The following is a 51,732-nucleotide window of genomic DNA, read 5'->3' as shown; positions in this document are numbered from 1 at the left end:
CCTCCATCCATAGTTCTTCAGGCACTCTATCAGATTGAATCCCTTGAATCTATTTGTCTCTTCCACTATATAACCATAAGGGATTTGATTTAGGTCATACCTGAATGGTCTAGTGGTTTTTCCCTACTTTCTTCAATTTAAGTCTGAATTTGGCAATAAGAAGTTCATGATCTGAGCAATAGTCAGCTTCTGGTCTTGTTTTTGCTGACTGTATAGAGCTTCTCCATCTTCAGCTGCAAAGAATATAATCAATCTGATTTCGGCATTGACCATCTGGTGATGTCCATGTGTAGAGTCTTCTCTTGTGTTGTTGGAAGGGGGTGTTTGCTATGACCAGTGCTTTCTCTTGGCAAAACACTATTAGCCTTTGCCCTGCTTCATTTTCTACTCTAAGGCTAAATTTGTCTGTTACTCCAGGTATTTCTTGACTTCCTACTTTTGCATTCCAGTCCCCTATAATGAAAAGGACATCTTTTTTGGGTGTTAATTCTAGAAGGTCTTGCAGGTCTTCATAGAACCGTTCAACTTCAGCTTCTTCAGCATTACTGGTTGGGGAACAGAGTTGGATTACTGTGATATTGAATGGTTTGCCAACGAACATAGATCATTCTGGCGTTTTTGAAATTGCATCCAAGTACTGCATTTTGGACTCTTTTGTTGACTATGATGGCTATTCCATTTCTTCTAAGGGATTCCTGCCCATAGTAGTAGATAAAATGGTCATCTGAGTTAAATTCACTCATTCCAGTCCTTTTTAGTTCGCTGAAACCATTTTAGTTCGCTGATTCCTAAAATGTCAATGTTCACTCTTGCCACCTCCTGTTTGACCGCTTTCAATTTGCCTTGATTCATGGACCTAATATTCCAGGTCCCTATGCAATACTGCTTTTTATAGCATCGGACTTTACTTCCATCACCAGTCACATCCACAACTGGGTGTTGTTTTTGCTTTGGCTCCATCTCTTCATTTTTTCTGAAGTTATTTCTCCACTGATCTCCAGTAGCATATTGGGCACCTACTGACCTGGGAGTTCATCTTTCAGTGTCCTATCTTTTTGCCTTTTCAAACTGTTCATGGGGTTCTCAAGGCAAGAATACTGAGGCGGTTTGCCATTCTCCAGTGGACCACGTTTTGTCAGACCTCTCCACCATGACCCGTCCATCTTGGGGGGCCCTACATGGCATGGGTCATAGTTTCACTGAGATAGCCAAGGCTGTAGTCCATGTGATCAGTTTGGTTAGTTTTCTGTGATTGTGGTTTTCATTCTGTCTTCCCTCTGATGGAGAAGGATAAGAGGCTTATGGAAGCTTCCTGAGGGGAAAGACTGACAGAGGGGGAAACTGGGTCTTGTTCTACTGGGTGGGGCCATGCTCAGTAAGCTTAGACAGAATACTAAAAAGCAGAGACACTACTTTTCCAACAAAGGTCCATCTAGTCAAAGCTTTGGTTTTTCCAGTAGTCATGTATGGGTGTGACAGTTGGACTATAAAGAAAGCTGAGTGCTGAAGAATCGATGCTTTTGAACTGTGGTGTTGAAGACTCTTGAGAGTCCTTTGGACAGCAAGGAGATCCAACCAGTCCATCCTAAAGGAAATTAGTCCTGAATATTCATTGGAAGGATGATTCTGAAGCTGAAACTCCAATACTTTGGCCACCTGATGTGAAGAACTGACTCATTGAAAAAGACCCTGATGCTGGGAAAGATTGAAGGCGGGAGGAGAAGGGGATGACAGAGGATGAGATGGTTGGATGGCATCACCAACTCAATGGACATGAGTTTGAGCAAGCTCCGGGAGTTGGTGATGGACAGGGAGGCCTAGCTTGCTGCAGTCCATGGGGTGGCAAAGAGTCAGACATGACTGAGTGACTGAACTGAAATGAACAGTGTCGGGCTCTTCAGTTCTTGCTACTGTGTCATTGGAGTAACGCATTAAAAGACTATATTTAACATCATTTAGGTATTTTTAGGTGTCTCCTCTCTTGGAAAGACTTAGAAAGGGGCACCCTAATGGAGCCCCACCTACCTATGTATAACACACCCCTGCCTAAACTCCATGGCTGTTCAAGTCAGTCCCAAGCAGGGAGTTAGGCCAATCATTTCTGGTGGCTCAGACAATAAAGAATCTGCCTGCAATGCAGGAGACCTGGGTTCAATCCCTGGGTCAGGAAGATTACCTGGAGAAAGGAATGGCTACCACTCCAGTATTCTTGCCTGGAGAATTCCATGGCTGAATTCCATGGCTCTATCAGGAGCCTGGTGGGCTACAGTCCATAGGGTTGCAAAGAGTCGGACACAACTGAAGTGACCTAGCACACAGGCATGCATATGGGGAATTGTAGGCCACCTGAGTGTGCTAACTGGCTGTCACGATTGGAATTAAGTGCCAGCTAAAGTCAAGTGCTTAACCTCCCACGGAGGGTGAAAACGTCATTTCCTTTGGGGTTTTTATTTTAAAAACATGATTCCCTGGTCCTGAAGAAAGTCTTCCTGGCTTGGATATCTGGGAAGAGGTTAGAGGATACGCATACATTTCAAAGGTGAAGAGTAAGAATTAAAAGTGCATGTCTTCTAAATTAAATGTTCTTTTAAAAAGGGATGTCAGGGGCTTATAATCAAAAAGAAGTTTGTCTAAAGTTCATTAAAATTGAGGGGAACATTAAGGCCATCTTGGGTGCCCTCTAAGACAACCACAAACATACCACAGAATTTATGTCTGCTGCTTCAGAAAGACCCTGAACCCAGAGATAAACTTGGAAATTTCAGATCCCTGTGTGGGTACCTTCTTATGAACAGCCCATTGAAATGAGCTCAGAAATGTTTCCTTTTAATGCCCTTATGCTAGAGTAATTTTATTGATTAATGTTTATTGAGACATTTATGAAGCATCAGTTTGGTGGCAGAGACCATCTCCGGGATGAACAAAGTAGAAACTTCTTCAAGAGACCTCAGAGCACTGAAGGAGACAGACATGTAAGTGAACACTTCAGCTATAAAGTGAAAGTTGCTCAGAAGTTAAACATGGAGTTACTGTATGATCCCCAAAATCTACATCTAGGTATCTACCCAACAGAAATGAAAACAGGCCCACACAAAAACGTGCACAAGAATGTTCATAGCAGTATTATTTATAATAGCAAAAGGTAGAAACTACTCACATGTCCACCAACCAATGAATGGATAAATAAACGTGGTATATCTGTACAACAGTATTAAGGATTCAGCAATAAGAAGAAATCAAGTACAAGGGGACATATGTGTATCTATGGCTGATTCATGCTGATGTTTAGCAGAAACCAACACCATTCTGAAGAGCATTCATCCTTCAATTAAAAAATAAATAAATTTAAAAACAAGAAAAGAGATCTTCTAGAAAGAATTTCTAGTTTTTACAGCCACTATGGAAAACACTATAAAGGTACCTCAAAAAATTAAAAACAGAACTAACATATGATCCAGCAATCCCAGTTCTAGGTATTTATCTAAATGAATTGAAATCAAGATCCTGAAGAAATACCTGCACCTCCATGTTCACTGCAGCATTATGATAATAGCCAAGATGTAGAAATAAACTAAGTTTCCACTGATGGGTACTGGGTAAAGAAGACAGGGTATATACATATTAATACAATGAAATTGCTGTTCAGCTTTAATAAAAAAGAAAATCCTGCCATTTGTGACAATGTGGATATACCCTGAGAGTATTATGCTAAATGAAATAAGCTAATCACAGAAGGATAAATACTACATGATACTCTTTGTATGTGGAATCTAAAAGAGTCAACCTCAAAAGAAAAAAAAAAAAAAAGTCAACCCCATAGAAGCATAGAGAATGATGGTTACCAGGAGATGGAGAATTGGAGAGGTGGGTTCACTGGTACAAAGTTTCAGTCATGCAAGGTAAACGTGGGATTAACAATAGAACTAACAGTGCTTCATTCTATACTTAACATTTGCTGAGAAGGTAGATATTATGTTGTGTTCTTAACACACCCCCAACACACACACACACAAAATAATGAGATGAAGAACTGTGGAAGGAAACTGTCTTTGATGGTGTTGTTGGTTTCAAGTATACTCATCCCCAGACTCAATGAATTTAAAAAAAAAAATTCAAGCTCTTCCCTAAATTTCAAATTAGGGAATTCCAGGGCTGTCCAGTGTTTAGGGCTCCCCTGCGTCCACTGCAGGGGTTCAATTCGTGGTCACCAAACTAAGATCTGGCATGCTGAGTGGCTACTCCCAAAATTAAACTAGAGCATTTCATAGAATCATTTATGTTGTACACCTTTTTTTTTTAAATGACCAAACTTTCTAGTAATTCGGACTGAATTTCCAGTAAATTGAACATCTCTTCTGGAAAGCACATGTTACTTTTTAGAATTTTCATTCCTTCAGCAGCTTAGCAGAAGGATTCTCATGAATAAAATAAGTAGAAATATGTAGCTGAGCATGAGTTATGCTCTGGCATGCTTTCTTCCTGGGGGATCTTAACCAAGTGACTGAGCCCCCAGGGACTAGTTTCCTGCTCTGTGTGACAGATATGGTCTTCAGGATCTTCTAGAACAAACTGACGTGCCCTTGGCTGAGGTGTGAGGTGGCAGCTTCTTTAGCCCCAAGGCCTTGGCTGAGCAGGAGCCACGTGGAGGCGGGGCCGGTAGCAGAGTTAAAAACAACCTACCTCCAAGGGCCAAGTGTTCCCCCAGAGGCCATGGACCAGAACCATACCTCCTCCCGCCTGCGCATCCTACTGCGCCACCTCGATGGCTGCTTGGCCAGGGCCATTGTATCCTTTGGGAGCACGGCGTTCGAGCTGGGAGAGTGGTGGGTTTCAGGGTGCATCATACAACCTCCTAGCTGACTCTTCCTGGCTCCTGGCTCCTACCACCTGTCCTTGTGATGGTCACATCTCTTCCAGGCGCTGAGGGGCGAGGACAGGTGCATCCCCCAAGGCCCAAGAGGGGACTTGTCTGCCCGGTGGGTCTGGGACTGCTGGCTCCAGTGACTTGGTGTCGGAGTTGGCGTCGCTGCAGCCTTCCGGACCCTCTCAGGGCCTTTGTTCCCTGGCTTTGGGAGGGGACGGTGGGAAGTCCAAGCAGGCCGACTCTCTGCTGCCCTGTCACTTTCTCTACTTGACCATGCCTGATCGTGGGGCTGCCTAGAGACAGAGACCACAGCCAGGGGCGCAGAGCCACCCGGAGGAGCAGAGGGGTCCTCTTGGGCTGGAGCTGCCCCCCAGCTCTTCCTTCTCCAGGCGAGCCCGGTGAAGCTTACACTGTTTCTTGGAGAAGGGCTGGGCGTCCTGTGTCCACTCCTAGTCAGGCCTTCCGAAATTAATCCCAAGTCAATCTGTGCGCCACCGGTGTTGGATCCAGAGAGAGGTCACTGTGGGACTCAGAAATCAACTTGCTTTACAGAATTGTTTTTGCGTGTTCAGTGATCTCATTCAGGGCGCCAACACGGGCTGGGATTTGATTGTTTGCTTTTTCCTTAAGTGACCTGATTAGCCTCTGCTCTGCTGTATTCAGGACCCTGAAATTTTTCTTAAAGTCGATTCTAGTGGCTGTTCCTTTTAATTTCACTGTTGTTCTCCCAGATGAGTTCCAATCAAAACCACTGTAAATTTAAAATCCCATCCACAAACTGATAAAGGGAACCTTGGTGACTCTGTGGCTTCCCTGGTTGGCTCAGAAGGTAAAGAATCCACCTGCAATGCAGGAGAACTGGGTTCGATTCCTGGGTTGGGAAGATCCCCTGGAGGAAGATTGGCAATCCATCCCAGTGTTCTTGCCTGAAGAATCCCCACAGACAGATGAGCCTGGTGAGCAACAGTCCATGGGGTGTCAAAGAGTCAGACACGACTGAGCAACTAGGCACAGCACAGGTGATGCTATCATCTCATTTTACACGTGAGAAAACAATTGAGGTTAGAGGTTAAAACTCCTGACAAAAGTCATTTGAGGCACATAGTGGTTGTCAAAGCGTGGTCCCGAGGCCAGCAGCATCAGCACCACCTGGGTACTTGGTAGAAATGAAGGACCTCAGGCTCTTCTCAGACCTGTGGTATCAACATACAGGGGCATGGGACCAGCAAACTAGTTTCACTTGGTTCTGATACAAGTTCAGTTGTGAAAACCACAAATATACTGGGACCAGATATAATTGGAACTAGATTAAGTTTTCTGGGTCAGGTTGTTACCACTTTCAAATTTTAATTGTGAGGGTTCTTCTTTATTTTGGGGGGGGGGGCTAGCTGCATGACACGTGGGATCTTAGTTCCCCAACCAGTGATTGAACCCATGTTCGCTGCAGTGGAAGCACTACGCCCTAACCACTGGACTGCCAGGGAATACCTTAAATTTAATATTCTGATCATATTGGACTTAGCTTTAATAGTATGGAGGTCAGAGTTGGTTTTTTCCATATCTGTTTCCTAGAACAGCACCAATACAAGCTCCTATGATGGTGGAAATGTTCTGTGCCAGCACTGTCCAATATGGTAGCCACATGTGGCTATGAACACCTGAAATATGACTAGTGCAGTTAAGGCACTGAAGTTTTCATTTGAATACATTTAAATTTGTGGAGCCAGAAGTGATGAGTGTCTCTGAGTACTGGACAGCTCCCCCTGGTGTTTCAGGGAATAAGGATGTGGTTTAGGCTTAAACAAACTACTGGAAATTTTGTGGCAGTTTCCTCCTAACCTCAATTCATTTTAAGAGAGGTGGATTCTGAAATAAGAAATGATTTTTGAAGTATCACAGTCTAGTTTTTATTTTGATAAAGGTTTTTTGGATGTGGACAATTTCTAAAGTCTTTGTTGAATTTGTTACAATACTGCTTCTTTTTGATGTTTTGGATTTTTGGCGGTGAGGCAGGTGGGCTCTTAGCTCTGAGACAAGGGATCCCACCCACACCCCCTGCACTGGAATGCAGTCTTAACCCCTGGACCGCCAGGGAAGTCCTACAGTGTAGTTTTTAAATGCAGATAAACACAAATAAGAAAATCAATATCACCCATAATTGCACTTCTTACTGGTCATTATTTGCAAACAGTTTGGCGTGTTTATTTCCAGGTATTTACATAATTGCATAATTACACAGTTAGGACCATGCAGTATGGTACAGATTTTTGCCTCCATTTTTTCCAAGGTTTACTAACATTATATAGGAAACTTGGTAAATAATTATTAGCTTTGTAAACATTTACACGTATTAAAAAAATTCTCCAAGAACAACCACAACAAAAATAAAAACCATAATGCAGGAGTGGGAGAGAGGAGAAAAGGACTGGAAGACTGATGTCTGGACTGTCCTGGCAGCCACAGTTTGCTGAGAACATCTGACAAAGAGGTTAACTCTCCCCCTCGGGGAAAACAGACCACAGCTAGTAATTCTGACTCCTGGCCTGCCTCCTCCTTGACTTTTTATTTTTCCACACTGTGATGCCTGTGGGATCTTAGTTCCCCAAACAGCTAAGTGAACCAGGGCCCTCCAGAGAGAGAGTGCTGAGTCCTAACCACTGGGATGCCAGGGAATTTTCATCTCCTTGATTATTATATTGTCCCCAGTTACATACAGACAGCATTCAAAAAGCATGTTTATAAGAAGTGACATTCTGAAAATAACTCTTTCAGCAAAAGAAACAATGGAAAAAATGAGAAGAAAAAAACCCCCAATGCTAAGACAATCATCTGTGATAACTATATAGAAAAGAAAACTAGAAGGAACTTTCTAGTTCTTTAAGATATTTAAAATGATACTCTAGTATGCGGATTATATTTTTCTTGGAGTCATTGTTTATTTTATGGGCTTTTTTTTTCTTTTGAGAAACCATAGGTAATTCAGAGGCCTGTGAAAGGCTATATCACTGCAGATCTTACATCTAAGGACACTAGTGTTTCTTTACGCCACTAGTTCTCCAAGTATTTTCCAACCTCAATACAACTGAAAGATACAATCCAGTCCTACCACAGTGATTTTTTACTGGGGGAAGAATTTTGGAGCTTGAACTCTAGTAGGGGTTTGAAAAAGTTCTCCAGGTGAATCTGACACCCATCATACCCACTTCATCTGAGAATCCAGTGCTTTACAGAGAGGCACTCCACCAAAGCAATATAGCCTTTAGTCTTGAACCAGGGTTGGCAAACATCTTCCATACTTTTTTTTTTTTTAAATGACCAGCCAAACTGTTTCTAATATTTTGGACTAGGCTCCCACTAAGCTAAATACCTCTTTCGAGCAGCACATTTCTCTTTATTTCTAGAATAGAGCCTTTGCATTTTTATTCACTCAGTAGTTTGGTGGAAGAAATACCCAGGGGGAATAAAATAGAAGGAAAGTATGAATACAGTTTCGGTCAAGTCTCAGCTCAGTTGTTTTCAGCTGGGTGACCTTGGACCAGTAACTGAACCCTGACCCCAGCCAAGGGTTTCTGCTCTATGCAGTTGGAATAATACAGCTCTTGGCTTCCAGGCACCTCCTTAGGCTATTGTGAAATGAGACGGTCTAAGCAGCAGTGCATTGAAGTGTATGTGTATAGTTGGTGTGCTTGATGACTGTGTAGGGCTGGTCTTCCCTTGTGAAAATCAATCCAGGGTGGGTTGATTCTAGATAGGTTGATGCCTAGACTTCACTTGATTTGCCTTAAATCACATCCTAGATAGCTCACCCCACTGCAAGAACTGGTTCTCCAGCCAGTTTCCAGCCTCAACAATTCCAGTAAGTAGATATAATTTTAATTCTTAACCATACAATGTATATAAAGGTTCCCCCCCCCTCCATGGTAACTAGGATATAAAACACAGGTTGCATGATGAGAATTTATTATACAAGTCCTCCAATCCAGGACTTTTTCTAATTGGAAATTTTTGAAGACAAAGACTTTTCCTATATGTATTTTAAATTTTAGAAAGAAGTAAAAATGTTAGAAAGTGCATAAGCTTACTTTGTAAAATTCAGGCATGGTAAATCTCATTTAAATTATCCTGTTGTTTGGTCACCCTGATGTCTCAGCTAGCATCACTGGTTTATCTTGAAGTCACCTTTGAAGTGGAAGACATTGATCTCCATGGACTATTCTCATAGAGTCGAAATTCCAAACCAGAGGAAGGGACAGGGTGATTTGAGTTTGTGTGTGTTCTATACACTTATTTAGATTTTTGTTACTTTGATTTCTTCTGTGAATGCATGAACCAGACAATTAAAAACACAAAATGTATTAAATTTGTTTCCTGTTTGATAAACCATATGTATTCATTACAGAACAAATTTTAAAATCAGAGAAATAGGAGGAATTAAAAAAAATCATCCATAATGCCATTCTATTAAGGAAGTCACTGTTAAATATTTTTCCTGTATTTCTCTATAGTTTTTTTTTGAAACAAATAGTGTCTTGGTTTTACATCACTGTCATCAAATCTCAATGTAATAAGCAATGTCCTTAATTTAATAGCTATGTTCTTCATTTTTAACATTGTCATATCACATTGAATGGATATGATACAATCAGTTAATTATTCTATTTCTTAGTGACAGTAATTACTGCTTTAGATTTAAAACTTAAAAAAAATTCAGATTATTTCCTTAAAGTGTTAGAAATGCTTGGTGGAAGAGTACAAACATTTCTCAGGTTCTTGATACATAATGTTAGGTTATGATTTTTAAACTGGATTTATTTGAGATTTTTTTTTTTCCTCCTTTAGGTATACTCGGGAGAATAATGTTCTAAGCCTAGAACAGAGAAAATTCTATGAAGAAAATGGATTTCTTGTCATTAAAAATTTGGTGTCTGATGCTGATATTCAACGCTTTAGGTGCTAACCAACACTTTATTATATAAGAGGAATGTGTATTCTGTGTGTGCAGTGGGACTATGGGTAGGATTACCTTGTGAGTGTTCAGATATTTTTCAGGGATCAGGTTTGTTAGGAAGCGGCCTGTTAGAACCTGGGTTTGAGCCAGAGTGGCTTTAATCTCAGCCTCTTCAGTTAATGTTGTAGGTGTAGGGCAATTTCCTTAACTTTTCCATGCCTGTTTCTATATCTGCAGAATGGGGGAAATAACAGTACTTAGGTCCTAGAATGGTTTTTAGGACTAAACAGGCAAAGTAGAGACGGAGTTCTTTGAACAGGGCCTGGTGCATGGTGATGCTAGGGAAGTGTTTGCTATTTTGTTCTGATGAAACCAAATCACAAATATTTCCCACTGGTCCACTAAGCTAAGGACTATTCAGATTCTGGTGGTGAATTTCAACTCCACAGTTAGGAGGCAGGCACTTCTGAGTTGGCCATTTTCTCCTTCCTGTCATCAGAACTATTCGACATAGGATTGAGGACCACTTAGTGCAGAGAAACCACTCCCAAGTCTTGGAGTCTTGCCACAGAACAAGGGGAAGGCCAGGCAGGTGCTTAGCGCCTTCGGTACTGACATCATTTACCAATGAATCTTCTAGGAATGAGTTTGACAGAATCTGCAGAGAGGAGGTGAAACCATTCGGATTGTCGGTGATGAGAGATGTCACCATCCCAAAATCAGAATATGTGCCAAGTGAGAAAGTGGTTTCCAAGGTCCAGGATTTCCAAGAAGATGAGGAACTCTTCAGATACTGCACCCTCCCTGAGGTTCCAGATCTTCCTGTGCTTTCTTTCTCTTTAAGCTAATAGCCCATCTGCATGCCTGCCTCTGAAATCTTCTATTTTTTCTTGTTTTTTTATGTTATCTTTCCCCTTCATACTGGAGACCTAAAGCAGTGATTCCCAATCAGAGGCAGACATTTAGCGCTGTCTGGAGACATCTTTGGTTGGCAGGCAGGAGGGATGATGGCTTCTCATGGGTAGAGGTCTGGATGCTGCTGCTGGTTCCAGGGATGCTATCATGTACAGAACAGCTCCTTCCCCACTCAAAGAATTATGCAGCCAAAAATGCCAGTAGTTCCAAGACTGAGAAATCCTGCTCATAATTTTACTGTTTTTGAAGAAAAGCAGGAATTCTGTGGTAGAGTAGAAAGCCTTTCTCATACTCCATACAGCCATGTCCACAGGGATCAAAGTGTTGAGATTTACTTATTGTACATTGTATATTTTTCAATTTGTTTTATGAATCTGGTCAGTAGAATTGTCAGTTTGTTTTTAAATTTAAACTAGTTTTTTAAAAAAATTATTCTTTAAGAATAGTTCATATTTGAAAAAATATCCAAATACCATGGAAGGATAGGAAATGAAAAGCAGATTCCCTGACTCCCAGCAGAACTCACTGTTCAGTTTTATGTATTCATCTAGAATTGTTTCACATATAATCAAGCATATTTGAATAACTCCACCCTTTTTTGTAACAGGGAACATCCTGTTTGTCATCTTGTTTTTTCCACTGGTAGTACATACATATGAGATGTCTTTCCCTATTGGTATCTATGGATCTACTTCGTATTTCATAATCTATTGCATAGTATTCCATTGCATATATGTACTACAGTTCATGACTGTAAATAATAAATAACCATTTGTTTATATGGTTTTAAAGGACATTTTGCACAAAGTACTTACTAGAACTTATAACCCCAAGTGCTGTTAGAAAGTCTGATTCATGAAGACAGACTGCACAGCTGAGCCACATGGGAGGTCTGGCCCCTTGGGTTGGGAATGGAAGGGGAAGGGACCCCTCCAAGCCATACATCTTTCCCAACCTCAAGTCCTGTTACAGAAATGGAGGCTATGTGAGTGATCAGGATAAAAGGCAGGAAATCACAGGCAACGTGTGGTAGATGAAGCTCTGTTGGGATGTTCCTACCTCTGTAACTTGTGAACCATGTGTCTGGTGGTTCATCCAATGATTTTTAGGAGGTAGACATTCTTCTAATAGCTAGGTATTTATTTTAATCTGTACTGGAAAAATGAACCAGCACCAGATTTCAAGAACATTACTAATCAGGATAAGACTCAGATAAGACTTAGGGAGAACAAAGACTTAATGTACTTGGGAAGTTCTGCATAGCAGGACAGAAAAGCTGAGGATGGCTTCTGAATGATGATGGTTTAGCAAATAACAGTCTAGGAAGGGTAGATTAGAAGATTGGGATTGACACATATACAAACTGCTTATAAAAAACACAACTAGTAACAACTATTATATAGTACAGGGAACTCTACTCAATAGTTTGTAATGACTTATATGGGAAAAGAATCTTAAAAAGAGTGGGTATAACAGATTCACTTTTCTGTATACCTGAAACTAACACATTATAAATCAACTATACCCCAATCAAAATTTTAAAAAAAGAAAATAGCAGCTTTTTGTCACTTTTTAATACATCCCCAAAATGACAAAACAAATGCCTTATTTAAAAAACAAGCATTATACCTGACTCCTGGGAATTTTGTAACATTTCAAGTGTCTCATACTCAAATTCCCTATATTCCTTACATACAAGAGATCAAACAATGAGAAAGCTGTAAAATGTGTTTTTTGTTTTTTCCCCCTTTGGAGTCAGGCAGAATTAGAGTTTGAATACCACCTTTTTCATTTAACTGGTTCTGCCAACTTGGGCATGTTATTGGGCATGTTATTCTTGGGGGTTTTCATTTCAAAGGATTTATCAGTGGATAAAGGCATTAATTTTCAGGGATTCTTGTGAGGCTTCACCAAGATAATGTAGACAGAAAGCCCCTAGCAGGTGGAGGCATGCAATGTAGCGTCCTTTCTAGGGGGTCTGATGCTCCCACTGCAGCTTATTCCTCATAGCTGGGCTTCAACCTCAGCGGCCCATGTTATTACATGTTTAACATCTTTCTTCCCACCAGTGTATAAACTCAAGGAAGGCAGCAACCTGGTTATTTTGTTCACTGTTGTGTCCCCAGTTGCTGTCACTCTGCCTGGTTCAGAGACTCAGGAGAGTTGTTGAATTAATGACCACGCTGATTGTGAAGCACCCTCTGAGTGCCTGTTCTCCTTCCCTCATGGTGATTCATGACAGCTGCAAACCTGTTGGGACCTTTCCGGGTCCCTCTTACAAGAGTCTCTGTGAAGGAAAAACAAACTGCCTTCTCACCGGGCAATGGCCAACAGTTTAGTGCAAAGAAGGGTATTACTGCCTTTTGCATGTGGTATTTCACAGAAGTGCAAGTCTCTTGTAGAAGAAGCACTTATGTTTCTAGCTAGTTCCAAAAAGCCTGTTTATTTCAGTGTGTAGTAAATTTCCAATGATTTCCAGTTGCTGACCTTTCCATGGTTTATTTGCAAGGTTGTGAAATATTGACTGATTTAAATGACTGCCAAATGGATTCTAGTATAGATAGATGTACTTTGTGCTGCATGCTTGTGCATCTGACTTGCCATGAACTTTTTTCCTCCTTTTCCCTTAGATTCTGAAATATGTGGAGTGCTTCACTGGACCCAATATTATGGCCATGCATACAATGCTGATAAACAAACCTCCAGATTCTGGTAAGAGTTCTTATTTGTAAAAGGAAAGCAAAAACAAAATAATATAAGCAAACAAAAAAAGAAAATGTTTAATTAAAGTATGTAAGGTTATAGTCTAACAAATAGCAAAGGCACAACTGCTAAACTTTGCATAAATGAATGTATGTACTTTAAGTCATAATATAGCTTACATCATAACAACACTGAAGCATAATAGTGATGTCGATGTTAACTGTAGGGTTATTGCTGGAACTATAGACAAGTGGCTTCTAGAAGATGCAGTTTAATAAAACACGACTGTCACTCTATCCCTTAATATTCAACATCGCTAAGCTTTGTTACCCACTCTTACCCATGCATGAGAGTGTGGACTTTGCCTTCTTGATCTGAAGAAAGTATTATTACTAACAAATTTAAAACTGAACTTACATATCACATACCATAGCTATTTTTAAAATTCCCTGTGCTTGATAAAATCTAGCTTCTGAGCCCTCCCTCCTAGAGAGACTGATTCAGAAAACAGAACCTAGGAATCTGCATTTTATTAACCATACTCAGAGATGCTAATGCAGATGACTCTTGGGCCACACTGAGAAATTCAGCTGTACCAGTGGTAGGAAATCAGCCATTAGAGATCTTTGATACGGTTCTAATTTGTCTCTGTCCTCTCCAAGAGAGGTTTATGTGCTAAGCCTGTAGCCTAACATCAGCAGGCCTTTCCCTCCCTGGGTGTCTTGTGTGAAGAGATCGTGAGGCCTGGGGGAACCACATTCAGAAGGCAATCCTAGGGGAGACTGTGAATGTGGACATAGTATCTCTGGTTCTCCACAGTGATTGTACAGCAAATGGTTCTAGCTTGCTAGAACCATTCCAATTCCCATTTGGGGGAAACCTCTTGAGAGTCCTTCTATTTATTTATTTAGTTAATTAATGAATCATTTTTTTATATCAGTCACTTAGAAGGCTATCACAGGATCTCAGATTTGACCACTCTCTTTAATTAGTCAACCTGTTTTGGGTATACTAAGCTCTATGCCCAAACCAGAGTTGGGAAGGTATAAAGCACAACATATGTACAGATTGCTAGAAAACAGTGTAAGTAGTCCTCAGCTACCAGAAATCCAGAAAGAATTAGAGGATCGAGTCATTGTGCTGATTCAGTCTTCTAATTTGGTGCTTATTTTAGAGGCTGGTTTTCTTCAGCATTGTCTCATTTGGTTTTTGCAAGGATAGGTCACTGTTCTGGTTTTTTAGGCAGAGAAGAATTCTGAGACTTTATTTAGCAACAGATTCTGTTTCAGGCAAGAAGACATCCCGTCATCCCTTGCACCAGGATCTGCACTATTTCCTGTTCAGGCCCAGCAATAGCATCGTTTGTGCCTGGACAGCCATGGAGCACATTGACCGGAACAACGGCTGTCTGGTTGTGCTGCCAGGGACACACAAAGGCCCCTTGAAACCCCATGATTATCCCCAGTGGGAGGTAAGTCTGCTAGATGGCTGAGTTTTGATCAGATTTGATTGTTTTGATTTCATATCAGTACTCATATTCTTGCCTGGAGAATCCCATGGACAGAGGAGCTTAGCAGACTACGATCTATAGGGTTGCAAAGAGTCGGACATGACTGAAGTGACTCAGCACTCACACACACATAAGGAGCTTTACCAGTAAGATGACATTTCCTTTCTTAGAGAAACATTGTTCTGGGATGTAAAATGAGAATCAGGGAAAATTCCAGGATGTCAGATAAAATGATCACCTCCATTCTTTCAACAAGTGCTTGAAGGCCAACCAAAGTGGTGGACTTTGGTGATGCTATAAAAGATCTGAGATTATAAAGCCTAACAGAAGACATAAGACACAAACACTGTAACATCAGATGTGTATGCCAAGTGAATCTTACACACTGACTGGTTGCTGTCTCAGTGAAGAAGAGGATCATCTGCTTCCACCTGGAGAGACCAGCAGAGAGAGGCTCTGGGGAGGAGCAGCATTCCATTACCAGGCTGTTCCACGGTTTATCAATTTAGCCGGCCAATGCTTTGGGGCCCATGATTGAGGCGATCAAATCATTTTTTCAAGGACAATAACCTTGTGGTCTGGCACAGTATATGTATTGCAGGTGTAGGAGTCCAGAGGCAGAGAAACAAGAGAGCAGACTCTTAATTAGTGTTTTAGATGTAAGGCAATAAGGTCTCAAAATCCCATAATGATGGTCAGGATGGAAGAGCACCTTTTGTTAAGGCAGACAGAATGCACATGGTTCTGCAGGATATTAAGAATATTGGGACTTCCCTGGTAGTTTAGTGCTTAGGAATCCAAGCTTTCACTGTGAAATGCGTGGGTTCAGTCCCTGGTTAGGGACTAAGTTTGGACAAACCACTCAGCAAACACACATACACACACACACACACGTTTCAGGGCTTAGTGCTAAGTGCTGCAATGGGAGATTAGATGGTGTTATCTTGCTCAAATATCCACTCTGGGCATGAGGCAAAGACTCACCACAGTACAGTCAGGAAGTAGTCATTCCCCCAAAGGAATTTGGGTTTGGGATAGTCTTAGGAAAGGAAATAGGAGACTGCCCAAGACCCATAAATGCTTGCAAGCTTCTCATTTTAGGTTTTTTCATAAAAGATATAACCATTAGTTAATGCAATAATTAACTTTGAAAATAGTTTGAAAACAAAAGTTGTGGGTTTTTTTTTTTGTGTGTGTGTGTGCAGTGAAAACAGGGGTTGAAATAATTTTAAAATGTAACATTTTAATTTATTTTCTTTCTTTACTCTGGATGTAACATGAGTGGGTTTTGAGCTCAGAAATACTGAGTACTTTCTCTCTCCTACTTGGGGAGAGGAGCCTCTCTCTGAGTTAGCTTCTCAAGAGATAGTTCTGAGCAATAGAGGAATGGCTGATGCAAGTTCCAGGTGAGGAGAAGAGCATGCTGGGAAAGAATGAACATGGGCTTACCAGGGGAAGGTGATCTCCTGCATTTCCACAAAATGCAAAGCTGATCTGGGTCTTCAGTTATCATTCAGTAATGAACAGTAGGTAGAAATTCCAAATTTTTCATCCAGTCTAAAATACCTCTGATTTTAACAACTCATGGCTTTCTAAAACCAGTCAACTGAGAAACTTTGGTATAAATAATTTTTTAAAAATCTAATTTGTCTCTTTCTCTTGTAAGAACTTAGAGAAGCTTTGTTTTCCCTGATGAATCATTGATAAGAGTTTTAATTCCTGGCTTCGTCACTTTCGGACTTGCCTTCTCTCGTGTTTTTAGGGAGGAGTCAACATCATGTTCTATGGGATCCAGGACTATGACAAAAACAACGCCCGGGTGCACTTGGTGATGGAGAAGGGAGACACCGTTTTCTTTCACCCTTTGCTCATCCATGGATCTGGTCGGAACAAAAGTCAAGGATTCCGGAAGGTACACGTTCACATCATAGCACTGTTTGAAGATGAATGCATGAGGAAGAAAAGTATCCCAATACACGAAAAGTTAAAGGATTTGTAACTTTTAACTCAGCTGCCCTTTAGTCTGGTGCATTTAGCAGGAAACATTTTTGTCTCCCTTGTCCTTTTTTGCTTACAGCAGTAAGAAGCCAGATGACCTTAGGATGCCATCACTAGTGAACATTCATGGAACTGCTCCAGACAGAGAGCTTAGTCACTTGGCAACTGACAGCATGTTTTCAGAGGAAAAGACAAAGGCAGACATACATACCAAATAATAACATTTGGAAAATATACAGGTCACAGAAGGGGAACGTCTGTAATATTATTGCTATTGGTTAAAATATTATTGATTGGAAAGGAAGGTGTGAATTGGCCACCTGGAAATCAGATATGGCCATATTTTTCAGTCTTTAGCCTCAGAATGCATTCAGCTTTATGAGATCAGTGCTTACATTAAAAACTGACAGAATTTCTCATAAATTCCCAGATTTCTTGCTTCTCTAAAATTCAGCAGATCTGATGATATGCTGGGCTCACATTTCCCTGTATCACATGGCTGTTGATACTAAATATTAGTGTCTTCTTTGGGCTGAGTGAAGCTTTCCAGTTTATGGCAACAGCCCTCTTGTCTCCCTGTGGCTGAGGGTTAGTTGTCAGATTTCATCCTCCATTCATTCAGATATCCACCAGGCTCAACAGGACTGAGATGAGCGTGAGGCAAGAAGGCAGTTCTCTGGGCTAACAGAAACTCAGAGATCCAATTAAATAATATCTTAATGTCTTATTTAAAATAAAGCAACATTAATGCTAAAAAGTCCATGGTGAGGCATTTACCTGGTGATCCAGTGGTTACAAATTCACCTTGCAATTTGGGAGAAGTTGGTTCAGTCCCTAGTTGGGGACCTAAGATCTGACATGCCTAAGAACAACTAACCTCTTGTGCTACAACTAGAGAGGCTGGGCACTGTGATGAAGATCCCACGTGCTGCAACTAAGACTCAATGCAGAAAACAAAAAATTTCACAATGAGCATGATCTCAAAATAAACAAGATTAGAACTTCCACTACCATGACACTCAGAACAGTGCAAATGGGGAGGTACAGGCACTATGCTGGAAATAGTGTGTTTTAATATATTAACTTTGTAATTTTTCAATATTTTTAACTGCTTTAATGTTTGGGAAAATGCTAAGCATTAAAAAATACATAAAAGCCTACAGGTAGGAGTGTACATTTCTTCCCTTTTGCCTCAGGCTACAAAACGGCTTAGCATAGCCCTAGGGTTTCCATAGGAAATAAAGTTCATGACTCAACTGTCTAGAAATTTGTAGGAAGTAGGAAGATCTTCTGATGGGTGCAGTCACCCTAACATAACTAACTTGTGACAAGGAAGGTGAGTTTTAACTATCACCTTGCAAGTTAGATCTGTTTATAAGTCCTTTGAGACTGGGGAGAACCAAATAACTTCCATCTTACCTTCAAAAGGAAACGAGATGAGTATTTTATGTGAATGCTATCAGACTGGAACTGTGCTTTGGACTGGAGAGGGGTGTCTACGTGTTGTTTTCCCTTGCAGGGTCTTTTCAGTTTTTCTTGCTCCATTATCTGTGGCCATGGAAACACCTCATTACAACTCATTACAAACTTCACTAACTTCTGTAACTGAGATGATGAGAAATCCTGCAATACACTCCTTAGTAGCATGTGGCAATATTCACTCATTACAAAAATCAAATGCTAAAAAGTTAGACTTCTTCCTTACATAATTCTGTTCCCTGCCCCGTACCTTTGGATAATAAATTACACAGTTAAAAATGTCTTACAATTTCTCAGTTAGCCTTTAGCTGGAAGAAAAAAAGCAGCTGAGTTATCGAGAGACTGATTTAAGACACAAGGGAACAGCATTCAATCTAGAAATCAAATGCTCAGTGACAGAACTTTCTGAAAGATGCCTCATTGCTTGACTGATGGTGTTAACGAGGTGTTTTTTTTTTCCTAACATGAGTCATTCACTTTCCACAGACAATTTCATGCCATTTTGCTGATGCCAACTGTCACTACATTGATCTGAAAGGCACCAATCAGGAAAATGTTGGAAAGGAAATGGAAGAGGTATTCTGTAAAATCTATGGACAGAAAACCACCAGCCTGAAGGTATGTCTGTATGAAATGACAAGGTAAAGATCTCGTTTTTTTCTTTTCTTCAGATGTTTAATACTTCTCCTACCTGATTCAGTTTGAAAATATAAAGTGCTTGGGTTTACAGCTTGTTTCAGAAACATCGCTGAGACGTCCTGGAACGACAGTGGGGCTTGTTTGTACTACTTGTTTCCTTAGTGTGGGGGACCTGGATTCTGTAAGTCTAAGGGCTGTCCTGTTGTACGCAGGCCATCATGTTCCAAAACAGACAGGTATGAGATGAAATAGCACAATCACAGGTGAGGAAACGGAGGACAAAGTGACCTTCTGAATGCACAGATGTTAAAGGTTTGGGCTGCAAATCATTCAGTTCAGTTCAGTTCAGTCACTCAGTCATGTCTGACTCTTTGCGACCCCATGAATCACAGCAGGCCAGGCCTCCCTGTCCATCACAAACTCCCGGAGTTTACTCAAACTCATGCCCATCGAGTCAGTGATGCCATCCAGCCATCTCATCCTCTGTCATCCCCTTCTCCTCCTGCCCCCAATCCCTCCCAGCATCAGGGTCTTTTCCAATGAGTCATCTTTTCTTACGAGGTGGCCAAAGTACTGGAGTTTCAGCTTCAGCATCAGTCCTTCCAATGAACACCCAGGACTGATCTCCTTTAGGATGGATGGGTTGGATCTCCTTGCAGTCCAAGGGACTCTCAAGAGTCTCCTCCAACACCACAGTTCAAAAGCATCAATTTTTCGGTGCTCAGCTTTCTTCACAGTCCAACTCTCACGTCTATACATGACCACTGGAAAAACCATAGCCTTGACCAGACGGACCTTTGTTGGCAAAGTAATGTCTCTGCTTTTTAATATTTTTTTGTGAAGAAGAGAGTATGTATGTATGTGGAATTCCAGTAAGACTCAAAGAAAGCAATTCTCAAGCAAGTGTTTGTTTGGGTCAGTTTGCATTGGGAGTTGAAGGAAAGCCTGCATGTAGCAGAGATGGGAGATCACTGATGGTTCTCATAGTGGTGTAAGAGAGCATTTCATATGCCTGCCTAATTAATACACCTCACTGTAGATTATTTGTTTTTAACTAGTGAACATTCCACGCTGTTGCTGATCAATAACAAGTTAGCAGTCAAGGCAAATAAACAAACTTATTTGCATTGTAGATTATATTTTAGGCCCTGAAGCAAGAAGCTGACCCTATTTGGTAAACGTGCCTTAGATAATCATAAATGCATCATCTATTTTGGGGGTGACATGACGCCCAAGTAGACTGAGTGTAATAATAACTCAGGGCCTCTCAGTACTTTGAAGAGGCTCGCACACCAGTGGCAAGGTGTTATCTTCTGAAACAACTTTCCAGCTCAAGAGTCTCCATCTTAACCCCTTTACTTTCTAGAATCTCTGAATGTATCCCTGTATCTGAAGATGCTCTGGCCTGACATTTGCACCTTCTGGAAGGTCTTGCCTTTTTCCATTGTCCAGCACTTAAATATCCTACAAAGGCAAGGTATTATGCCAGTTGGGGCTTCCATCCAGCACATAGAATTTTAAGGCAGGAAAAAAAATGTATAGATTCTGTTTGAGGTCTGTCAGAGTTGTACTAAATCAGTAAGTTCATGACTCTCTCAGCTATGGTTTATGGAGTTTGCTTAGAAGAACAACACTAACTTCTGCTACAGAGTTCTTTGCAGGCACAAAGCGCATTCCTACCCCTTTTCTTCACGAGACTCAATGGAGCAGTCGAGACGGCACCACGCTCTTAATGAGAAAAGGGAAAGTTTAAGAGATAGGCTTCAGTTATGTATGTGACAGGGATTTCCGAGGTCCAATTCTGAAACTGTTCTTCCCATCATACCTTGCCGTTTGCTAAAAAATAAGCAAAAACGTCTGAATTGTCTTATTAGGAACAAAGAAGAAAAAACCAATTCAATAGCCTAGGACATCATTTTCAGGAGCAGATCACCCAGAATGGGGCAGGCAAACATCACCAACGACAGCAGGAGCTTGGGTACTAAACTGTATTGTGACCAAACATAACAGCCATTTCCAACACCTGTAACCAACACAAACACCAAGAAAAGAAAAACTGACAGAGTGGGCACTCACTGTTCCACTGTCCTGGCTTATGAAACATAATTTTAGATGCTGGCAAGTAAATTAATTGGAGTCTCAGAATGTTGTTTTTATTTACTACCTTATGACTACTGTGGAGGGCTCTTTTTTCCCCCCTATTTAACCATTTGCAGATGCCAGAAATCTTTGTCTTACGGTGAATAGGTAAATCCAAGTTCCCAGAAACTCATTGTGTTTGGTATTATTTGCAGGATATATGGACATTTCGAGGTCGCGTTGTGAAAGGAAAAAGAATCAACCTTTGAAATAGCCCTTCGCTCAAACTCTTGTCAAGAAAACCAAGGTGCAACAAGATGTCAGAGGAAAATCTTTTCTCGATGAGATGATCTAATAGTTTCTATCCATGTTAACAAAATCCAAGTGTACGGATGCAGTACTTAATTGCATATGGGTAATAATGCAGTATGGTGGGATGTCTTCGATGGATATAAAGTAGAAAAAGTGAAATATTACTGTTTTAAGGAAAACTTGGGGTTGCAACTAATAAAGGTGATGCATAAAGAAGTGAGTTAGTTCAGTTTCTTTAAATCAGTTAGCTTTTTACCCAAGCAGGGATTAATGCTCTCAAACACAAAACCCATCACCTCCCAATTTTGTGTTGTGTGAGATTTCTTTTCAAATCTGGAACAATGAATATTAGAGGCGCAGTTAGTGAAGGGCCTAAGAATGGCATCAGGGTGTAAAATAAGGGTGGAAACTCACATTCTGGCAGGATTCCTTCCATGGCCTCTCTAGACCAACCACCCTCCTTAAAAAAACAGACTGGATCTTTCCAAGTCTTTTTCTCTAAAGAAAGAGACCAGGGTAACTTTCTCTGCCAATTCATATTTGGCACAGCAGCTGAAAAAATTCAGCATTTATGAATGAAACCTAACCTCTTTCAAGGTCCAGGAAAATTTTTAGATAACTTTTGATTTGGATTTCAAGTGGTGTAGACGGGAAATTTAATTAGGACTATTTCTCCACCAGCTGAGAGCAGCAAGGAGACACAGTTCTTATTTTTTGAAAATTCTAGTTGAGGGATTTCCTTGGTGGTTCAGTGGTTAAGACTCTGAGCTCCTAATGCAGGGGGCCCAGGTTCAATCCCTGGTCAAGGAACTAGACCCCATATGCAGCAACTAAGACACAGTGCAGCCAAATAAATAAAAAATAAATTAAAAAAAAATTCTAGTTGAAGCTTTAATAAGAAAAAAAAATAGTAAGCAAAGAAGTGTTTTTTTTTGTCATTCTGCTAAGCATATGTTTATCTAAATCTAGTGTCACTGTTTTTGTCTGTTTCTCTTTAAGGACACCCAATTTAAGTTCAGGTCTACCTTGAAACTGGGGACTTCAACACAGGAAAACCATACAGCAGAATTTTTCATTTCTCTGGTGTATTTTTGAGTGAAGTGCAATTAGTCAAATGTTTCCCACCTTATCTCAGTTCCTTTTGTGTACTAGTTCATCTAACAAATATCCAAGCATCTGTTACTGAACCAGGTTCATTCCTGCACACAGCTCAGCACTGATTCCAGGGATTTTGTGACTAGGCCCTGTGGTCTGGCCACTGGCTCACCTCTGAGGAAACACAGCTTTCTCCTCCAGGTACCTTGGAGCATCTCCTCCTGGTCTCAAACCTACATTTCCTGGTCTGCGGGCATTTCCCAAAAGCAAAATGGTCCCCAGCTCTCCTCAGAGACTCCCCTTGTGGCCCTCCCTCTGACAGGCTGGAGGTGAAATCCCAGCTCTGTTATTCCCCACCGTGACAGTCACTTAACATCTCCAGACCCCAGTTTCTTTATTTGTAAGATGGGACTTCATGGGGTGGTCTTGAAGAATAAAGAGGAGTGCTGGGTTTGCTTCTTTTCTGCTCTTATTCAGACTTCACTTGGTAAATAAGTTCTGAAAAATGAGGTCCATGTTACCCATAAAAACAAAGAAAACTACCCCCAGAACGGAAGAGGGGTTCCCCAGACCAGCTTCAGTGAGGGTGATCCCTTGGGTCCCTAATCTGTGTTGGTCCCTTGTTGCTCTGATGGGACCAAGCATCTTCCTCCAAAATAAAACCAACAAAAGCAAAAGCACCCACAATTTTAAACCATCATCTTAAATCACCTGATCTTAAATCATCCAGTGGTTGGAGGTCCTCAAGATGGGTCCCATTCACTCCTCATACATGCTTTTAAGCACTGGGGTTATACCTATAATAAGTGATAATCTGCTTGCTATTAAGAATATTTTTCCCCATTAAATTCAGGTTCCTTGAAAAGGATGTGGAAAACTTGGTCAGGGTGAGTGGAAATGAAAAAATTAGAGGGCTGGAAACTAGGACTTAACAGATGGCAAAGACAGCTGGGGGAAAAGATCTGAGCCTGACCAAAATTTTGAGTGATCTGAAAAATTTACATATGTTCCTTCCATACTTCTGATTCAGCTCTCAGAATTCCACTCCAAAGAGTCTCACAGACTGCTCAGTCACACAGACAAACTCCCTTTCATAGCCCCTTACACAGAAGACTTCACTCACACAAGCCCACCTGTTAACACTTGTACCTTCACACAGACACCTCTTCATGGGTTCCCTCAACAGAGAAACCCAGACAGCAGCCAGTATGTGTGCATGCACACACACTCACACCGCACACCACCATTCCAATCTCTAGCCTCTCAGATTTGCCTGGACATTGTTCCTGCTTCTCTCAGCTTTCATCCAAGTTACCTCACATAAATCACTTTCAACGGGTATTTATTAAGTGACTAGAGCTAACTAGAGAAGGCAGCTGAGGAGGGAGGGAAACCATGTAAAAATCTCAATGCATGGGGTGAGACTGGTCCTGAAACTGAGGTGAGGCATAAGGAAAAGCAGGCAAAGGGGAGAGAAAGAGAGGAGGGGCCAGGAGGAAGAGAAGGTCTGTCCTACCTGGAGAGGGAGGCATGGAAAAGAAGGGGAGCTTGAGAATCATCTTGAAGAATTATAAAGACTTTGCCAGGTGGACAAGGAGACGCTTGTCCACCAGAGAGAATGTGAAAAAATGGAGAATCTGCGCAGCATGGCACGGGTGTGACATGCCAGACAAAGGGAGAGGGGGTTGGACAGGTAAACAGGGACAGATGAAGAAAATCCTCTTATGCTATGCAAAGTAATTTGAAATTTATTCACTATTCAGTGTGAGTCACTCAAGATGCTTTTGGTGGCAAGTGACAGAAAAAGTCACCTCTGGAGGTTTAACCACTAAACAAAATGCATTAACTCATACAACTGGAAGCCCAGAGAAAGGGCACAGCATAGCGTCATCAAAGGCTCAGTTATTTTCCCCTGTTTCCTGTTCTATCCTCATCACATTGCTCACTCTTCTCCTGATTAAAACATGGCTGCAGTGGCCTCGGGCGCTGCATCCTCACTGGGCAACATCCAGAGGCAGAAAGGAACTGTGTCTCTTTATGTGTCTCCTTTTCAGGGTCCCTTCTTTGTGCTTCTTTTTAAAAATGAAGAATCCTTTCCTAAAATCTCCCCCATTCCAATAGGCTTGCTCTCATCCCTCAAGTACTTATGCCCTTTCGTAAGTCAAGGATTAGCAAGATGATTACTTGATTGGCTTGACTGGTTCTGGAGCTGGAGTCCAGGGATTCTGGAAGCCAATGGCTGATGAAGAACTGGACAAAAACCTTGACTCTTGACAAAGAAGTGGGTGGCGGTCATCAACACAGTGCTGCGCATCCCTGGAGGGTTCTGGGTAGTGGTGCAATATGATCAGATTTGCATTGTGAAAAGATGAAACTGACAACAGTTTGCAGGATAGATAAGAGAGAGAAGAATGAGACGAGAGGCAGGAAAACCAGTGTTAGAGGGTTTGAAATGACAGCCTCTATCAGAGCATATTCATTCAGAGAAAAATGGACAAAAGCAGATGGTAAAAAGCAGACATGGAAGTGATGGATGAGGACGGAGGAGCCCAGGTGATCCTTGGTCCCTTAGGGGACTTCCACTGCCCTCTGCCAAATTTACCTGAGAGGTTTCAGAAAAGTACGCTGGAACTCTCCAAAGGAAGGGCTTTCCCAACTTTTATAGATTCTGCTGAGAGCCAGATGTACATGGTTCCTTCTGCCAGATGTATGTGGTTGACCAAAAGTATGTAGTTCCTTCTACCATCAACCCATCTTCCTCTTTCAAATCTTTTAACTGATCAGCGACTCCTTACCAATCTCTTCTGCTGCTTTCTCTTTACATCCCTGACTTCTATGTCTGTGCCTGTCTGAGGTGCTCAGACTCTCTTCTCTTCTCTCTCTCCCCTCACTCCTGAGCCAGGAGCACTTCCGATGGAGGTTCCTGAGGTCACCGAGGTGTATGGGCCACAGGGAGTTCTAAAGGGTCGAGATCCAGCTCCTCTGTTCGCACATGTCTTCTTTCCTAAAACCGCTTGGCCTAAGAACATTGCCAGACGGAGATGTGGGTTTCCTTTTCCCCTGCTCACTTTTTCACAAGAGATCAGCACCTGTTCCTACAACCTTTCTGAATCTTATTGAGGTTCATTGTTCCAGGGGGTAAAAAAAAATTCCCAGGCTATCTGCTCCTGAGTAAAGTCTGGTGAGAATAAGGCAAACAGACTGTCAAAGAGAAAAGGTGTAGGAACAGGTATGATTTCCTTGCAGAGACAAACTCATGGCGAGTCTCTGTGTCTCACCTAGAAGCAGAACTCTGAAGGAAGATGTTTGTTCTAGAAAGGAAGTGTATTAGCAGATTTATTTAATCTGGAAAATAAAGTCATACTTTTGATGTCAGAAAGTCTGTGTGGGCTGGTCTGACTTTCTGATGAGGGAATACAATGTACTTTGCAATTTAGTGAGGTGTCAGGCTTTCCCCTAAAGTAATGAGCAGAATATGCAGTGCCAGTATTTGATAAAAACACGTATGTAAGGCAAAAATTATTATATATGTGATATACATATGCAGAAGGAGAAGGGGACGACAGAGGATGAGATGACTGGATGGCATCACCGACTCGATGGACCTGAGTGTGAGCAGGCTCTGGGAGCTGGTGATGGACAGGGAGGCCTGGCCTGCTGCAGTCCAGGGGGTTGCAAAGAGTCAGACACATCTGAGCAACTGAACTGACTGAACACGTGCATATTTATATATGCACACACATGTCATGTAAAGCATGCTTGTGATGAAAGTTTTGTTAAAATATTCTACCAGCAAATGCTTAGTAATAAATAATTTTAGAAGTTTTGATAAAATCCTTATTCTATTTTCCAGAAGCTAGGGAAGCAAAAGACTTTAATGATATAACAAATCCTTTTCTGATTCTGGTGGTTTCCAATTTTTTGGTTTCATGAAAATTGAAAGAAGATGTAATAGATCTGTTACCTGATAGGTCCTTACCAATAATATTCAGTGATAGATCACCTATGTGATTTTTGGCATATAACTCAGAAAACATTCGAAGAATTTCAAAGAGTGACATTATTTAAATAAAAAAACTCTTTGCCTCATCTATTTACTAATGGGGAAAAGCTTCATTGGCTTTTCTGTCCATAAAAATGAAAAAGTAAGAAGAATATTGCTGAATCCTGTCTCAATCTAGCAAGAAGAATCTCTCTCACACACACACATATATAATCTGCAAAGAACTATGCTGAACTCATGAGGAAATATTTAATGATTAACATCAATAAATGACCATTTGTTTACCATGTAAGAGATAACAATTATGTTATTTGATCGGTTAAGCACTAATATTAACTGTAATAACAAATCAATCCAGAAAAAGAAATTAACACTATGGACTATGGTTTCAGAAAAAAATATTCCAGCAGAAAGGTATGAGAGAGTGACAAATGACAGACTTACAAGTTTAAAGATATACTTAACACATTAGCAAAATATTTTGTGAGGAAGCAAATGAAAAGGCCCTAGGGCCTTAGCACGTGCTATTTCATCCCAGTGGACTGGAAATAAGAATTCAAAAGGCAAAAGGAAACTGTCAAATTTTTAGTTGTTATAGAAGAATATACAACCCTGAATATTCATTGGAAATAAACCCTGAATATTCATTGGAAGGACTGATGCTAAAGCTGAAGCTCCAATACTTTGGCCACCTGATGCGACGAACTGACTCACTGGAAAAGACCCTGATGCTGGGAAAGACTGAAGACAGGAGAATGGGAAGATGGAGGAGGAGATGGCTGGATGGCATCATCAACTCAATGGATATGAGTTTGACCGAACTCCAGGAGATGGTGAAGGACAGAGAAGCTTGGTGTGCTGCAGTCCACAGGGTCACAAACAGTTGGACACAACTGAGTGATTGAACAAGAAGAAGAGAAGAGTATTTGTATATTTTTTTAAATGAATGACAGTGGCTATAAAATCACTATTGTATTTAGAATCTCTTGAATATGTTTAAAAGAGAGCAATGTAGCAACTTTACTTAAAAATGTTAACACCTAAAATATGTTTATAACTATACATCTCTAAAATGATTTGTAATTATTTAAATTTATAACAAAACTGTAGAAAACTTCTTAAAATGTGTGAGGAGAATCACAGTGTTTTCAAGTTCTTTCAGAGGCTGACATTTATAGAACATTACACTCAACAACTGCCGAAATCACTTTTTCTTTGCGTGTGAACCCAAACTTTTATCAAGATACACCATATTGCTGGTCATAAAACAAGTGTCAATCAATTTCCAAGGAGTGAAATCATGTGAGGTATATCCTCTGACCATAAAATGTTTCAGGAGATAACCTGGAAAATCCCCAATGACTTGGAAGTTAAATAACACACTATTAAGCAATGCATAGGTTAAAGAAATCACAGGGGAAATTAGAAAACATTTAGAAATGAATGACTAAAAACACAACATATCAAAATCTGCAGTATGCAATTAAAGCAGTGCTGAGAGGGAAATCTATGATTTTAAGTGCTTATATTAGAAAATAAGAGAGAAGAAAAAAATAGGAAGCTTAGATCAGTGATTTAAGCTTCCTTCTTAAAAGAAGCTAGGAAAGAGAAGAAAAATTAAACAAAAACATTAAAAAAAAAGAAATAGTAATGGAAGTCAGTTAAATACAAAATGGGCAAACTATTGAGGAAAAATCAATGAAAACAAAAGTTGGTCCTTTTAAAGAATTACCAAAGTCAAGAAACACTTAGCAAGACCGATAAAGATAAAAGAAAATTCAAATTTCCAATATTAGGAATGAAAGAAGAGACATCAAAACTTGTCACAGAAACACAGAAAAGTTAATAATAAGAAATTATGTACAGTGTTTTGTCAATAAATTTGACAGCTTAGATGAAATGGAAAAATTCTTTGAAAGATACAAGTTTCCAAAGCTGACACAAGCATAAATAGGAAATCTGAATAGTCCTATATCTGTTAACAACATGGAAACTGTCATTTTAATCTTCCCACAAAACTACAGACTCAGAGAAAATACCAAGCTCAAATGATTCCACTGGTGAATTTATCATCCATTTAAAGAGGAAACAATATGAATCTTATGAACACTCTTTGAGAAAATAGAGGAGCAGAGAGAATATTTCCTAACTCATTTTAGGAGACCAGCATTACCTTGATACTAAAACCAGTAAAAGATATTACAAGCAAAGTACAGACAAATACCTTGAACATAGACGCAAAAATCCTAAACAAAATATGATTTTGTATTTTGTATCCAGCAATAAATAATAAGGATAATTCAGTATAACTAACTAGGATTTACCCCCAGGAATACAAGATTGGTTTAACATTTGAAAGTCAATATAATTCATCACAATAACAGAATAAAAGAAAAATCATATGATTATCTCAATAGATGTAGTAAAAGCACTTCACAAAATTTAACACGCTTCTTTCACAAAAGAAAACAAGCTTCTTAACAAGCTTCAAACAAGCTTCTCAAAAGAGAAGCCCATGCACTGCAATGAGAGAAAGTCCACATGCAGTAACAAAGACCCAATGGGGCAAACATAATTTTTTTAAAAAGTTAAAAAAGACATAAAATATTTGGGGATAAATCTGCAACAGATGTGTATGGCCTCTACACTGAAAACGTAAAAAACATTGCTGAGACAAATTAAGGAAGATCAAAATAAATGGAGAGAGAGGTCATGCCCAAAGACCTAATGTTGTTAAAATTGCAGTTCTCCCTAAATTAATCTCCTTCAAGTGTTTCTATAATGTATACTGAAATTCAGAAGAACCTAGAACAGCCGATGGAAGACCAAAGTTGGAGAACTTACACTATGTAAATTTAAGACACTGTAAAAGCTACAGAAATCAAGGCACTGTGGTGCCATAACTGACATAAGGGGAAACAAACAGATCAATGGAACAGAATAATCCCACAGGCATATGTTAACTGAGTTTTTGACAAAAGCATCAAAGCAATCCTATGGGGAAAGAAAATATTTTCATCAAATGGTGATGGAACAATTGGGGGTTTGTAAGGAAAAGAAATGAATGTTCACTTCTATCTCATACTACACACTAAAATAAGTCAGACGAATATAAATATCATGTGATATCACTTGCACGTGAAATTTAAAAAATTTACACAAATAAACTTATTTACAAAACAGAAATAGACTCACAAACTTCAAAAACAAACTTATGGTTACCAGAGAGGAAAGGCTGTTGTTGTTTAGTCACTCCGTCGCATCTGACTCTTTTGCAACCCTATGGACTGTAGCCCGCCAGAAAGGAGGAGGGGATAAATTGGGAATTTGGGGTTATCAGATACACACTACTATATATAAAATAGATAAACAACAAGGACCTACTGTATAGCACAGGTAACTATTTCAATATCTTGTAATATCTTATAATGGAAAAGAATCTGAAAAAAAAATATACATATAACTGAATCGCTATGTTATACATCTGAAACACTATGTTATACATCTGAAACACTATGTTATGAATCTGAAAAAAAAAACATATATACAGAGAACTGAATCACTATGTTATACATCTGAAACACTGTAAATCAACTATACTTCAATAAAATAAATAAAAATAAAGCAACTAAAATTTAAAAATTCAAGATGGATCATAGATATAAACATAAACTTTGTATAAGAAAATTGAGAAGACCTTTGAAACCCTGAAGTAGGTAAAGAGCTGTTGGAACACAGAAAGCAGAAACAATGGAAAAAACCACTAGTCATAATTTATTAAAATTAAAAACTACTGCTCATTGAAACACACAATTAGGAAAACGAGCAGGGAAGCCACAGATCTGGAGAAAATATTTAATGACAAAGTATCTTTAAAATTTAATTAAAATTTATATCTGACATAATAGTATGTTGAGAATATAGAAAATCTGTAATAAGAAGAGAAACCAATAAAAAATGGGCAAAAGACTTAAACAAAAACTTTACAAAGGATAGCCATTAAGAACATGAAAAAGTGCTCAATATCATTAGTTATCAGGGAAATGCAAACTAAAACTACAATGTAGTAGGATTTCATTAAAGCCCATTTGACTGGCTAAATTAAAAACACTACCACCATCAGACGTTGAGAAGGTATAGAACAACTGGAACTCTATACACTGCTGGTTCCTCACACTCTAGGTTTTGAGTCATAAAGGTGACATTTAAACTTCACCTCCCACTCTGTTCTATTCTTTAACTTGTCCAGGACCCCAGCAAGAAGAAGGGGCCCCCAACAACTCTCTCGCCCCTCAACTGGTGACAATTCTCACACCGCTGCCTTGGGTGACACTGAGAATTGAGTGTGGCATTGCAGGTCCTGGGACATAATAGACAATCAATCACACATGATCTCCCTTCTCACTTTCCCGCTGTCTATGCTTAGAAAGTTCTATCCCCACTTCTTTTATGCCACACAACAGCCTGTCTCTGCATGTCTCAGTCCCCAGCGATTTCCAGAATTATGAGAGCTTCGAAGATCAGCCTCCTTCCAGCCTAGCTCTCTGGGGGCTGCTTCTCTCTCTGCTTTTCTCCTTGCTTTGATAAGACCAATAACCCCAGTTTAGAGCTCCTCCCCTGCCCTCTGTTGAAGGCATCTCTGTGTTCATCCTTCAAAATATCACATCTTTCTTTACACCAGGGCTTTCTTAGAAGCTTCTCAGCCTACACTGACTGCTCTCTTTTCTAGACAATTTGATCTGTACCAATGCCTTTGGTGCTCACAGTTTATTGTCATTAAAAAAAAAAAAAAAAAAAAAACAAAACCTGCTTCTGGGGAATTCCCTGGTGGTATAGGAGTAAGGACTCTGTGCTTCCACTGCAGGAGGCATGGGTTTGATCCCTGGTTGGGAAACTAAGATCCCGAATGCTGATTTACAATATTGTGTCAGTTTTAGGTGGGCAGCAAAGTGGTTCAGTTATACACATATCCATTCTTTTTCAGATTCTTTTCCCATTTAGGTTATCATAAAATATTGAGTAGAGTTACCTATGTTATACAGTAGGTCCTTGTTGATTATTTTATATGCAGTAGTGTATATATACTAATCCCAAATTATTCCTAATTTATTCTTAATCCTAATTTATCCCTCCCCCTGACCTTTCCCCTTTGTTAACCATAAATTTGTTTTAGAAGTCTGTGAGTCCATTTTGTTTATTTCTTTTTTTTTTTTTTTGTGAGTCCATTTTGTAAATAAATTATTTGTATTCATTTGTATCGCCTTTTTTGGACTGTATATTATTTGAGTGCAGTACCTTGTAATTATTATGTAATACTTATTATATTACCTTGGAATTAGATTCTTGACAAATGACATTCTACCTATAGACTCTCTTGTTATTAAATAACCATGTCAGATCCTCCCGAAATAGGACATGGGATGTTAAAGGGTGCTCCATGAATAAAGATGGCATGGTCAATTAAATCAGGGGAATGCTAAACAAAAACAGACTTTCCAGCTGCAGGACTCATCAGAATCTTTAATATACTCCTGTGTTTTGTGAATATGGTGTGAAAGATGAGGATAGAATCTACATGCATGTGTGCATGCTAAGTCGCTTCAGTTCTTGACTCTTTGTGACCCTGTGACCTATAGCCCATCAGGCTCCTCTGTCCATGGGATTCTCTAGGCAAGAATACTGGCACAGGTAGTCATTCCCTTTTTCAGGGGATCTTGTCGACCCAGGGATTGGACCTGCATCCCTATGTCTCCTGCATTGGCAAGCGGGTTCTTTACCACTAGTGCCACCAGAGTCTACACAGTACTTTCCAAATTTATTTGATCCTGGAAGACTTTCATCTTGGAGCATCGTGTAGTACAGGGTGTCCAAACGTTGGGGCTTCTCTGGTGGCTCAGACAATAAAGACTCTGCCTGCAATATGGAAGACCCAGTTTCAATCCCTGGGTGGGAGAGATCCTCTGGAGAAGGGAATGGTTGGAATGGTTACCCACTCCAGTATTCTTGCCTGGAGAATTCCATGAACAGAGGAATCTGGTGAGCTATGGTCCGTGGGGTCGCAAAGAGTCAGACACGACTGAGGCACTAAAGCCCTGACTTTGGGAAACCTACACCCTACTTTATCCTCAGTGCTGGGCTGTCCCTGGAAGTGAACAGGATTATGCTCTCTCCCTCCAATGAGACGCATTTTGGCATCTTGTAACAGGAAGAGGGTCAGGGATCGTGCCTGCCATTTTCCAGTCCTTTTGGTCCTCCAGGCCTACTATGTAGGACTTTGCCTAGCAGAGTCCCCACTCCCACCCCAACAGGCTTGCCTGCAAAGTCGTCCCCACATGCTGGGCAAGATGGGCCCTGTGTGCCTGTTTTCCTTTAACAAGGCTCAGCCCTGGCCCAGGTTTCCTGAGGTGACTTAGTTTCTCTGCCTTGCTGTGCTGTCCATACTGTGGAGAAGTCAGAATATAAGTCATATTCACAGGATTCCTGGACGGCCAGGGACCCCAGCCAGCTTGGCCCACACTTCTTATCCCACAGACCTCATTTATATACTCTTCCGTGGGCCTTGCCAATGCATCGTTTCCTTTCCATTGCCCCAGAGAGCCAATCCTGAAACCAGAAAGCAGCTTCGTATTTCATCTCCAGAGAGAGCACCTTTGTTCAGAGAAATGGACAAGTTTCCAGGCATCAGAACAGGCCCAGGTTATCAATAATACCTCTGCCCTGGCAAAGGTATGCTAGACCCTGCCTTCCAGGCACTCCTTAGCTACCAAAGAGGCCTGATACAGCATGGCACAAAGAGCAAGCATCTGCTAATCTCCACAAAGTGCTCAGTCAGTTCAGTTGCTCAGTCATGTCTGACTCTTTGAGACCCCATGGACTGCAGCATGCCAGGCTTCCCTGTCCATCACCATCTCCCGGAGCTTGCTCAAACTCATGTCTATAGAGTCGGTGATGCCTTCCAACCATCTTATCTTCTGTCATTCCCTTTTCCTCTTGCCTTCAATCTTTCCCAGCATCAGGGTCTTTTCCAGTGAGTCAGTTCTTCACATCAGGTAGTCAAAGTATTGGAGCTTCAGCTTCAGCATCAGTCCTTCCAATGAATAGTCAGGACTGATTTCCTTTGGGATTGACTGGTTTGATCTCCTTGCAGTCCAAGGGACTCTCAAGAGTCTTCTCCAGCACCACAGTTCAAAAGCATCAATTCTTCAGTGCTTGACACACTGGAATAATCACAGCCTGAGAAGATTTTGGAGGACAGCCAGCTGGGGGTTGGGGTGGCTGAAGAGTGGAGCTGGATGTAGAAGCACTGTTAGTTTTTTACTTTGCCTGAGAAGGAGTCCAGAAGTTCAGAGGGGAGTCCAGAAGTTCAGTTTCTCTCCCTCTCTACATCACAGGTCATGTGGTCAGTAGTACAACCTGTCCTGGTTCCCTGTTGGAGTTTAGTCTTGGGACTATGACCTGGTAAGATTAGGGTCTGTGCTGGAACCTGGCCCCGGGGAGTTGGGTGCAAGTCAGGAGGTGGAGGTAAGTCTTCAGGCCCTAAAGTAGTAATAATCGCTAAGTTGTTGTCATCATGTAGAGCCAAAAACCCTTGGAGGTGAGCTTCTCACCGTCTGGGGTCATCTTCAGGACAGGGTCGTCAAGTCACCCTGACTGGGAGGATTTTAAAATCCCTGATGGGTCAACTTCTGAGCAGTGAAGGTTAGGGGTGTGGTGTGCCACTAACCCAGGCAGGAAGATAACACTCTCAAAGCCTGAAAGTGGGCAGTGGTTCAATCTCATGGGTCAAAAGGCAAGCGGCCGCAGAGGAAGGTGGGAGCCAGTGAGTCTGGGTCCAAAGGTTCAGGCTCACGGGGTTAGGGCTGAGGTGACCAGTGACACAGCGCCCTCTGGAGGTGAAGCTCCATGCTCTGCTCTAGTTGCTGCCATGGGTGGTAGAGCAAAGGTCCTTCACTCTGTGAAGGGGACAGATGAGCCCTGGGTGACTCTGTCTGGGGTCTAAGCTATGACAGATCTTAGCGATCAGATGTTGCTGGTTCCATGGACAAGAAGCCCAAGGGATGCTGGGTCGGGATCTGCCCAAGACCCCCCCTCACTGACCTGAAATACTCCTCCCTCCAGCACCTCCTCTCTCCCCCTCTCCCCTGCCCCCTCCCACAAGAACTGCCAGAGTGACTAATTTTCATAACAGCGAAGATCTACCCATTCAAGGTGACTGATCTTCTTCTAGAAAAAGGGGGCTGACTCACCCTTCCTTTATATCACTAACTTATTTCAAGTTAGTGATGAAGAGTAGCAAACTAGGAGAATCTGTTATGGTGAAACAACTTACCGGTAGAGCATCTGGCTTCCTACAATGTGTGGCTTCTTGTCAACAACTCTGCTATCACCATGTTCTCCCATCTTTCATAACATTTCCAATAGGTATATACTCTTCTCTCATACGTACACCACGATGTATGCCCTGTTGTTTTTATTTAGACTGTTTCCAGATTTGCAATACGTGAACCGTGAACTTCCAGATGTTCAAGCTGGTTTTAGAAAAGGCAGAGGAACCAGAGATCAAATTGTCAACATCCGATGGATCATCGAAAGAGCAAGAAAAAAAAAAAAAAAAGACCCTGATGCTGGGAGGGATTGGGGGCAGGAGGAGAAGGGGATGACAGAGGATGAGATAGCTGGATGGCATCACCAACTTGATGGACATGAGTTTGAGTAAACTCCGGGAGTTGGTGATGGACAGGGAGGCCTGGTGTGCTGCGATTCATGGGGTCGCAAAGAGTCAGACACGACTGAGCGACTGAACTGAACTGAACTGAAACAGAGATACTTTAAATCTCCATGCACATGAGTCTTTGTAATAAGTATGAGATTTTTGGTGGGGATGCAGTGACAGATTTTATTTTCTTGGGCTCCAAAATCATTGCAGACGGTGACTACGGCCATGAAATTAAAAGATGTTTGCTCCTTGGAAAGAAAGCTATGACAAACCTAGACAGCATATTGAAAAGCAAAGACATCACTTTATTGACTAAGGTCCATATAGTCAAAGCTATGGTTTTTCCAGGAGTCATATATGGATATGAGAGTTGGATCATAAAGAAGGCTGAGTGCCAAAGAACTGATGTCTTTGGATTGTGGTTCTGGAGAAGACTCGAGAGTCTCCTGGACTGCAAGGAGATCAAACCAGTCAATCCTAAAGGAAATCAGTCCTGAAAATTCATTGGAAGGACTGATGCTTAAGTTGAAGCTCCCATACTTTGGCCACCTGATATGAAGAGTTGACTCACTGGAAAAGACCCTGATGTTGGGAAAGACTGAAGACAAAAGGAGAAGAGGGCAGCAGAGGATGAGATGGCTAGAAAGCATCACCGATTCAATGGACGTGAATCTGAGCAAACTCCGGGAGATAGTAAAGGACAGGGAATCCTGGTGTGCTACAGTCCATGGGGTTGCAAAGAGCTGAACATGACTTAGCAACTGAACAACAAGGATAGATAGTACTCTGGTATGTGAAACACAAGAGAGGTGGCAGGAAGAAAGGTGGAAAAAAGTATAAGGTAATTTTGGAGGATTCCTGAGTAACAAGAAATCCCTGAATTTGGAGGGATATTAAATATGTTTAGCTGGCACAGGAGAGACACTGACCAATCAGAATCAAGGCCAGCAGTGGGAACATAGGAGGATTCCCTCTGGGGCTAAGCATTAGCCTTTTGAATAATGGATTATAGAAAGTGGGGGTCCTGGGAGAAAGCCTGGGGTACCTGAGGCAACAGAGGGTGGTAGATGGCTGAGGAAAGTGGCTACTGAAGAACTGATAAGGAAGTATTTGGATATTTTAGTAACTTGGTTTAGCCATAACAGTGTTTGCTGCTGAATATCAACTCAGATATTCATGGCAGTACTTCATGTAGCTGTAGAATACCTCATGCCCTTTCAAAGCTTTTCTCAGCTCATGTATCATGTATGCTGGTGGTGACGGTGGAAGATAAATGTTTCTCAGCTTCCTTGTATTGTGTGTGGGGAAGGTAAGACACAGAGATGGATTTATAACTTCCTCTACAGCCTCAGGGAAGTTGTTCCTCACACTGGGAATATGCCATGAGCCTAGTGATGCTGACTGCTCTGAATAGAGACATATCCTGAAGACTTAATTTCACCAACAGACTTCTAGACACCGTTTTCAGAGTGACTGATAATATTTCTATGGCACATGAGGGAAAGCACTATAAGGAAACTCTGTGACACTCCAGCCAGGGGCTTAGAGAACTGAATGTCTTTCACAGGAAAATAAGAAGCCTGAAATGTTATAGAAATGTTCTGACTCAGAAAGTCCTCATTTTCCAAACCCACATATGTCAACATAGTCAGATCCAGAGGGACTCCAAATGAGCTGAAACATCTTTTTTTTTCCCCCAAATGGTCAGTCTCATACCCAACAAGAAGCCTTCACTTTCACATCTATGGTGTTTCCTTCTCACTGAGTGGGTAGCAGGAAAGGTGTCCATTTAAACACTCTGTGGGGCTCCTAAAGGGGCCGAGCTCTGAGATCTCTTGGTCCCAAGGGTCATGAATCCCCTTTATGGTACAGTCCTTAACCCACCTTTGCCACATGGAGGGGAGGTGCTCAGGGGCATAATCAGTCCATTGACAATGACGTGCAATGAAAGAACATAATATATTCTTAGTATTCGGTATAGACTTTTATATTCAGTTCAGGGTAACACTTAACAGTTGGACCATGGCATCTAGTGACCTTATCCTCACGGACCCACACCTTGAGGATCATTTCCACTTATATGAATGATGCCCTCATTCCCTGGTGGATCAAGTGACATGTGGAGTCAGTGCCCTTGTCAAAGTTAAAACTGGTACCTTCTTATGAATAGCCCATTGAAATGAGCTCAGAAATGTTTCCTTTTAAGGCCTTCACCCCAGAGCACTTTACTGATTAATGTTTACTGAGACATTTATGAAGCATCAATTTGGAGCCAGAGACTATCTCAGGTATGAACAAGGTAGAAACTTCTCCAGAAGACCTTATAGCACTGAACGAGATAAGACTAGTAAATGAACATTTTAGCTAAAAGTGAGTTTCTCAGAAGTTAAACATGGAGCTACTCTATGATCCCCAAATTCTACACCGAGGTATCCACCCAACAGAAATGAAAACATCCCCACACAAAAACGTGCACAAGAATGTTCACAGCAGCATTACTTATAACAGCCAAAAGGGAGAAATAACTCACATGTCCATCAACTGATGAGTGGATAAATAAAATGTGGTATATCTATACAACAGGATTAAGGATTCAGCAGTAAGAAGGAATGAAGTACTAATGCATGTTACAACCTAAATGAGCCTTGAACACAGTATTTAAAGTGAAAGAAGTCAGTCAGAAAAGGCCATGTAGGGTATGATTCCTTTTAGATGAAATATCCAGAATAGGCAAATCCAGAGTCAGAAAGCAGATTAGTGGTTGACCTAGAGGGGATGGAGAAAATAAATGGGGATTGACTGCTAATGGGTATAGAATTTCTTTTAGAGGGTGATGAAAGTATTCTAAAATTGACTTAGAATATACCAAACCTTTACTCATAAAATTATGATTTTAGTTTAGTATATTCACAAAATTAGGATTTTGGGGGAAATGGGAAGAACACTGGATTCAGCATCAGAAGACCTGGTTTGGATCCACAAATCACTGGACTTGATTTGTCCAATGACACATTCTTTAAACTTTTTCTGTTTTCTCCATCTTACCAAATGATCTTAGCATCCTTTTACCCAGTTAGCCAAACTAAAAACTCACAAGCCACCTGAAAAGCACACCTCCCAATCTGTCACTTCCTGAGCTAATCAGTTGTCCAGTCTTACTGATTCTATTCCTCTGATCTCTTAAAATATCTGTCCTCTCCATTGCTGAGCCTTCTGCCACTTGCTGACATCATCTCTCACCTGGACTACTGCAACAGCCTCCTCTAAGTATCTCCACTTTAATCCCTCTCACCCTCCATATCATGGGTGTGATCCTCCTTAAACAAAATCCTTGTGTCCCTTCCCTGCTCAAAACCATTCAATGGTCCACTATTGAGTCATGAGAACAAACACATATATAATCTGTGTGTGCCAGGCACTGTCCTAAGAACTGTGGATGCGTTATTGCCAACTCTCACATCAATCTATGTGCCAGAGCAGGGAATCAGGCAGAGAGAGGTAAAATCACCTGCCCAGGGCCATGCTGGGAATGAACTGGGGGACTGACCCTGAGACATGTGCTTACAGATGTCTTGCTAGTCTCCCAAGGATGGAGGCCAGACCTCTTCCACCATGACCTAGGCCCTGGCTGTCCCTAGCTGTTCACGTGCTCTCCTGCTCTGCTAGTACTCGCTGACTGAAGTTTCTCAAAAGGGCTTTACTTCTCTGGGCCCTTTGTCAGTACCTTCCATCTAAGTGGGCTCTGCAAGTCTTTCAAGCCTCATCTTAGTCATCATTGCCTTTCTAGTCTTCCTGACTCTCTCTACCCAGCCCCACCCCATGATCCTTAAACATGAGGTCCTGAAGCTGTTTTCATATTGGGTAACATATGTACATATGTACATGTCTTTTTCTGTGCCAGGTCTTCACTGAGGCGTGCAGGGGTTTCTTTAGTTGCGGTGTATGGGTTCAGTAGTTGCAGCATGTAGGCTTAGTTGCCCCACTGCATGTGAGATCTTGGTTCCCCCATCAGGTACTGAACCGGCATCCCCTACACTGAAAGGCAGATTCTCAACCACTGGACCACCAGGGAAGTTCTTATACATAAGTTTTTTCTAACAGTTTTCTTGAGATATTACTCACATACCATGCAATTCATCCATGTAAAGTGTACAACTCAATGGGTTTTCGCATATTCATAAAATTATAGTTGCACTAAGAACCATGCTTTTGCCTTGAGGTAGGTTGCCTGTTATACTCCTGAGGTATGATGTCACGAGGTCACCTCCGCAGCACAGCCAGGCGCGGTGAGCAGCCCTGGAGGCAGGGGAGCTGAAGGCAGAAAATGAAAGAGCATGGCAAGCATAGATGCCAGCGGTTCTAGAGCGAGAGAACGCTCTGGAGCAACTGAGAGGTAACACTTGGAGGCCAGCTGTGACTAGACCATTCCGTAGAGCACAGTAGCATAGCCGACAAGTCTCAGGCCACCAGCCTAGGTATGTAGGAAATGTAATCTTCTTCCAGAACTGAGCTTACATCCCACTCCAAGCCTCCATTCTCCATTCTGTGAATTCTAGACCTCCTGCCCTTTTCTCCCAGGATGGTCTAGAGAGGACTTCCTAGGGCTTGAGATTTCTCCCTAGGCCCTTTTGCATGGCCAGTGAACGCACAGCATCTGAACTTGGGTGGAAGGTACTTAGGACACGTAGGGCAGATTTACTAAAAGCTGGTGAGTGTGTGGCTAGCACAGGTGCCTGGCTTAGAGTAGGTGTTTGGTAAACGTTCGTGCTTGACATGAATGGAGCTAAAAAAGCAGCAAGAAGAACGAGGGTATCAAGGATGTCAATCGTATTTCACACACCCATTTTCTCACCTACGAGGCCCATCAACATCGCTGTCTTGTGGCCCTTCCCTCCTTGAAGTGACAACCATTTAACCTGACAGATAAATCCTTGCAGATATGTTTTCATGGGCATTGCCCCTCTTGGAGTGACCGTGCAGAGCCCACCTGTGCCTGGTTAAGCAGGCCAGCCAGTGTCGAAGGGGAGCCCTCTGTGTGCTCCCAGACACCAAGAAAACAATTCATTTGTTTTGTTTGCTCTGCCTTGGCTATTTTTTTTTGTTGTTGTTGTTGCTATTAACGTTCTTTTCCTGCCAATGGTCCAAGTGGGATGTTACTACATATGTCTAATGAAATGGGAGCTTTGTGTGGGTGGGTCTAGTGATGGTCACCATTAGGACAATTCTAACCAATACCCAAAGGTGACTCTTTGGACAGTTCAGAATAAATGACAGTGTTAAGAAGAGTGCTCCTCAGGGACTGGAGGCTGACGGCCTCAGAGGGCTTGGATTCCATCAGCATTCCCCACTCTGGGAATGTACTTTCTCCCCTACACAGGGTGTGCCTTTGAGAAGTCCACCCACACTGTGCTCCCCCACTCCTCTGAGGAAGGCTGACTGCTTCTTTTCCTTGAAGTCTTGAAAGGGGTCTGTGCTTCTCTTCAAAGTCAGCATCAGCTGGGGACATGTTAAGCTGGGGGCCATCAGGACAGCCCACATGTCCATGTGAGCGTCACCCTGAGGGGGGTCTTCCAGCCTTTACAGTCCCTCCTAGCCTGACAGCTGAATCAAATTCCCCCACTGAGCCTCCCTCCCTCCCTCCTGGATACTTCAGCCTCCAGGACTAGAGTCCCCACCTCCTCTGAAGCAGATGCCAGGGGCCTTTGAAACTTGCCCTTGGTCTTTGGAATCCTGACTCGGAGGCTGGGCGTTCCAGCAGCAACTGCTAGGGTGCAGACCTTGGAAAGGCCACTTCAGAACTGTCCCGGCTCGGGCCCCAATGACAAACTCTGCTTCTGTGAGGTTTGCAAGGTGCCAAAAACATCTCCAGTGCTCTGGTAGGAGCAGCCAATGGAAGCCACGGCTGGGACCCTTCCCACACCCCCTCAGTGGCATCCCTGCCTCCTGCCTCTCTCTCTCCCTCCCTCCTGGCCTGCCTGACACAGAAGTGAGGACCCGGCAACCTCAGGGTCTGCAGAATCCTCTCTTTGGTCCCCAGACAGAGCCTCAGCCTTTCCAAAGATGGCCTGGAGACAGCTGTTTCTGATCTGTCTTGCAGCCATTGCACTCCTGTCCAGTGAGTATGGGGAGGTTACCGGATGGACCTGGTGTCAGGTGAGGCGACTTGGGTGGCCCAGGTGAAGAGGGTGCCTGTTGTTAAGAAGGCTGTACTTGTGTGTGCATGTGTAACATAATGCAGCTCAGGGAAAAAGCTTGTCTGACAGTTTCCTGGGGAGACTGACGGCGGCTGGTACTTGTATTCAGGGCTCCAGGGCAAGTCACAGGGCCTGGGAAGGACCGCCCTGGCCTGTCTGGGGGTGAGGACTTCCCTTGGGGTGCTGCAGCCCTCACGCTGTGCTCTCGTCCCACAGCGCTGCGGGAGGGGGCCGCCGTGTCAGCGGGCATGAGGCAGGTGGCAGGACAAGAGGCACAGGAAGGTGAGTACCAGGGCCGCCCGAGGGTGCGGGGTGGGTGGGTTGGCTCCTGAGGTAGCCTTGGTGAGCCCGTGTGACCGGCCTCTCTCCTCGGGTTTCAGACGTGGAAGAGATTTTCATGCAGGAATCAGATGCCTTGAATTTCCTCAAGAAGCGCAGCAAGCGGTCCCCTAGACCCCAAGACGAGGTCAATGGTAAGATGCTGTGGCCTGCCTTCTGCTTTTGCTCCTTCCTGCTCCTCTTCTCTCCCACAGTCAGCTGGGCTGTGGGGATGGCCAGGGACCGAGGACTCAACTCAGGTCCTCGGGTGTCAAAGTAACTGTAGCTCTGAATCAGAAGTTACACCATGTTTCTTTGACTGTAGGTCAGTCTTGATTGGCTATGCTATCAGGGTAAGGAACAAAGAGGGACAGGGCCACATGAATGCACTGAAGCTGATGAACTGCATCTCAATTTCTGAAAGTCACAAATGTTAAGAGGGAGAACTTCCCTGGTGGTTCAGTGGTTAAGACTTTGCACTTTTACTGAGAGGACACGGGTCAATCCGCAGTTGGGGAACTAAGATCCCACATGCACGTGGAGCAGCCAAAAAACAAAAAAAAGTTATGGGGGAAATCTATGTTCTGGGGAGTGCGGACACAGCAGCTCAGCTCAGTGGATAATCTGCGGTATACCTTTATAGGCAAGAAAGCAGCACTGCAGGCAGGAAGAGGCACGTGGGACAGGGAACTGGAAATGTGGGTTTGGTGACAGCTTTGCTGCTAAGTGGCCTTGACCACTTCCTCTCCCTGGGCCCAAGTTTCCTTATTTATAAGCCCCTTATTTAAAGAGCGGTGTTCAGCCAGCAGTGTTTTTAAGTCTTCACTTCCAATGCAGTTGGGAGACTTTTGAGCTTGGAAGGATGTTTCCTCAGCCTAAAGTTGGCCTTGGTGTCCCCTGCCTGGCAACGACCCTCATTTCCAACGACCCTTGAAAGCATTTGAGTTTTCTGTCCTTGAACTAGATTCTTCCAAGGACTCAGCTCTGACAGTCGTTGAGTCCAAGGCTTGATTCATCACTTCTGTGTGTCTGAATAAACTCTTTGTGCCCCTCAGCACACTCAGCAAGGTAACTCACTCAGTGAAAATAACAGAACTGTTTTCAAACGATAGGCAAGAAGTGAGATGAAAATGCTTGGAGATAAAATTAGCTTTTATTTATTTATTTATTTTTTAATTGGAGAAGTACAACCCACACTGGGAGTATCTCCAGGCCTCACACAATTTGGGATTTAAAGGTTAGCAAATGTCAAGAAACCCTGAAAAGACTGTGATGGAGCCTGGGCAGTTCTTGATGGAAATGAGAGAAGCAACCTTCTGGCAGGCTCCCAGTGGGGAATGGGCGTGAATTTAGGAGGCGAATAGTTTCCATCCTTTAAGAGGATTCAGAACGAGGTGCATGATTAAGCCAGAGATCTGTCACCCGGGTTGGAAGCTCAGGGTTTTAGGCATGGGTGTCCAGGACAACCTGATGAACACCTCGGATGCACCTGAGTTCATCTGCTGTCACCCCGTCAGCTCTGGCACTGGGCAGGAGAACAATGCCCACTTATGTCTCAGGTTCAGTAAAGGAAGGCGACACTGATAAACAAACTTGGAAGCAAAAAACAGCCATCTCCTATCTCTAAGTTTCTGGGTAAAGATGCAGGTTACTTTACGGTGAAAGGAACTAATCGGAGGAAAGGCACGTTCCTGAGGAGGGATGTATCCTAGGTACACGGTGCTTGGTATAAAAACAGCCTCCAGCATCTTGTCTTATTCACTGCTGAGTCAGAGATCTAATTTGTGGCTCTCTTAGTTTCAAGATACTTCTTTTGATGAGGCTTTCACTGGAAAGCTCCATAGGCAGGAAGGCCACGAATGGGGCAGGAGAGCTAGTCCCTCAGAGTGCCTCATACAAGTATGGTGTGATTTCCTCATGTCACAGTCGGGAGACTGAGGTGCTGTTGAAAGAATTTCCTCCAGACAATCACAGTTCTCACACCAAAGAGGTCAATGTAAAGATGACAACACCATCCACCTTCAGGCCCTGTGGTGATTTCCATCATAGCAGCCACAATGTTGGGTGCAATTTATTTTCCTATCTTTTTCCTTAAGCAGACTACAGACTTCTTAGGCAGAGGGACAGGATCTTTCTTACTTGCTTTTTTAATCCCAGTGCTTAGCATATATTCTGGCCATGACAGGTGCTCAAAGTTGCAGAATGGATATGCAAGTGTTAGTGTGAAGTTGGATTATTCCCTCATGGAATTCATTTCTATCGTCTGAGAGAATTCCTTGTTTCTGGGAGGGCCAGCAAGCTTGGCTACACCACTCATTTTATGACTAGAGCTAAATGGCTTTACCTTTTGGGGTCTCGGTCCTCTAAAGTCACAAAATGAGGTGGTTGGCTGGGATGCTCTCCCGGGTCCCTCAGGTTTTAAAGTCCATGTGAGGGGTGAACCACTGCAGTGAGGCCCCGCACTTACCCCTCACAAACAGCCTCATCGGCACCTGAGTTTCTTATGCAGAATGACTGGTGCCCCCCCTCAATGCATGTGGCTGCCCCTATTCTTGGGGGCAACTCTTGCCTTCCCCTCCCCCAGTGGAGAACAGGCAGAAGCTGCGGGCAGACGAGCTGCAGAGAGAGTATCATGAAGAGCAAAGGAACGAGTTTGAGAACTTCGTGGAGGAGCAAAATGACGGTAAGAGCTCATCAGCCGGTGACTTTTGGGAATTGGAAGCTTGTGGGAAAACCATGTGATCTGCCTATACTTTTCCTTAAATTTTATTTATTTATGTCCCAAGTTTTAATTAGAGGAGGAGATAAGAGCAGCTCTACTTTCAATTCATATCTATGGGAGTCTCAAAAAAAAATAAATAAATAAAAAGGGGAGAAAGTCACAAAAGTAGCTACAGAACCTGAGAAGGCATGGAAGAGGCCAGAACACGGAGCGTACCCACTGGTTGGGGACTGTGGGGCTGGGGAGTTTTTGGTTGATGGTGTTTTCTCCTCCTACTTGGGAGTGCTCTGTCTCAGTACCTACACTTGTGCCATCATTCCCAGGGTTGGGTTGGGGGGATTTCAAACTCACTTTCAAGTGGCTTGGACTTACATCAACGTCATGGCTCTAGAACTGCCCATCCTGGAAAACCTAGGACTTCACTTCCCTAGTCACTATTATCAGCGTTTTGTGACTGGTGGAAGCAAACCCGACAAATGAACTCAGTTCTGTACCCTCTCCACTCCAACTTGAACATCTACAGCCCCCGGGATGGCTCCCCTCACTCATAGCATTGGGCCCCTGCAAGTTCCTGTGTGGTTTGCAAACCCATCCAGTCGCTGTGAGTGTCTTGTTTGGAAAGCCTTGGCCTTTGCCTGTGTGTCTCTCACCAGGCAGTCTGCACACCTCATCCCCACCCTCTGCTCCTGGGAGATGGCTCCAGCCTCCCCTTGGGAATGCTGGTTTCAGCAGGGCTTCTGGGTGTGGGCATGGGTGGATGGACACTCTACCTTCGAACCACAGCCTTCCACATTGAGGGGATTCGACTTCGTATTCATTGACTCTCACGTGTCACTCATGGCCCAAAATCCACAGAACATGTACAGGGTTCAGACCAGGCAGGCCAACGTGTGTGTTTATTACTTTTTTGGTCTTCCTTGAAACTTCAAGATTGAAATGCTTCTGAGTAAGTTCTTGGATGCAGGTGAGCGTAGGCATTAAGACCCCAGTTAAGGTGACCTTTGTTAGAGAAAGTGTGATTTCATTTCTGAAGTCACCAACCTCCTCACTTGCTCGCTCTGGTGCATTTGAGAGGTGAGGTGCCCTGAGGGCATCTCTTAGTGGAAAGGACACCATCACCAGGTCCCAGAGGGCTGCAGGCCACACCCACTGTCTTGCAGGTGACACCTGCCTGAGCTCTGCAGACAGGTGTTGGGCAGGATCCTGGCAAATCGATTGTCCCAGAAAAAGCTAAGACTGTTGTAACTCGGAGACAAATATTTCTGTTACAGATTTGTTTAACTTGGTAGACAGCTTGGGGCAAGGCATTTAAAAAATGAGAATGTGGCCTCTAAAATTCTTTCAGTGTTTTTTTTTTAAACTCATAGTATCAATAACAGCATTTTATTTTGTGCATTTTTAAATGTTTCAGGTCGAAATCCCTGGCCCCTGGATGGAAAATGTTCAGTTTTCCTTCCACAATGAATCAGGATGAGGGGTGAGGCATCTGAGGGATGCTAGGTCCTCCAGCAAAGCTAGAGGAGACTGAAGCTTAGGCCTCGGGTGCTGCCCACAGATGAAAAGGCTGCAGGACACAGGCCTTCAGGGGATGAGGTAACAGCAGTTGTTGTCATCGGTTGAGCACTTGTCCTGCCAGACTCTGTACTGAACTACATAATCCTATAGCCAGTTCTCCGGTCTTACAATTTCCAGTTTACAGTTTCAAAAACCCAGTCTTTGAAAGAATATGTGAATGTCCAAGGTGACACAGGTAGTAAGGAATTTAAATGCAGGCGTGTTTGACAGCAAAGCCCATGTTTTTGTAAACGAAGGATGATCAAATGCATCATAGAGCTTGCTATTATCTTCTATTAACTTTCTATCCTCCCAACATTCTCCCCAAATACTAAAAAAAAAAAAAAATTGTGGTAAAATATACAGAATATTAAATTTGTCACCTTCACTTATTTTTAAGTGTAAAATTCAGTGGCGTTTAGTACATTCACAACCACCACCATTATTTATTTCCAAAACACTTTCATCACCTCAAACTTTGCACCCATCATGCATTAATTCCCCTATCCCCACAGCCTCTGGAATCCTCTAATATAGTCTCTGTCCATACAAATTTGCCTATACTACATACTTCACAGAAGACAAATCACACAGTATCTTTCTTTTTGTGTCTGGTGTGTTTCACCTAGCACGTTCCAAGGTTCATTCATGTTATAGCAGATATTAAAACCACATTCCTTTTCATGGCTGAATACACACAGACATATTTAGACATTACAGTCTATCTTCCCACATTTCATCTTTTTCATCTATTCCCACATGGTAATTCTGTTTAACTTTTTGAGGATGCTTTTTAAACACTGATGGCCTTGGGATGTCTGCTCATGGTTCAGTGGTACCTAACAGTGGCTAACAAGGACAGGGAAGTCCATGCAGTCGCAAAGAGTCGGACACAACTTACCAACTGAACAACAACAGTGCCTAACAGGCCGTCCTGAACTGGCATCAGGAGCCTAGTTCCATAGCTTCACAAATGTGTTATTTGGGTTCTTACCAGTTGAGCCACAACGGAAGCCCTATTCAGAAACACATCTCATCAAGGACAGAAAATTGAGATTTCTTACTCATTAAAAACTCCCTTCTGTTCTTTCTAGCTTTTTACGATGAAACATTTCAAAGATATGGAAAAATATGTATTATAACAAACCCTCATATAACCATCACCCAGAATCAGCAGTTATCAAGATTTCCCTGCATTTGCTTGGTCCAGCCCTTTTCCCAATTAGTTGTAACAATGTAACTTTACTTTTAAAGCTAAGAAACAGAAAGAAAACCTCACTCACAATCCCATCACTTGAAATTGACAGTGATTTCCTTTCATGAGTTTTTCAACAGTATGCTTTTGCAATCTATTTTTCTGCCACTGTGATTTTGTATTCTGTCTTAGTTGCTGAGTCTCTGGATCAGTTTTTGCATGCGGCTATCCCGAATTTGCTGGCTGAGCAGGAACATGCAATGAACGGAATGTAGGATCCTGGTTTCTGCTCTCCTGGCAACTAGCACTAGGCCAGATCTGTAAAAGGGAGGCTTTAGATTCAGCATCCTTTTAGGCCCTTCCAGCTGAGACATTCTATCTGTCACCCATGTACACAGGCACAATGGTTCATGTCACGGGGGTAGAGTGGATACTTTGGGGGGACTTGATGGCTGTGCCCAGATCCGAGCCCTCCATCCTCACATGAGGACTTCATCTCTTGTCCCCAGAACAGGAAGAGAGAAGCCGGGAGGCCACTGAGCAGTGGCGCCAATGGCATTACGACGGCCTATACCCATCCTATCTCTACAACCGCCACCACATCTGACCTCAGTTTGAGGGACACAGAAGATGGAGACTGAGACACCCGCCCACCACCGGTATTCGGGCACCTCTCCCGCACACAAACAGGCCCCTTCACAGGGCCTCAGTCGCCTAGGGCCTTCTGTTCTCACGGAAGGAAATGTCCAGGCTTGCGCTTCTTGGCAGATGATTTTCTGAGGCGAGCAAAGGCCTGTGGGGTCTCCTGGTGTCACTAGAGGTTCCCTGTTGCTTCCCCATTGCTTCCACACTGAGACTCCTGGTCCACAGAAAGATGAGAAATCACAGTAGAGAGAAAAGATCATGTATCTGCTTACAGCTTATGAATAAAAACACTGAGTCCACACTGTATTGTCTTCTTGAATCTCATGCTGAGTGGTGCCAACTTGTCCCTCCCAAATGACAGTGGGGCTCACAGACTTTGGTGTCAGGAAGCTGGGACTCGGGAGCATGTCTCACTATTTCATCAGCCTGTCTCAGTAGTTATGTGGCTGAAAGGGACCTGTAAATGCAACTGTTTGGGTAAAAAACATTCTCTGAGCCCAGGTGCTTCTCACGTCTCTGAAAAGTCTTAAGGTTCAATGGTGGTTTCTTAATGGCATTAATCAAAAGCCAGGGTTACAGTGAGGCCAGCTGTAACCAAAAGTAGCCAGCAGATAAGGTTCAGTTTTAGTATTATCTCCTTTTTCTTCATAGTTTGCTAGAGCTTCCGTTAACAACGTGCCAGAAACTGGGAGACTTAAAAACAATGAACATTTATTCTCTCACAGTTGGGGAGGCTGGAAGTCTGAAATCAAGGTGTTGGCAGGGCCACACTCCCTCCAAAGGCTCCAGGGGAGGTCCTCCCTTACCTCTTCTAATTTCTGGGGGCTCAGCTGTCCCCTGGCTTGTGGCAGCATCACTCCAGTCACTCCTTGCACCATCATGTGGCCTTTAGTCCCCATGTCTCTACACACTCCTCCCTGTGTCTATTATAAGGACACCAGTCATTAAGGGTGGCTACTACCTCAATAACTTAATTACATCTGTAAAGACCCTATTTCTAAATAAGGTCAATATTCACAGGTCTCAGGGGTTAGGTTTCTGTATATCATTTCCTGGGAAACAACTCAGCCCATAGCAGGGCCCTCTCTTGTTCCAAGGGCTCTGCCTTCCTGCCACAGACTAAGCACTAGGTTACTTCCAGCCTTGCTCCCAACTGTCTTCAAGGATTCCACACTAAGAATGCAGAAAACTCAAGAACAACGTTAAGTGGGCACCTCTGTGGGATCAGAGGATCATCTTTCTTCTCAAAGATGAAGAAAAAGCACTCACTCCTGGCCATCTCCCAGTCCCCTCCCCTGGGTCTTCTGCTTCCCCCTAGACTTGGGTCCCCAGCTGGTTAGTCCAGCCTACTTTGGAAGTGGGTTTCCAGGGCAGTATAGGGCTACTTTTTTTTTTTTTTTGAGGAACGCCATGGAGGTGGAGCAATTAGTTAGATCTAGACACTTTGCAATGAATACAAGGTAACTTTTTTAAAGACTAGGATAAAAGTCTTAAAAATACTCTAGTGATTAAGCAATTATGCACATTCCAAACTGCCTCATGTCATCATTGTATTTCCTCACACAAACTCCAAGCAGGAGCTGAACTAGCCTTGAGAAGGTAGGAAGGGGATTGGGCAAACTCTACCACTAAATGGTATTACCTGGGCAGGTGGAAGAGGGGAGCCACTCTCTTCTTAGGAGTCCTGCAATTCATCATTTTTGGGGCACAAGTGAAGACCGAACACAACAGAAGTCAAAGCTGTGCCCAATTTTTTAAGACATGACACGACTGTGTTTACCTATTCACAGCTGAGGCTTACAGTATTTTGATTATGCTCTTTTGGGGATCACTGAGATGTCTGCTCTAATGTTATGCAAGCCTTGGATGTCTGTGGGTATGTAAACTGAACCTAAACTGAACCAAAAGGAAATCAGTGAAACCCAACCTACTCAATCCACATATTCCCAAAGGCCACCCACCTGCCTCTGGGCATGTTTTCAACAGACAGGCTCTTTAGGAAACCCCCTGCTTCCCACAGTGCTCACTGCAAGTACCAGGCACTTCAAGTTAGAAGGTGAAAGCAGAGGAAAAAACTGGCAAGAAACAAAAATTGCAGATGCTTCAGTACTTCATTAGTTTTTTTCTTATTATCTTATGAGACTGAAATTATTTGAAAAGAATGAGTATTTCTAAGTTTTGGAACATAAAGCTAAACAGACCAAAATGGAATTCTGCTGTCTGTCCTCCACCTCTGCAGGCTCTGGTTTACACTGGAGAATCAGTCAGCTTGAGGGGGGCAAGGGTCAGAGATGGTCCTGTCTTAACTACAGGAGAAACTCACATGTGCATCCCACCTACTTCCTATTCCACCCTGCAAAGTAGCACAACAGGGAGGCTTGGCAAATGGGCAAGGTAGACCCCCTGTGCTCTCCACGGCAAGGCACTCATGCACTCAGCACCACACACAGATCAGAAATTCTTGCTAACAGGCATGCAGGAGCCACAATGCCTCTCCTCAGCTTGGTTACCCAGGAAAGGTGGGTTACCTGAGAGACGAGGTTGTCATGGGGCAGGTGCAAGCTCTGCTGACAGCCAGCTCAGGTCCTGAGCCAGGGTTGCTGGCTGCTGGGCCTATGCTCTACCCACACAAAATGCCCTCTCAGTTGGCCAAAAGTCAGATGCCATGCCAGCAGATTCAGTCCCTGACCTTTAGGTTGGTAACCCCAAGTTACGAGGGTGTGTGTTTTCACATGCCCACATGTGCTACAGAGAAAAGGCAAAGCAAGGCTCTCTCAGCTCAGCCAGGGAACAAGAGGAGCCACAGACTGGCTCATATGGTGACACTCACTCAGCCATTGCCTTCTGGCAGGAGAGCCAGCAATCAGGTGCATGGCAGCCAATGAGGTCTGACTCAAGGCCATACCCTGGCAGCCACCTGGCTCAAAAACTCTGCGTGCATAGGAGGGAATGCTGGAGTCATATAGATCTAAGAACAGTCTGGGTGAGTGGCCAGATCAAAATAACAAAATGGCCAGTCCTTGCCTCTTCAATGACTACGTTTGGCACGTTAACGCGAGATAAAGACCTCTGGCAGAAAAAATTCTATTACCTAGTTCTACCCCATCCTTAACAAGGGCCCCATTGTATCTCAGGGTTTTAGAATTTCTTCACTCAAAGCCAGTTGCAGCCATTTCTCGGGCAGGGAGAAGGATGCCAAAGCAAACAGGACTGGAATCTGGGCAGCAGAATTTCATAGGAATTACACTAATGGAGAATCCATATTTTCAGCAACTGGCCTTATCAAAAGGGTGGCCTGTGGGACACTCTTCTAACTAACTCCTCTCTGTTCTTTCCTTACTATTCCCTAGTCCTTCAGCGGTTCCAGGAGAGAGACTGAAAAACTTTGTTAAAGGATGAACTGAAAACTCATTGTCTTTTCACACAATTTTGTATGTTGTCATTTTCTTCATCATCTTCTCTCTTCTTTTAGAGTGCATGTGCTCCAAGGAGATTTTGCAACTCATTATCTTGTGCCTTTGTTTATTTAGATTTTTGGAAGGAAGTGGTACTTTTCCTGAGACCCAGAATGATTTTAAAAATTAAACAAAACACAACACCCCCCCCCCCAAACTTGACATGTGCTTTTTATCAGTTTGATTTCATTGGGAAAATTCATTTCTAATTTCTTTTCAACCAATCCTTTGGCAAGATTTTCATAATTTAAGAGTTAAGGGATCTGTCCAAAAGCAAACTGGTTATGTATTAATAGTCTAGTTCACAAGTGGATCTTTGGTATACTCTGTGATCTTACAATGTACGGGGCACTTTAAAAAAAGTTCTGTCCACTTTCCATATTATTTT

General features: G+C 42.6%; 2 protein-coding genes and 1 non-coding gene across 4 annotated transcripts; all 3 read left to right on the top strand.

Moving 5' to 3' along the window:
* Positions 1–4,710: 4,710 nt before the first annotated feature.
* LOC122448246 (phytanoyl-CoA dioxygenase, peroxisomal-like) lies at positions 4,711–21,537 on the top strand. Of its 2 annotated transcripts, XM_043479423.1 has the most exons (9): positions 4,711–4,785; positions 8,662–8,720; positions 9,704–9,814; positions 10,453–10,621; positions 13,358–13,439; positions 14,720–14,901; positions 16,703–16,852; positions 18,904–19,035; positions 21,351–21,537. In XM_043479423.1, the coding sequence occupies exons 1-9, from the start codon at positions 4,711–4,713 to the stop codon at positions 21,402–21,404; spliced, it is 1,014 nt and encodes a 337-aa protein (XP_043335358.1). In that variant the 3' UTR covers positions 21,405–21,537. The 2 variants fall into 2 exon arrangements, with proteins under 2 accessions (XP_043335358.1, XP_043335359.1); XM_043479424.1 differs by lacking the exons at positions 18,904–19,035; positions 21,351–21,537 and adding an exon at positions 17,018–17,258.
* A 647-nt stretch (positions 21,538–22,184) lies between these two features.
* On the top strand, positions 22,185–22,257 carry TRNAR-CCU. The gene has a single exon. It is a non-coding gene; the product is annotated as a tRNA-Arg (tRNA).
* An 11,752-nt stretch (positions 22,258–34,009) lies between these two features.
* UCMA (upper zone of growth plate and cartilage matrix associated) lies at positions 34,010–48,124 on the top strand. Its single transcript, XM_043480045.1, has 6 exons — positions 34,010–34,066; positions 41,299–41,376; positions 41,672–41,737; positions 41,836–41,928; positions 44,358–44,456; positions 47,754–48,124. The coding sequence occupies exons 2-6, from the start codon at positions 41,322–41,324 to the stop codon at positions 47,849–47,851; spliced, it is 411 nt and encodes a 136-aa protein (XP_043335980.1). The 5' UTR covers positions 34,010–34,066; positions 41,299–41,321; the 3' UTR covers positions 47,852–48,124.
* The last annotated feature ends 3,608 nt before the right edge of the window (positions 48,125–51,732 follow it).

The sequence above is a fragment of the Cervus canadensis genome, chromosome 10 (genome assembly GCF_019320065.1).
Source record: "Cervus canadensis isolate Bull #8, Minnesota chromosome 10, ASM1932006v1, whole genome shotgun sequence".
In the NCBI taxonomy this organism is placed as follows: Eukaryota; Metazoa; Chordata; class Mammalia; order Artiodactyla; family Cervidae; genus Cervus; species Cervus canadensis.
Note: the sequence above shows the minus strand (reverse complement) of the source record. Positions and strands in the feature narration are given on the sequence as shown.

What these genes read in the sequence shown, in the direction of transcription:
- UCMA (XM_043480045.1), top strand. Translation starts at nt 41,322, where the DNA reads ATGGCCTGGAGACAGCTGTTTCTGATCTGTCTTGCAGCCATTGCACTC. An exon ending in AGGACAAGAGGCACAGGAAG is followed by an intron (nt 41,738 to 41,835) that starts GTGAGTACCAGG and finishes CTCGGGTTTCAG; the next exon opens with ACGTGGAAGAGATTTTCATG. An exon ending in CGTGGAGGAGCAAAATGACG is followed by an intron (nt 44,457 to 47,753) that starts GTAAGAGCTCAT and finishes TCTTGTCCCCAG; the next exon opens with AACAGGAAGAGAGAAGCCGG.
- LOC122448246 (XM_043479423.1), top strand. Translation starts at nt 4,711, where the DNA reads ATGGACCAGAACCATACCTCCTCCCGCCTGCGCATCCTACTGCGCCAC. An exon ending in TTCCAGCCTCAACAATTCCA is followed by an intron (nt 8,721 to 9,703) that starts GTAAGTAGATAT and finishes TTCCTCCTTTAG; the next exon opens with GTATACTCGGGAGAATAATG. An exon ending in GCTGATATTCAACGCTTTAG is followed by an intron (nt 9,815 to 10,452) that starts GTGCTAACCAAC and finishes TGAATCTTCTAG; the next exon opens with GAATGAGTTTGACAGAATCT.